Genomic DNA, 72,089 nt, shown 5'->3' with positions numbered 1-72,089 from the left:
TTTGTCCCTACAGAGGCAATGCCATCTCTTATTGATGGGCTTCAAAAAGTATGAAAAATCTTTCCCTGTGCACCTTTGGTGATCCAAAGATTGTGCAGTCTGCCCCAGAGTTTCATGCCTGCCTCCTCTCCAGGAATAAGACAGCAACCCTAGGTCTCCATCCCAGCCAAACCAAGAGACCTCTAAAACTCCAGTATTTGAGCCCTGCTGGTTGCAAAAACTCACAAAAATTATCCCCTGTCATTTTCCCAGCCAATGCCTTTAAGGATGTATTTTCCTTGTGTGTTTACCTGTGTGTTCCCCTGTCTCTTGCCTTTCTCCATGACCAGGGCTCCTTCCTTTCAGTTGCCCCCACAATCCATTTCTCCCCCAAACCATGTGTCCCCACTTCCTACCTTCCTCTATGTGGCCTCTTCTCTCCCTCTAGTTGTGCAGTTTGTTCTATCAATCCTCAGGTCAATTTATTGGGTATTCCGAATGATTTGTTAGTTATCTAGCTATGCTCGAGGAACCAGGCAAGGCTGGGGTCCTCCTACTATGCTTCTTAGCTTCTAAAGGAGATATTTTGATGTCCATCTACTGCACCTGACTGCCTCTATTTCTTAATCAGCTTTGATGCTGACAGTAGCCCTGCAATGGCAACATGGCATAGTGGTTAAGAGTGGGATGTGGAGTTAAACTGCTAGTTTGAATGCCACTTATACTATATACTAGCATTGTGATTTTGAGCATTTTACTTCACTTCTCTGTCTTTAATTTCCTACTCTATGAAATGAAGCTTATAATAGTACCTATCTCATACAGTTATAAAGATGAAATGGGATAATACACTTAAAATACTTAGATCTGTGTCTGGAAACTTAAAGTACTCAACTGCTATTATTATCTCTTCTTTAGAGATAAAAATCAACCATTCAGAAAACATATATGGCTTGCCCAAGGCCACTGGGTGGTAACTAGAACCAGAATTCTAACCCAGATCCTTTGAGTTCCAAAGCTCCCACAGTTTTCTATACCTGCATCTCCTCTTGGGAAGGCTTGGTTCATCCATTTTGGTTTTTTTTTTTTTTTAAAGATTTTATTTATTTATTCATGAAAGACAGAGAGAGAGAGAGAGAGAGAGAGAGGCAGAGGGAGAAGCAGGCTCCCAAGGAGCAGGGAGCCCGATGCGGGACTTGATCCCAGGACCCTGGGATCATGACCTGAGCTGAAGGCAGACGCTTAACCATCTGAGCCACCCAGGCACCCCCATTTTGGTTTTAAGATTGCATTTCATTATTTTCCTAGAGGAAAGGCATGAAACCAAAACATCCAATCCACTTGGAAGCAAGCCCACCTATGTGTAATGTATGATGAGAAAACCAGGGAGTATATGGATGATTGTCTCACTTTTTGTCCAGATGCTTGTATGACGGCCTACATTTGTCTTCACAACACTTAATATTACTTTCTAGTCCATTGTCAAAGTTGTCAAGATCAGTAGCATACTTGAGAATTTGTTAGGAATACAGAATCCCAGTCCCCACCCCAGACTGAAACAGAATCTGCAATTTAATAAGATCCAGTTGATTCATATGTACATTGCTGCATAAGAAGTACTGCTATGGTCATTCAGTAGAAATTAATTAAATGGTGTTTTGACATGTTACATTTTCTGCATATTTACAGTCAAATTTTAATAAGTCTGTCTATCCTATTTATTTAGTTAGGATTTAGGCAAAATTTAGTGTTGCCTAAGCATTTGGACATCTAAATACTAAACAGATTTATTTTTAAGAGAAATGTAAAGAGTCAAAGGGATTAGAATTTCTGCATGGCAACTCAACCCCAAATCACTACAGTTCTTAATTTTTCCTGAACATCTGTGAAGCATAATTATAATTCACCATGCTTTGAATAATAATTGTGTATGTGCTATTAAAGTGTTAAGACAAAGCAAATCAATAATATGCAAACTCACTGAAGAACTTTGTCAAATGGGACACCTGGGTGGCTCAGTTGTTAAGCATCTGCCTTCAGCTCAGGTCATGATCTGGGATCTAGTGCGCATCTGGCTCCTTGCTTGGCAGGAAGCCTGCTTCTCCCTCTCCCACTCCCCCTGCTTGTGTTCCCTCGCTCGCTGTCTCTCTCTCTGTAGAATAAATAAAATATTTAAAAGATAAAAAGAACTTTGCCAGATGTTTCAATAATTTATTTTAGATTATTCAACTAAGGAAATCATTGCTAATAATTGACTGTCTCTTACTTTCTCCAGCAAACAAGAAAACAACTCCATGATAGATGCTGAAATAGAAAAGCAGAAGTTTTGAATTAGGGTTGGTGCTATGTACCAGGTATTTTCTACAGTAAAATTATTCCATAGTTCTTCTGTATATTTCCAAAAATCTCTCTGAAATCCAAATGATGTTAATAAATCTTTGTGGAGTTACTTATCATGAAATTTTTATTTACTATATTAGAAAGATGTGGTAATATTATTTCACTAAACATGAAAGACTGCAAATCGATATTTCAGATTCCAATTTTTTTTAATTCAAAAATATCTTGACAGTAATGCTCATTGATTTACAAATAAAGCTTAGCAATTTATAAGGTGACATTAAAAGTGACTGAGAAATACCACAATTTAAATGAAAGGAATTTCCATAATAGATAAATATAGACTCATTAAACTAAACAAAGTGAAGTTGACTTTTGAGATGAACCTCTTGGAATTTTGCTTTTATCTCTTCTATGACCTTTCTTATTTTTAAGTATTGGACAGATTTTGACCACATTGCATGTAATATGGCCATGAGGAAACACTATCAGTTTTAATTTATACATTTGTCCAAAACAAAATTGCAATAAATATATTTTCAAATGGATGTATTTTCAAATGGATATATCTTATATAGATTTTGATAATATTTGCTTCTTGAAATATATTTTCTGATTAACAAGTGTCTTTCTATCATATCTTGAAATGCAGTATCTATAGTTTATGACAGAGAAAATTCCCTGAAACTTACTTTAATTCAGCCTATAAATATGTTAATAAATATATCAATATTTGAATGTATTATAAGAAATCTATGGATACATATATTAGTTGCAATGTTTTATTTTATTTTATTATGTTATGTTAATCATGAGAGACTATGGCCTCTGAGAAACAAACTGAGGGTTCGAGAGGGGAGGGGGCTGGGGGATGGGTTAGCCTGGTGGTGGGTATTAAAGAGGGCACGTATTGAATGGAGCACTGGGTGTTATACACAAACAATGAATCAGGGAACACTACATCAAAAACTAATGATGTAATGTGTGTTTTAAAAACTTGTTATATTAACAAGTAAATGCTACATGATATAGAACAATTAACTGACTATTTGTGGTATTTCCAGAGAGCCAAACTAGGATATATAATGAGTTTATGTAATTGAAATTAAAATCCCTTTCATCAAGTAGTATAGTCTTTAATTCAGGTGAAGGGTAGATGTGACAAGAGCCAAAGAAACATTAAATGCAAAGAAACGTTAGTGAAGTATAGCATAAATTAACTGCTGAACAGAGATATATTCAGGCTGTTAATGTCTTCCATCTATGTGTCATGAAAATAATTTCACATACATTATCTCCTTATCTCTCTTGTAGAGATGCTAACTAGACACATGATATAATCTCCATTTTGCTGAGGAGGAAGGTGAGGCTTAGAGAGGTTAACAGATTTGTCTAGTCATATAACCAGTAAATGGCAGACTAAAGTCAAGTTAGGATTACTTAAATCCCAATATAGTACACATTTCTTTTGTGTGTGTGTGAAAAAATTTATATTTAGATTTAGCCAGCTGGACTCAGTTTAGATGATTCCAATTTTGTTGGCAACATCCAAAACATCATAGTCAGGAGCCAGTCGAACATATGCTTTCTTCTCTCCATCAGGCCTGATCAAGTTGTTGACCTTAGCCACGTCAATGTCCTAGAGCTTTTTCACAGCCTGTTTGATCTGGTGCTTATTGGCCTTGACATCCACAACAAACACAAGTGTGTTGTTGTCTTCTATTTTCTTCATGGCTGACTCAGTAGTCAGGGGGAACTTGATGATGGCATAGTGATCAAGTTTGTTTCTCCTGGGGACGCTCTTTCAAGGATATTTGGATTGCCTCCACAGATGCAATGTCTTGGGTCATTGGAATGTAGGTGACGTGCGGATCTTTTTTTTTTGTGACTGTGGATGCCTTTCATCACCACTTTCTTGGCCTTCAAAGCCTTTGCTTTGGCTTCAGCTTTGGGAGGGGCAGGGGCTTCCTTCTTAGCCTTTGGTTCCATCTTCGTAAAAGGGATCTATAGTATACATTTCTATTATATTGTACTGCGTTTCTGGAGACGGATTGTGAAGATGAGAAGAATACCATCAACAACGCTTTATTTTGTTTGCTTAGGACCTGAAACCAGTATTTTTATGGCTCCAAAAAAGAGAATAGGTATGTGTTTACCTTCCTCCTCCAAATTTGCGTAAGAATGTAAGAGGATATTTCTGTGGGTAATAACAGCTTGATTGGTTAAAAATAGGTCACAAATCTTGCAGGGTTTTTGCAAATGTCAATTAAAGAGCAACATATTTACAATGTGGCTCTAAGAACAAATATTATACTCCATAGGAAGGAAAAGAGGAAGAAGGTTGAGAGGAAAATAATTTTTTTCTTTTTTTTATTATGTTATCTTAATCACCATGCATTACATCATTAGTTTTTGGAAAATAATTTTAAGTGCCTATTATGTGTTGGACACAATACTAGCCACCTATGGATACTATCTCATATTTTCATTGTTCTCCATGGGCATCAGAAGAAGTTGTTAGAAAAGCTTTTGTTCTACTGATTTCACTGATGAGCAAACTAAGGCACAGAGGCAAATTGACTTGCTTAAGGTCTTGCAGTGAATGGAACCAGAACTGAAATCATGATCTATGAACTCCTAGTCCTGTATTCTTTTCAATATCTTCAAGATGAGTCTCCAGACCTTCCCATAAATAAAGGAGAATGGTAAGTCACAAAGGAAAATCCAAGGTGCCCAATCATTTTGAAACACTGTGATATGCAGGCTGATAATAGAATAATTGAATATTGGCATTTAGTACAAGTATTGGTGAAGTAATACATTTTAGAAAGTGAAACATCTAATATGTTGGCATAGGATTAATTCCTTCAACAAATAATTATCGAGCTTCTACTATTGCTAAGGTACTATTCTAGGCTCAAAGGATACATTAGTGAACACAACAAAGACATTACTCTCATAGAGGTTAGTCTGGGACATGGAGGGTGTTTGCAAACATAGTAATCACACAAAAAAAATACACTAAATAATTAGGTTTTCTCTCAGAGAGGATGATGAAACTATTTACAACTAGATAACTAAGAGATTTCTGAACAGTCAAATCAATTTCATGTAGGGCAGTTTTCAGATGAGATTCTTTATTTTAATTCCAATTAGTTAACATATAGTGTTATATTAGGTTCAGATGTACAATATAGTAATTCAGATGATTTTTGTTGGTGGTGGGAAGGACAGTGGGAGAGGGAGAGAGAGAATCTTAAGCAGGCTCCACACCCAGTGCAGAACCTGATGAAGGGCTCAATATCACCACCCTGAGATCATGACCTGAGCCAAAATCAAGATTCAGACACTTAACTGAGCCACCCAGGCACCCCGAGATGATTTTTAAAAGCAGCACCTTTATGGAATTTTAAAAGAAACAATTGTACCATAAAGTATATATTTTGATGCTTTTCTAACATGTTTATTAAAATGGATCAAAAGGGAGCACTGAAATCAGATTTGGGGACAGTGGATATTCAAGACTTGCCTAGGTACCACTTTCATTACTCATAGGGTGTGTGGATTTCTTATTCTGTATGTTAAACTCACTCTATTTTCAACTTATTATAGATTTGTTTGTTGATTATGAACTGTCGGCACCAAATAATTTATGTTACTTCTTCCCTTACAACCTTATTATTAAATTTTTTAATTTAATTTAATTTTATTGTGTTATGTTAGTCACCATATACATCATTAGTTTTGATGTAGTGATCCATGATTCATTGTTTTCGTATAACCTCCAGTACTCCATGCAGTACATGCCTCCTTAATATCCATCACCAGGCTAACCCATCCCCCCACCCCCCTTCCCTCTAAAACCCTCAGTTTGTTTCTTGGAGTCCATAGTCTCTCATGGTTCGTCTCCCCCTCTGATCTCTCCCACTTCATTTTTCCCTTCCTTCTCCTAATGTCCTCCATGCTATTCCTTATGTTCCACAAATAAGTGAAACCATAGGATGATTGACTTTCTCTGCTTGGCTTATCATAATCTCCTCCAGTCCCATCCATGTTGATGTAAAAGTTGGGTATTCATCCTTTCTGATGGCTGAGTAATATTCCATTGTATATATGGACCACATCTTCTTTATCCATTCATCTGTTGAAGGGCATCTTGGCTCCTTCTGCAGTTTGGCTATTGTGAACATTGCTGCTATGAACATTGGGGTGCATGTGCCCCTTCTTTTCACTACATTTGTATCTTTGGGGTAAATACCCAGTAGTGCAAATGCTGGGTCATAAGGTAGCTCAATTTTTATTTTTTTGAGGAACCTCCACACTGTTTTCCAAAGTGGCTGTGCCAACTTGCATTCCCACCAGCAGTGTAAGAGGGTTCCCCTTTCTCCCGAACCTCTCCAACATTTGTTGTTCCTTGTCTTGTCAAATTTTGTCATTCTAACTGGTGTAAGGTGGTATCTCAGTGTGGTTTTGATTTGAATTTCCCTGATGGCTAATGATGTTGAGCATTTTTTCATGTGCCTGTTAGCTATTTGTATGTCTTCTTTAGAGAAGTGTCTGACCAATATCCCTGATAAATATGGATGCCAAAATACTCAACAAGATCCTAGCCAAAAGGATCCAACAGTACATTAAAAGGATTATCCATCATGACCAGGTGGGATTTATTCCTGGGATGCAAGGATGGTCCAACATTTGCAAATAATCATCGTGATAGAGCACATTAATAAAATAAAGGACAAGAACCTTATGATCCTCTCAAATGATGCAGAAAAAGCATTTGACAAAATATAGCATCCTTTCCTGTTTAAAACTCTTCAAAGTATAGGGATAGAGGGAACATTCTCCAGAGTTTTTACTATCCTTCCCACTATCTACTAGGGGTAAATGTATGACCAATAAGGGATAATCTATCCTTCTTTAAACAGCTTTGTATTAACCAGATCATTTTTTATGTTCACCCATATTCAAATAATTCTGATACAAGAAATATTAATTACAATTAGGATTTTAAATAAAAATGATAGTTCTTTGAGCATAATCCAGTAGTCATAGTTTAGATAATAATTAAAATTATTGTATACATGTAATATATATTCAATATAAAATATAGGAAATAGAAATACATAATAAGAAAATAGTAAATAAAAGTCACACAGAAGCCTCTACCACAAGATGACTACTAGTTGTACATTTGAGAATATCTTTCCAGACCTTTCCTTATGGAAATATAACCAGTTTTTTTTTCCAAAAATGGCATCCTCCTATTCATACTGTTCTGAAACAGTTTTTATTCTTTTATTTAAAATAATAGAAGTCTTATATACACATAATTAAAATTCAAATAGTATAGTAAGACATAAAAATTAAAAGTCTACTTAGGCTTACTCTACAGATATAGGCATTAATATTTTTAAACATATTTTTAGTAAAATATTTTATACATACACCAGCATATACACCCACATACATACATACATTATTCAAAAGAATGGGATAATGGAAAACCTACTATCCTGTACCTTACTTTTAAAAATTAGTAATAATATTAATCATCATCATTTTGGATATACATTCCCATCAGCACATATATATTTTCATTATTCTCTCTTCACCCTCAAAAAATATTGATATTCATTCTCTTTGATTATACATAAGCAAAAAGGACTTAGAAACTCCTGGAAAAGTAATTTAAACTCCTTAAGTGACAAGAATTCTGTGATGTAGTATAAACTGCCATGTAACATGGAGAGTGGTGTTTCAAATAAATTCTATTAATGAGAAACACATAGGCAACACTATAAAAATAATTTTAAAGTATTGCTTAAATGGAAACATAAGGACAGAAAGCCAAATGATTGTGAACTTTCACCCACTTCCCTAATAAGTGGGTTTTATTTTACTTTCACTTATTTCATTTATTCTCCGTACTGCTGTACTAGTAGTCTTTGAGCTTGCATATTCCTCATTCACTAAGTTTCTGTTTTCCCCTTTTCTATCATCTATCTATCTATCTGTCTATCTATCTATCTATCTATCTGTCTATCTATCTATCTATCATCTATCTATCCATCCCTACATCTACACCTACATACACTCACACAGTCCCAGAACAATAGATAGTGCCACTCTGGTCAAGTAGAAAGAAAGGAGATAGATCAATGAGCTATATGTGTGAGCCCAAAATAAAGGTTGCCCACAATTGTGCTTTTATTCTTTTATCTGGACCTGATCTGGTGATTATTGCTATTATCAAGTAGAATTCAGAGTTCTCCTTGGGTGGAGGAAGTGTGTGTTTTGGGGCAGCGGGGATAATAGAGAAATTTCAGTGCACACAAAATGTCAGGATTTTGTTTGTCACAAGACCTAATGATTACATCTATCCACTTACTGTATAAGTGATGAATAATTTTATTTCAGGCAGTTCATCAAATATCTCCTTGTGCATGTAAAAGAAGTTATAACCACTCCAATCTCAATTACTCTGCACTGAGACCTCTTGAATGTTAGATACTTCAAGATCATTATAATTGAACCATGTCTGCTTCTAAATGTTATATGCATTGCTGATGTAATCACCTAAAGGGGAAAAATTGATGGTTGACAACACTGAAAAGCCTAAAGGAATAAATAATCTAATTTTAGACTTTTATTTCTGTTCCTCAGTTTCAGTCTTTGTGTATTATATCTAAAGATACATATTTAGAGCTCTCCTCAGAACACAAAGCACTCAAAAAAGAGTTGTTGAACATATTTGAAGGCATATTTTTCTGTAGCAATTTTGATATCATCATCTTCTTTCTTACTCCTAAGAGCTTTGAGCCAAGTGAATTTGTCAGACTCATTTCATCATATTAAAATCTTTTCCCCAGGTTTTTCTGATGCTGTTCTGTTTGACATTTCACATAAGGGTCACATGGGTTTTTAGTAAATTCATTATTATATTTTGGACCAATCCACAAAGCCATGCAACTCTAGGATTTGAAGTTTAACTTCCTTGACCACAAAGAAGGGTAGTAAGGTATTCATCATGTGAGAGTCTTTCAGGGACCAAGCACCTGAAATATATGCACCCTTGATTGTAAAGGCAGCTTTATATTTTCAATGCAATGAAAGTTAGAATCAGATATCTTGGAGTGATGAATTTCTGGCCAGACTTTCTAAAGTGAGAGAGCCACATTTAAGCTATAACAGTGTAGATGAAGATAAGAAATCTCCATAGTCAGTTAAATTTATACATGGGAAAACCACTTCACAATCCCCTTCTATTAGGAATATTCTAGTTCTTTAGCCCCAAAGAAAAGATTCAGAGGACCTTAAATTCACCCAGTTGGCAGTGTTTTGTTTTCCCATTGGGGAATGTCAGAGGAGAGCTCATTAAATTGTTCTATTTGAGGAATGATTGCTCCACTTGTTTTACATATGATATAGTACTAAAATGTAAATTTCCAATTAGCAATATCAGTAATCTCTAGTAATGGAAATATCTGTTGAATTTTCCACTAGTTATGGGTTTAATCTTTCAAATTTTATTTTTGTTATGTCCTCTTTATATTTTTTTAAAGATTCTATTTATTTATTTGACAGAGAGAGACACAGCAAGAGAGGGAACACAAGCAGGGAGAGTGGGGGAGGGAGAAGCAGGCTTCTGCTGAGCAGGGAGCCCGATGTGGGACTCAACCCCAGGACCCTGGCATCATGACCTGAGCTGAAGGCAGACGCTTAAAGACTGAGCCACCCAGGCACCCCTGTGATGTCCTCTTTAAACTGTCTTATGGATGGAACAAAAAACTCATGAGTATGAAGCATTTATAGATAAATGATTCAATATCTAGGATGTGCTTTGAATAATTCAGCAAAAGAAAAGGGAACATAGATGCAAGATTTTTTTAATTTTTTTATTGTTATGTTAATCACCATATATTACATAATTTGTTTTTGATGTAGTGTTCCATGATTCATTGTTTGTTCATAACACCCAGTGCTCCATGCAGAATGTGCCCTCTTTAATACCCATCACCAGGCTAGCCCATCCCCCTACCCTCCTCCCCTCTAGAACCCTCAGTTTGTTTTTCAGAGTCCATCATCTCTCATGGTTCGTCTCCCCCTCTGACTTACTCCCCTTCATTCTTCCTCTCCTGCTATCTTCTTCTTTTACTTTTTTCTTAAAATATGTTGCGTTATTTGTTTCAGAAGTACAGATCTGTGATTCAACAGTCTTGCACAATTCACAGCGCTCACCGTAGCACATACCCTCCCCAATGTCTATCACCCAGCCACCCCATCCCTCCCACCCCCAACCACTCCAGTAACACTCAGTTTGTTTGCTGAGATTAAGAATTCCTCATATCAGTGAGGTAATATGATACATGTCTTTCTCTGATTGACTTATTTCACTAAGCATAACACCCTCCAGTTCCATCCACGTCGTTGCAAATGGCAAGATCTCATTCCTTTTGATGGCTGCATAATATTCCATTGTGTATATATACCACACGTAGATGCAAGATTTAATGGGAGTTGATAAGTATTGAAGTTGGATATTGGATGTGTGGTGGTTCATTGTATAGTGGTTCTACTTTTATGTATGTTTGAAATTTTCCATAGTGAAAGTTTTAAAAATCTTAAGTTATTCTGCATATAACCAGAGTGTCTCTGGCAGTAACTGAAATAGTATGTTTAACCTTCTGGAGTAAACCTTTCTAAGTCTCAGGGCTATAGACATCCTTCTATTTTTTTAAGATTTTATTTATTTATTTGACACAGAAAGAGAGAGAGAGAGAGCCAAAGAGACAAGTGGGGGAAATAGCAGAGGGAGAGGGAGAAGCAGACTCCCCGCTGAACAAGGAGCCTGATGCGGGCCTCGATCCCAGGACCCTGAGATCATGACCTGAGCTGAAGGCAGCCACTTAACCGACTGAGCCACCCAGGTGGACCTAGACATCCTTCTTAATAAGCAAGAGTGCAAAAGCCTGATAAGAGAGTGGGATTTTCCTCCATGAACTATCTGGCTTAGGCAAATCATTATAACACGACTAAAATGAAAACAGAGACTGTCAAATAGCACTCATATAGGTGATATATCCAAAATTGACCTTGAAATTGTTGCTGTAAGTGATTAGTGAAGGACACCCTGCTACATTCCATTCAAAATGATCCCAATTATGCTTTTGTTTTGCTTTTAAACATGTGAAGGAGCTGACTGAGAATGAAACCTTAACCACTTTTTGAGGAAGAATGAACAGATGGCATGTGGCTTGAAATACTAGTTATAGTCTATGTTAGAGTTTTCAGAAAAGTCCCCGATTGTAGTCCTACTATCATAAAAGAATGGGGACTACTGAGGCCTGAAGTCTTCTCTTCAGTATGTTTCAGACTTCGCTATTTCTCTCTGTTGCTAGTTAAATACAGTACTTTCCAGGACAAAGGGGTTCTGTATTACTACTAAGATATGATGATATATCATTCTTTTTTGGATAATCTTTATTCATAATCTGAAGCAGTTTTAATTTCTAATAATCCTAAGTGGTGTTAAAGTTGTGACTGTCAAATAATAGATTGTCCCAGGCATTTCTTTTGCAGGCTTTGGGGATACTGTAATTATAATACCAAGAATATTTCAAAATAGAAGCTCATCTTTAGTTTCAAAACTTGCTGCTTTTGAAAGAACTTGTTTTTCCACTTCTTGGTTTCTTTCTATGATGTATTATTACCTAGAAGAAGTCCAACACTAAAACATACCATTGATAAGATTTCACAGATGTATGAAGACTATTTTGATGAACTGCATCTAGAAATAACCCCTTTTGATCTGCATCCTTACAAAATATTTTCTCAATAGTCAGGAGGCTATTATAGAGTTAATATCAAGTGACTTTGATTTGCTCTATTGGGTCAAATAATGAAAATTTTGTTCTTATGACTTAGAGGAAATAACCTTGGAATTTCTCCAGTTTTGTAGTGAACCACCAGACTAACTTTTTCTATTTTCCACAAATTCAAAGGTTCTTCCCTCCTCACACCCCATTTTGTAAAACAAGCCTGCATGCTACAAACCCAGAGAAGACTGTATATTTAAAAGAATCATCCTTTTTAAAATTGCTTTTAATCAAGTAAATAATATACAGTGCCACTGAAATGTTTTGGTGTTAGGGGGAAAGAAGGACTAGAGGATTGATTATCCTTTACATCCTGAATCAGAAAGGGACACAGAATTTATCTTGGGATTTTTTACATTTGCTTCCTTCACCCCCACTAAGGGAAAGAGGTTGGAAAACTACCTGTAACTTTTGTTTTTCACTCTTTAATAGTTTTTTTTTTTAATATTACATTCTTATGGTGGAATTCACCAAATTTGATTGCATAATTTGAAGAATTTTGGTCATTGTATGCAAATGAGTAACTACCATGATGATTAGATTGTAGAACTTTTCCTTCACCCTAGGAAGTTTCCAGGTTCCTCTTTTTACTTCTGCATTCAATTGTGCTACATTCCCTCACTCCCGACCCCAGGTCACCACTGACTTGTTTTCTGCCACTAAATTTTTGCTTTGTATTCGATTTCATATAAATGAAATCATAGTCTTTTGTGTTTGACTTCTTTCACTATGGTAATGATCTTGACATTCATGTATGTTGTTTAGACTACTGACATTTTATTTTTGGGGGGTTACTGAATAGTATTTCATGGTATGAATATACCACAATTTTTTAAATCTATTCACCAGTTGAGGTTCATTTGGGTAGCTTCCACTTTTTGGCTATAATGAATAATGCTACTATGAACATTCATATACATATAATGGTGTAGACATAGGTTTTCATTTCCCTTGGTAAATACCAAAGAATAGAATTGGTGGGTAGTATGCTTAACTTTATAAGATGTTGCCATCCTATTTTCCATAGTGTTTGTAGCATTTTCCATTTTCCAAAGTAATGCATGAAAGTTCTGGTTTCTCCACATCTTTGCAAAAATTTGGTATTTTCAGATTTTTAAATTTTAGGCATCCTAGTAAGTGGGTAAATGTATCTCATTGGGGTATTAATTTGCATTCTTGGATGACTAGTGATGTTTACCTCTTTCCATCTGGTTACTGGAATGCCTGTTTAAAACTTGTGTTTATTTTTATTAGATTGTTTGCTTATCTCTGACTTTTTGATAACTGCATTAGTGTCCCATAGTATAGAATCAATGTCCTTTTGATGGACACTGAAGTTGTTTCTAGTTGTTTTGCTATTATAAGCAGGATTTAAATAATAACTGAATTACCTTTGATTAATCACATTTACATTTTGGTGGACACTGACAATTTGCTCTTAAAAGAACTAAAATATTTTACTAATTTGATTTTTTTCCTTTCATAAGGGTTATATTTATTTTCCAATAATCATGTGCTTTTTTCCTAATAATATATCATAAGCATCTTTTCAGTTTAAAGGTTTTATTTATTTATTTGTTTGTTTATTTTATTCTGTTTTTTATGTTATGTTAATCACCATACATTACATCATTAGTGTTTGATGTAGTGTTCCATGATTCATTGTTTGTATATAACACCCATTCAGTACACGCCCTCTTTAATACCCATCAACAGGCTAACCCATCCCGCCACCCCCCTCCCCTCTAGAACCCTTAGTTTGTTTCTCAGAGTCTATAGTCTCTCATGGTTCGTCTCCCCCTCCGATTCCCCCCCTTCATTTTTCCCTTCCTGCTATCTTCTTTTTTGTTTGTTTGTTTATTTATTTATTTGAGAGAGAGAGAGAACAGTGGGAGAAGCAGTAGGGGTAAGCATCTCAAATAGATTCAGTGAGCTGAGCACAGAGCCCAACATGGGGCTTGTCTCATGACCCAGAGATCATGACCTAAGCTAAAACCAAGAGTTGGACACTTAACCGACTGAGCCACCCAGGTGCCCCCATCTTTTCAGTTTAATAAATAAATATCTTGATCATAAATTCTGATGGATGTGTAGTCACACATTGTATGGACATGGTATAATTTATTTAACTGGTTCCATTTTGATAGATATGTAGATTGTTTCTACTTTTCCATTATTGCAAACAGTGGTGGAATGAACATCCTTATAAATAATCTTTTCTTTTTATTTTAATTTAAATTCAAGTTCATTAACATACAGTATTTTCTTCATTTAAGGGGTAAAATTTAGTGATTCATCAGTTGCATATCATACCCAGTGTTCATTGCATCAAGTGCCCTCCTTAATGCCCATCATCCAATTACTCCATGCCCCCATTCCCCACCAGCAACCCTGTTTGTTCCCTATAGTTAAGAGTCTCTTATGACTTGTCTCTCTTTTTGTTTTTATCTTTCTTTTTTTTCCCTTACCCTATGTTCATCTGTTTTGTTTCTTAAATTCCACACATGAGTGAAATCATATAGTATTTGTCTTTCTCTAATTGACTTATTTTGCTTAGCATAATACACTATAATTCTACTAATGTTGTTACAAATGGCAAGATTTCATTCCTTTTGATGGCTAATATTCCATTATATATATAAATATATATCACATTTTCTTTATTCATTCATCTGTCAATGGACATCTGCGCTCTTTCCATATTTTGGCTATTGTGGACATTACCTTTTCTTAATAAATTTTTGGTAATAATTAACTAGTCTTCATTTTAGAACATTTTTCTCCACCCTCTTGGGCTTTTTCTTTTATGTGTCCCACATTATCTTCATTTATTGTTCTGTCTAAACTGTGTGCTCTCTTTTTATATTATCCATCTCCATGTTCACCACAGATTTGCTGTGTTCTATATTTTGTTACTGATTATTCCTCAGGGTTTGTGCTCTTACATTCATTCTTTCTGTTTTCCCCATGCTCAGTGCCCTTGTTTTTGGAATCTGGCTCTACATGGAAGAAATCTCATGATTTGAATGGGAAAGGACTGATTTCTAGGCAGTGTCACCAGGAAAACAGTCTCACTCTTCACCTAGATTTTCTCTATCATGCTTGCATTGTCATTCCTGTAAGACATCCCCTTGCCACTTCAGAAATTGTTACATATCAGTCAGCTACCTGTTGCTGCAGCCCTGGAAATGAGCTTCCAATACAAACCATTTATGACCCTAAAGTGTGTTGCACACAAATGTCTTGCTTTCCTACACTAAACTACTTTCTCTTTCCACTTTGCTCTTCTGGGACTCACTGCTGGTATTAAAGAAAACCCTCAGAGAAATGCTCTCTATTTTATATTAATGCTTTTTTATTTGTTTAATGATTTTAATGATTACCTTGGCTCAGAATTATCCATATGCAATACTCACTACTGAAGCTTCTGATAGGTAGTGATGGTTTATGGCAGAAATATTGATGAATAATAAGCAAAGTATAGTCACCAACAGAAGCTCCATGGTGTTGCATCAGCTTTTTATATCAGGTGCCAAGCAAGACCTTTGTCCTTGGTAATACTGTTGAAAGAAAATCATGAAGTGTGATGGAATTAGACTCTCAAGATTAATTTTTAATAATAATTAGGTCATCTTGAAGTTAGTTTGTATAGAAAAAAAATTTCTCTTAAATGACAGGCAAAAATGATCAATAGGAATGTTTTCAATAAAACAACACTGGGATGAAATTAGAGTCAGATAATAAAGGAAACATGTTTGGCTAATTTCTCTAATGGCTAAAGGGCTTTTGGATCAATTGGATTCATGTAACATTTTTTTTCTTTATTAAATCAGAATTGCACATAATCTGTGAAAGTAAATATTATCAAGAATACTTCAGCAAAAGACAAAGATAAAATTGTAACTCAAGCACAAGTAGGAGTATTTTTGTTTGTTTGTTTTGGTGAAGACTTAGTTAAGATAATTTAAAAAGAAAAACACTCCATGTGCAATAGGATCAAAACTTGATAAAGCAAAATAATCTCAAGAACTTTTTTAATTTAATTTAATTTTATTATGATATGTTAGTCACCATACAATACATCATTAGTTGTTTTTTTTTTTTTTTTTTTCAAAAGACAGGCCAACAAAGCCTAAGCTTTTTATTTCACCAACTAGTATTTCTGATTCTCTGATGCTGTACTTTAAAATCTTCGGAATCCACAAAAACAGCATTCAGACTTCCTATATCCAGAGAAAGGGGTCCAGAAGCCAGGAAAGGTCAGGCCCCAAGCTGTTTTCCAGTGAAAAACATGGCAGACATTTCTTTGTGAGTCTATGTCAGTCTTTAAATTAACTGAAATGCCTTTACGCTCTCCACCATCCCCCAACCTTTTTCCACAGGATCTATGACAGCAAAACACTCATCTTTCACATATACAATTCCATGGGGTGAGGGGTGGGGGGGAGCATTATACAGGCACCAGCCAAAATTTTATTCAGCTAGAAAATGGATTTTTGACTCAGTTTAATGGCAAAAAGATTTACAAAACCACGAGGACTGTCCTGGCTTTTCCTCGAGGTGAGCTGGGTGGGATTTTTATGAATGGAAGTATTGCCATAGGAAAGGCAGATTATGGGCGCCTGGGTGGCTCAGTCGGTTAAGCGACTGCCTTCAGCTCAGGCCATGATCCCGGAGTTCTGGGATCAAATCCTGCATCGGGCTCCCTGCTCAGTGAGTAACCTGCTTCTTCCTCGGACCCTCCCCCCTCTCATGTACTCTCTCTCTCTCTCATTCTCGCTCTCACAAATAAATAAATAAATCTTTAAAAAAAAAAGAAAGGCAGATTAAGTTCTATGAAAAATAAAGTTGCTCCTATCTCCATGAGTAGTATATAAGCTGCTTCCAGGAATCCAGGGATGCCCACATCCCACACCTCATCCAGTCATGGCCAATCCCTCATGGGAAGCATAAAACCCTTTTGTAAACATTTTTTTTTGTTAGGGGGAGGGCTTGGGAAAGAAAGATGTAAGATGAATTTTTTTAATTCCCTCCCACCACCAAAAACTATGTATCTACACACACACTAAGACACACATACATATCCAATTTTAAGAAAGTTTTTCTTCCCTATGACTACAGGATCCCAAAATCCAGCCTCCCTCAGGCTGAGAGACAGTGCCTATTAACTGCCCAGAGCTGGTGTACCAACATACTGTATAAGGCTCCTGTGTGGTTTCACAGATGGAGAGGGCAGGGGCAGAGGGAGTGGATACTCATGGGGGATTTGCTTTTTGTCTTAAATCCACTCTACTTGGCCACACTCTTAGGTCCAAGGGCTGGGAGAGGCTCTGCAGGCAGGATGTGGTGGATGACCACTGTGGTAAGGAGAGAGTGATTGAATGGAGACCAAGTAGCATCTCTCAGAAAGTCTCTGTGGGCTCGGCTTCTAAACACCTCAGAAAGACCTGAGTCCAGCACAGCAAGTGAGTAGTCCTCACTGACAGAGGTCAGGAACGGGGTGCTGTGTGGGGAGAACACCAGCCCAGTGACACACTGGGAGTGCACAGCTGAGCTGAGGGCACACCTTGCACTCTTGGTGTCCACAAGGGAGACAGTTCCACTCTCGTCACCAAAGACAAAGACTTCACTCTGTTGAGGATGCCAAGCCAGGGAGGTAGAAAGGTAGCCTGATGCAGTGCAGCCCATCTGTGATGCTGGCTTGGGACAGCGGGTATCCCAGAGTAAAATTCTGTTGTCCTCACTGCATGAAAGGAACACGGAATCCTTGTGCGGGGAAGCTGACACAGGTGACCAGCCCAGAGTGAGCCCGGTATGAACTCAGTACCATCTGCTGGGCAAGGTCCCAAACCTTGATGCCAAAGTCTTTGCTACTGCTGACAGCTTGTGTGCCAGAGCTCAGGACAGACTGTAGACACAATGTCATCATGCTCATACTTGCAGAATTTGCTGACAATGAGTGTCTGGTTTTCATCCAGCTCCCACAATTCAACAGCACCTGAATCGGAAGCCACTAGGATACCTCTGTCCCTAACCCAAGTGAAGTCAGCCACTCCGGCCTCCATCTGGACTCCAGTGGAGCAGAAGTCTTCGTTGGGGGTGGCACAAGGGTCCTTGAATAGTCAGAGAGAGCCAGCCAAGCAGCGGCCAGTCAGGCTGGAGGCCCCGAGCAGGAGAGCCCCATCAGCCGGATACTGGGCAGCCTCCAACTGCCGTTCCATACAAGCGGGAGCATTAGGGGGAAGGTTCCACTCACGAAGCTCTGGGGGCACCAGGGAGGGCGGGGTTTCCTTTTACATCTTCTCGGTTCCAACTCCAACCTAGACCCAAACTGGACGCCCGCTGGAGAGTCACATCATTAGTTTTTGATGTAGTCCCTCCTTAATACCCATAAGAACTTTTTTTTTTTTTTAGCTTTAATTAACTTCTAGTTGAACTGAAGCCCAGATACAAGGTAGTTTGGGCGGCTGCTATTTTTGGATTTCTGCCCATTGACTTTCTGTGTTTCTTTTCAGATACCCTGCTTGCTATATCTTGGCTGCTGTGGGCCCATTTTAAAGTCTCAAATATTCAAATCAGAACACCATACTCCTGACCTCTTTTACCCAAGCAAAACTCACCTAATCTTCTCCTTTTGGTTTCCTCAGAGACTCCATTAGAATTTTTCACTAAATAGTGGTGGGTAGGAGTGAGTTAATCATATAAATTAGTCTCTGTTACAGTGTTAAGGATCTGTTGGGTTGTTCCACTCCAAAAAGGTAATGAATGCCTCTACCAAATTAAAATGTACTCAGATACATACAAAGTGCTTCTTCTTTTTTTAAAAAGATTTTATTTATTTATTTGAGAGAGAGAATGAGAGACAGAGAGCACGAGAGGGAAGAGGGTCAGAGGGAGAAGCAGACCCCCCGCTGAGCAGGGAGCCCAATGTGGGACTCAATCCCAGGACTCCAGGATCATGACCTGCGCCTAAGGCAGTCGCTTAACCAACTGAGCCACCCAGGCGCCCAAAGTGCTTCTTCTAATAGTGGAAATTTAAACTACCAGTGGTAGTCTGGTGAAACTGTTTTTAAAGCCTTCATTGATTCCTTAATTATACTACATAGTCCCTGTTATAAGACTGGCTCTGTTCAACTACTTGGTATTCCTCCTTGCTGGTCCTATCTTTTAGCTCATAAATCCAGCATAATATTAGCAGGATAATTTATGGTCTGCTATACACAAGAGAAGCAGTTCCAATTTGTGCTTACTCTTGCAAAATAATTCTTTTATAGTTCTATATGGATCTAGAGAACATATTAAAGATATGGAAGGGTGAAATCTTGACTGGGTTTGATTAATAGACAAACAAGACACTGATATCCTAGAAATACTTAAATATTATGCAAAAATATTCTGGTTGTCCTCTTGAGAAAACAAAGAACTTTTGTAAAACGCATAATTTGCATTTCCATAATGCTCGACAGCATAAAGTAATTTCATAAGCATTATTTAATTTGAAGCTTCCAATAGGTCTATAAGTTAGACAAGATGGACACTCTCATTCCCATGTAACATTAAAAACACTAAAGTGATTTTTTTCAAGTTCACTCAGCCATTAAGTGGCAGAAACTATGACCTCTGTACATTCAGTGTACTTCAACATATAAGTGCCAAGCAGATGTGAAATCACTACAATCTGACATCTAAGGCATTTCTCAAAGGAGGATGCTCAATTTCATTCTCTCCCCTTTGCTACTCCAAAAAGCAGACAGTTTTCGGTTAAGAATCATGACAGAAATTTTGCCATCATATATATTGGATAAAAGTAAAAAAAAAAATCACCTTGTGATCTGGATTTTATATTCTTTTTCATAGTACATATTCTGAGATTTGGGAATGTACAAATTAATGTTTTATTTCCAGTATAATTAATCATGTTATATTAGTTTAAGGTGTACAATATAGTAATTCAACAGTTCCATATACTACTTAGTGCTGGTCATGATAAGTATACTCTTAATCCCCTTTACCTATTTCACCCATCCTCCCCCACTCACATCCCGTCTGGTAACCATCAGTTTCTTCTCTATAGTTAAGAGTCTGTTTTTTGGTTTTTCTTTTTTCCCTTTGTTTGTTTGTTTTGTTTCTAAAATTCCATGTATGAGTGAAATCATATGGTATTTCTCTTTCCCCAACTGGCTTATTTTGCTTAGTATTATACTCTAGCTCCATTCATATTGTAGCAAATGGCAAGATTTCATTCTTTTTTTTTTTCCTTTTTTTTAATTGTTATGTTAATCACCATATATTACATCAAGATTTCATTCTTTTTAATGGCTCAATAATATTCCATTATATACATATGTAATTTATCTATCATCTATCTATCTATTATCTATCTATCTATTATCTATCTATCTATCTATCTATCTATCTATCGATCATCTATCTATCTCTCACATCTTCTTTATCCATTCATCTATCACTGAACACTGGGGCAGCTTCCATACCTTGGCTATTGTAAATAGTGCTGCAATTAACATGGGATGCATGTAACCTTTAGAATTAGTGCTTTCATATTCTGTGGGTAAATAGTACTGTGATTACTGGATCATAAGGAGAGTTTTATTTTTAATTTTTTGAGGAACTTGCATACTGTCTTCCACAGTGGCTGCACCTGTTTGCATTCCCACCTATGCTGTAGGAGTGTTCTTTTCTCTCCACATCCTCACCAACGCCTCTTGTTTCTTGTGCTTTTGATTTTAGCCATTCTGACTGGTGTGAGGTGATATCTCATTGTGGTGTTGATTTACATTTCCTTGATGATGAGGGATGTTGAGCATCTTTTCATGTATCTGTTGGCTATCTGATTGTCTTCTTTGGAGAAATGTCTGTTCATGTCTTCTGCCTATTTTTTAATTGGATTATTTGTTGTTTGGGTATTGAGGTGTATAGGTTCTTTATATAATTTGGATATTAACTCTTAGTGGATATGTCACTTGCAAATATCTTCTCCTATTCAGTAGGTTGTCTTTTAGTTTTGTTGGTTGGTTCCTTTCTGGTGCATAATTTTTTTATTTTGATGTAGTCCCAATAGTTTACTTTTCTGTTTGTTTCCCTTGCCTCAGAAGAAATATCTAGAAAGATGCTGCAGTGGCCAATGTCAGAAAAATTATTGTCTATCCTCTGTTCTAGGATTTTTATTGTTGTAAGTCTCACATTTAGGTCCTTAATCCATTTTGACTCTAATTTTGTGTATGGTGTAAGAAAGTGGTCCAGTTTCATTCTTTTGTATATTGCTATCCAGTTTTCCCCACACCATTTGTTAAAAAGATTATCTTTTTCCTACTGTATATTTTTTAAAAGATTATTTATTTGTTATTTGAGAGAGAGAGAGAGCACACAAAAGCCGGGGGAGGGGCAGAAGGAGAGAGGGAAGCAGACTCGCCACTGAGCAGGGAGCCCAATGTGAGGCCCAATCCCAGGACCCTGAGATCATGATCTGAGCTGAAGGCAGACACTTAACTGACTGAGCCACCCAGGTGTCCCCTACTGTATATTCTCACCTCCTTTATCAAAGATTAATTGACTGTGTAACTGTGGGTTTATTTCTGGGTTTTCTATTCTATTGATCTATGTATCTGTTTTTGTGCCAGTGCCATACTGTTTTCGTTACTACAGCTTTGTAATGTAACTTGAAGTCCGGAATTGTGATACCTCCCATTTTGTTTTTCTCTTTAAAGATTGCTTTGGCTATTGGGGTCTTTTGTAGTTCTGTACAGATTTTAAGATGGTTTATTCTAGTTCTGTGAAAAATGCTGTTGGTATTTTGATAAGGATTGCATTAAATCTGTAGGATGCTTTAGGTAGTATGGAAGTTTTAACAATACTTGTTCTTCCAATCCTTAAGCATGAAATATCTGTCCATTTCTTTGTGTTGTCTTCAATTTCTTTGATCAGTGTTTCATAGTTTTCAGAGTACAAGTGTTTCACCTCTTTGGTTAACTTTATTCCTAGGTATTTCATTATTTATGGTGCCATTGTAAATGGAATTATTTTCTTAATTTCTCTTTCTACTGCTTCATTCTTGGTGTGTAGAAATGCAATGGATTTCTGTACATTGTTTTTGTGTCCTGTGGTCCTTTTGAATTCATTTATCAGTTCTAGAAGGTTTTTGGTGTGGTCTTCAAGGTTTTCTATATGTAGTAACATGTCATCTGCAAATAATGAAAGTTTCACTTTTTTACCAATTTGGTTGCTTTTTATTTCTTTTTCTTGTTTTATTGCTATGGCTAGGACTACCAGTACTGTGTTGAATAAAAGTAGAGAGAGTGGGCGTCCTTGTCTTGTTCCTGACCTTACAGGAAAAGCTCTCAATTTTTCTCCCTTGAGTATGATGTTTGTTGTGGGTTTTTCATATAAGCCTTTTATTATGCTCATATAAGGTTTTTCATATAAGGAACTTTATTATGTTCCCTCTAAGCCTACTTTGTTGAGGGCTTTTATCCTGAATGGATATTGTACTTTGTCAAGTATATTTTCTGCATCCATTTTTAAATTATCATATGGCTTTTATCCTTTTTCTTATTGATGTAATGTTTTACATTGATTGGTTTGTGAACACTGAACCATACTTGCATGCCAGAAATAAATCATATTGATTATGTTGAATGAATATTTTAATGTATTATCAGATTGGGTTTGGTAATATTTTATTAAGGATTTTTTATCTATGTTCATCAGAGATACTGGCATGTAGTCATCTTGAAGTAGGCTTGTATTGCTATAGATTTCCCTCTTTAAATTGCTTTTACTGCACCCTGAGATTTTGTACCAGTGTGTTTCTATTTTCATTTGTTTCCATGTAATTTTTTTTATTTCTGTTTTGATTTCTTGGTTGACCCATTCCTCATTTAGTAGCATGTTATCTAACCAACCTCAATATATTTGTGGTCTTTCCAGATTTTTTCCTGTGGTTGATTTCTAGTGTCATACAGTTGTGGTCAGAAAAGATGCATGGTATGACCTCGATCTTTTTGAATTTTTTAAGACACGTTTTAGGGCCTAAGATGTGATCTGTTCTGGATAATGTTCCATGTGCACTTTAAAAGAATTCTGCTCTTTTAGGACTGAATGTTCTGAATACTAAATCCATCTGGTTTAGTATTTCATTCAGAGTTATTGTCCTTTTTGATTTTCTGTTTGGATGACCTGTCCATCAGTGTAAATGAGGTGTTAAAGTCCCCTTCTATTATTGTCTTACTATCAGTTATTCCCTTTACGTTTGTTATTAATAACTGCTTTATGTATTTGAGTGCAACCATGTTGGGTGCATAAATATTTATAATTATGTCTTGTTGGATAGTCCCCTTTATTAATGTATAGTATCCTTTGTCTCTTCCAACAGTCTTTGTTTTAACATCTATTTTGTCTGATGTAAGTATTGCTACCCAATTTCTTTTGACATTCATTTGCATGACAAATGTTTCTCCATCCCCTCATTTTCAGTCTGCATGTGTCTTTAAGTCTGAAATGACTCTCTTGTAGACAACATATAGGTGGGTCTTTTTCTTTTTTTTATCCATTTTGCCACTCTATGTCTTTTGGTTTGGACATTTAGTCCATTTATATTATCTATTTATTGCCATTTCTGTTACATGTTTTGTGGTTGCTTTTGTAGTTCTCTGACCCTTTCTTTTCTTGCTCTCTTTCATGGTTTGCTGGGTTTCTTTAGTGATATACTTGGATTCCTTTCTCTCTTTTTTTGCATATCTATTACTGTGGTTACCATAAGGCTTATATATAACATCTTACACATAGCAATCTATATGAATTTGATGGTTGCTTAAGTATGAGCCCAATCTTTTTTGCTCTCTCCCCACATATTTTTGGTATATAGTGTCATTCTTTACATCCTTTGATTTTGTAATTCCATTGACTGAATTTTTAGATACACTTATCTTTACTGCTTTTGTACTTCCTACTTTTTACTCTGACTTATGGGGTTTCCTTTCTACTGAAAGAGTCCCCATTAACATTTCTTGTAGAGGTGATTTAGTGTTCATGAATTCCTTTAACTTTTATTTGTCTAGGATACTCCTTATCTCTCCTATTCTGAATGATAGCCTTGCTGGATAGAGCATTCTTGGCTGAAGATTTTTTCCTTTCAGCACTTTGAATATATCATGATGAACTCTTCTGCCTTTCAAAGTTTCTGCTGAAAAATCCTCTGATTGCCTTATGGTATTTTCCTTGTATATAACTGTCTTCTTTTCTTTCTCTCTGCTTTTAAATTTTTCTCTTTACCACTACTTTTTGCCATTTTATTTACTATGTGTCTTGCTGTGCACCCTTTGGGTTGATTTTGTTGGGGGATATGTGTGCCTCTTGGTTCTGAATATGTTTCCTTTCCAAGAAAAAAGTAAATTTAAATAAAATTTCAAATAAATGTTCTGCCCTCTTTCTCTCTCTTTTTTTATGGGATCCTTATAAGTCCTTATAAATGCAAATATTATTATGTTTGATGGAGTTGCTGAGTTCCCTAAGTCTGTTCTTATTTTGCATATTTTTTCCTCTCACTCCTCAACTTGATTACTATCCTTTACTCTGTCCTTCAGGTCACTCATTTGTTTCTTTGTTTCCTCTACCCTGCTATTTATTCTATTTAATGTATTTTTAATTTCGTTTATTGTGTTCTTCACCTCTGATTGGTTCTTTTTTTATGTTTTCAATCTCTTTGTTAAGGGTCTCACTCATGTCTTCCACTCTTTTCTCTAGTCCAGTGAGTATCTTTATGATCATTACTTTAAATTCTCTATCAGACATATTACTTATATCTCTTTCACTTAGGTCTCTTGTTGTGGTTTGGTCCTATTCTTTCATTTGGACATATTCCTCTGTCTCCTCATTTTGTCTAACTCTCTGTGTTGGTTTCTGTGTGTTAAGAAAGTCAGCTACATCCCTGCTCTTGAAAATAATGGCCTTATGAAGAAGAGGTCTTGTAATGCCTAGCAGTGCAGTGGCCCCTGTTTGCCAGAACCTGTTGCTTTGGGGCTGTCTCCTATATGTTTTGCATTTGTCTTGCTTTTCTGTTTTGGCTGCTTTTTCATTCAGTCTAGTTATCTGCAGAGGCTCTCTGTGCCTGCTGTGGGCAGAGTTTGGTCCCTGGACAGTATGAGGCATGCAGTTTTAACAGTGTGCCCACTGCTCTGCTTGCAAAATGAGACCTTCTGCATCTGCCACCATGACCAGAGCTGCATGGGTGGGGTGTGCAATTTTAACAAGGTGCACCTCAGATTTCCATAGGGCCCACAGCCACTGCCATCACCACTGCTGACACCTCTCGGATCAAGGTTCCACAAAACATACAGGTTGGGAGATGTGGTATTGGCTAGATTTGTGTTGGTGTTCTAGGGGATGGGACCCATTGCACCTGAACTGAAGCAAATGGACTGGGAAGGACAAATCTGCTGATGTGTTGAGGGGCAGGGCTTGGTGTAAGCAGGTTAGGTAGTGAATGTTGGTGCTGAATGGTTTTTCTCAGGTGGCTGTGTTGGTTTATGCTGCGTGGTTGGGGGGTGGAAGATGGTGTCTGCTAGCTCCTTTGTTCCTGAGGATGTCCCTACAGGAATCCTGCTCCTTCAAGAAAGGCTCTGAGATGAGTAAATAACTCTTCCTTCCCTGTGCCCGAGGTGTTTTTCTAACTATTTTATTCTATGCTGTACCTCCATGAGCTGTTAGTCATGCTGTTTCTTTAAGGGTGGGAACTCGGTTTCCTATAGCCCTCCAGGCTCTCCAAGAGCCAAGCCCACTGATTTTGAAAATTCCAGGTTTTAAGTCTTGCTGGGTGTAAGAACTCATGGAATTTGGACCCTCTAGTTTACAAAGCTAAATGTTTTGGGGATTACTCTTCTCTGTGAGGGCTCCCTGGTGTGAAAATATTTTTCTCTTCCTTCTCTGCATTCATGGCTCCCTCTTGTGGATGATTGCAGTCCATTAACCTCCCTACCATGTCTCCATCCTTCCTATACTCTTCAGTGTGGCTTCTTTATCTTTAGAGAAAAGTTCGTGGAGTTTGTTCTTCCAGTCTTTGGGTTGTTTTCTGGGTTATTTATACTGATGTGAGTGTTATCTAGTATCTGTAGCAAGAGGTGAGCTTATGGTCCTCTTACTCCACCTTCTTGGCCCCCCTTCCTGGGGGAATGTACAAATTATTGACTTGCCTTCATCCTTCACATCCTAGTGTAGATTCTGCATTAGTCTGAGACCTCTATGCAGTTACCTGGAAATGGAGGCAATTCAAGAATTACTACATCAGGTGTTCCTTTATTCCACAAATATTTGTTGAAAATCTTCTGTTAGGAATAAAATAATACAAGCCAATGGGACAGAGAAAAGTGGGGGTGGGCAGAGGACTGGGGGTTTAGATAGAATATTTTAGGACATCCTTTTGGAAGAAGTGATATTTGATCTGAGCTCTGAATGATAAAATGTGGGAAGAGCATTCCAGACAGATAGAGCAGCAAGCACAAAGCCTGAGGCAGAGATCAGTTTGATGTGTTCATGAAACAGGAGGACAGTGTGATGGGGGCATAGTGGGCAATGGGGGAAATGGTAGGATATAATATTGGAAAAGGAGGTGATGGAAAGATTACATAGGGATGTGTTTGGACCTTATTTCAAATGCAATAAGAAGTTATCACATGATTTTAAAGAAGGGGTGATTTTGGAGGAAGATGTTATATGGAAACTATTTGCCCTCATCTATCTTGTCTTAAATGAAAATACTCTTCTAAATCCTTGAGTAGTTAGTTAGAGCTTAGGTTGTAGAATGTGCTGCCACCAGAAACTTGGCCTGCTTGACCCTATTTCTTTACTACCATATTAATGAATCTAGGTAGTTTTCTGGGTGAATGGAATATTTCTTTCTGTAGCCTCTGAAATGTCTAGGTTGCTGGTGAAAAATTTTTTAATTGCTATTATCTCCTGAATGCACAGTGAATCCATGTATTTGGAGGAAGTGTGGGTATACTCGGTGAAGAGTGGCAAAGATATGATGGAAGCTACTTTATTCTTTGGCTCTAGAATTTAAAATATGGTAATAATGTATAATTTTGGAGAACATCAGAAATACATCTTTGTGAAAGAACTCTGTAAACATTTTCCCCCCTAGGCTATCAGATACATCTGCCTGCATAATGTAATTTCAACTCCAAAACATATGACTCAAAGAGTTTCCATGAAACCTGATCTTAACTTTAAATTTCATTAATTCTGAAGCAAAGAACTTCAGCTTGCCAAAAGGATTAAAGTGTCTAAATATTAGTTATAAAGGACAAAATATTTCTTTGACTATCTTGAGATAAAAGTGTAACCTCCTGTACCAAAAAAGTAACATTTCTCCTTTCACATTCTTTAGATTTGCTTTGTAGAATATGGAAACCTCCCCCCACCCAGAACCTAATGCCTAAGATATACTGAGAGTTCAAGCACACCACACACACACACACACACACACACACACACACACACACACACACCCCTTCCCAATGTGGTTTTAAATTACTTTCTTCTTTTATTCAGATCATTAGCATTGGCCATGGAAAACGTCTCTGATAGCTAGAGGGAAATGCAGTAATTTAGAAGAAAGGTTTTGTTTTGGGTTTAACTTTACAGTTTAGTCTAATTTTATTTGACATTTTGTCCATCATAGTAAAAGTGTCTTTTTTTTTCTTTTCATAAAGCAAAATAATTGTTTATTTCTTTTAGGCTGTTGCCCTGTTTGTTGCTGTTCAAAAGGAAACAAAGGTTTTCTTTTTTCCTTCTTTTTTCTTAGCCTCTGTGTGGAAGGCTTACCAAGGTTGGGGGATCAATAGCCAGAGGAGATTAAGAAATGTCTTTAACCTACAAACAGTTCTGGACTTGCAGTTGTTCAACCCTAGTGATAAACTAGAGTTAAGCTTTTCTCACTTCTTATGTGGGTAAAGCAATTACTGATCTTCCAGTTTCTACTTTAAGGATATTTTAGTTCAAGAAGTTAGGATATGTTGGCAAGGATAGGAGAAGAGAAAGCATATTATAGGATGAGTGACCCTTGTTTCTAGCAGGCTAGAAAGAAACATCTCTGTAATCAGACCATAGCTATTTATGAAATGAGGAAAAGGGGTCAAACATTTCATGAGTGCTACTAGGTGCTGAGCACTGTACTAGGCATTTTTACATATGCTGCATGATTATCACGATAATTTTGTGAAGTAGATATTACTATCTTCCATTAACTGAGGTGTAAATAATTTGTGATTTGATCAGTATAATACTGTAATACAAGTTTCAGACCTTGTATTTAACATGAGTCTGCTCATGTTTTCCACTGCATTATGCTTTCTATTTTAGGGATGGTCAAGAATGCAGTAACCAGAATGTCTATATATTCCCTCATTCCTAATTCATCAATGTACAATACTGTATATCTCTGTGAGCGTCTCATACATGACTTCCCTTTGAGAACCTTAGTGGTGTATCTTTCCTGATGGGTTAGGAAAGATAGAAAGTCTGGATTACTCTTGTGTATGTTCATACAAACTATCCTTGAGTACACACAATAGTAGTAATAGTAGCTAACATTTATTGAGCCCTTACCATGTACCAGGCAATCTGTTAAAATTTCTTGAAATATTAATACAGCAACCCCAAGAATGAGACATTTAATACTGTCATTAACATTTCAGAAAATGGAGACACAAATAGATTAAGTGGCTTGTTCAAGGTCACAGAGCTGTTAAGCAGCAGAGTCAGAAACTGCAGTTGGATAAGCTGATTCCATAAACTGTGACCTTATCCAGTGTACTATACTGTTTGTTATATACATGATGAAGCAGGGGAGGAAGAGAGATCCAAGTGTAAAAGAATGTACTAGACCTCAGTGATTTTCAGATATTGACTGAAAAGCATACTAATACTTTTTGTCTTAATAGTCAACTGTATTTTCCAATTCAGTGTTATTATTTTCAAAATATGTACAATAAGTATTGCAGTAAAATATACCAAATCTCACATCACTAACAATATCTGCTGAGCCCCTACTGTATACTTGGTGTCAATCAGAATTTAGATGGAGTTAAAATAATGAAGAACCAGATCAATCACTACCCTCACAAACTTGCCTGGATTCTGCTTTTGGTGCCAGTATGACAAAACTATACCTGCTGATGGTCCAATGAGCATGCTTTTAAAAATCCATACTAATGGACATATTGAAAATACAGGAATTATTCTACCATCTTTGAGATAGCATGTGATTTATTGAATCTGTAAAAACACGGTTAGCAGTGGGAAAGTGTGTGATTGATAGTGTCTATATTTTCAATAAAGCCTATTGAATCTAGGTGACATATAAGTGAAATATGAATGGTATAACATTCCATTAGGAAGAAGAGAATAAAGTCAACAAAATTACAGCATATTGAACTCAGAGAATTGTCTTATATGTCATCTAAACTTCACATTTAGAGCTAAGCCAGCAGTCATTGATGGTACAGGTTCCATTCTTGATTACCATTCATATAGAATAAAAAATTACCATATGTCATTGAAGCATTTTAAAATTTCACACTTAATGTACAGTAAAGGTAGAAAACAGCATTTATCAGGTAGTTATCTAGTGACATAGTGGCAGTGGAGCATCATGGTCAAATGCGAAGAATCTGGAGTCAGATTGTCTACGTTTGAATTATGGTTCTCTGGCTGTGTGACCTTGGTAAATTGCTTTACTACTCTGTGCATTGATTTCCTCATTTTTAAAAGAGTGTTTACCTTATTGGGTTGTTGTAAAAATTAAATTAATACATATAAACATTCAGAACAATGCTTGGCACGTAGTTAGCATTGTAAATATTGTTGTTATTTTAGTGAAATAAAATAGTCTTTTTTAGAGAGGGGGAGGGGCAGAAAGAGAGAGAAGAGAGAGAATTTTTTTTAAGATTTTATTTATTTATTTGACAGAGAAAAATAGATTACAGGCAGTGGGAGTGGCAGGCAGAGGGAGAAACAGGCTCCCCACTGAGCAGAGAGCCCAAAGCGGGACTCAATCCAAGGACCCTGGGATCATGACCAGAGCCGAAGGCAGCCACTTAACTGACTGAGCCACCCAGGCAATCAGGGAAGAGAGAGAAATTTAAGCAGTATTCACGTGTGGAGCCTGGATCAGGGCTCAATCTCACAACCCTAAAATTATGTCATGAGCTGAAATCAAGAGTCAGATGCTTAATCTATTGAGCCACTCAGGTACCCCTGTGAGCTGTGCTTATTCTTTATTTCATGAAGATGCTCAGATGTAAAATATTTTTTGTATCATTTTGTTGTTATCATCGTTATGACTTCAGAAAATACATTTTTGTTGACAATTATTAAAACTATTGTGTTTTCCTGTTTGTCATAAGTTGAATTTTTTAATTATTGTTATCTTTTTAGAAGACTATGGTGTTTATTTTATTTTTAAATTTTACTCTGCCTTTGGAGATAAAAGAGCAAAAAAAAGCATGAATACATAATATATTTTGGTTATGTTTAGCTGGATAAACTGCATGAATGGCTTCATGAATATTAACATTTTCAGTCAGTAGGGTTTTTTTGTCCCTCTTTAAATAGGGAAAGTATGACTGTTATAATTAACTGCATGTGGGAATCATTTGATGCTTATTTCAGAGATGAACTCCTTTAATTTTGAGAGCAGAAAGGCTAGTGAATTTGATATGAGAGAATAATATCAATAAAACCAGAAAAGAATGACCAAATGAAGAGACAGAAAATTATTATAATAAGTTTGGTAAAGAGGGAACATGTTGCTGAGAAGCAGTCTGGTCAATCAAAAGCACACCAGCCCTTGATTATTTTTCTAATACCTTTTGATTAGCTGCTGTACAAATATGAACTTTATTATTTTTAGCTGAGAGGAAAAGATTAGCACTGCAGTTAATGTCCTATTATACATGTATGGGTTACTAGCCCTGAGGGGTTGTAGTCCAACCTGTAAACCAGCTGTTTCTTGTCTTGAGAACTGGAAGCACTGGAAACAACTGACCTAACCTTGAATTTTTTTGGCTTGGTTTGGTGAATGGATTTTCAAGTTTTTATGTTTCTACTCCACACACACAGTCAAATCCTAATGAACATTCTCAGAAATACTGCTATAATTAGCAGTCAGAAATACTACTGCAATTAACACTCAGCCAAATTTTCCTTTTTTAAGAGAGGCTGATTACACAATCTATACCTTCGAACTTTTAGTCCTACCAAATTTATGTACTTTGAAATGTGTCTATTCTGCTAAGAGACATAACCACTGAGACTCCTAAGTAATCAGTTGCCTCCTTGGTAGGGGAGCCATGCCTATGATATATGTGCTTTGTCACGGTCAGTTTAATTACTAAGTAGGAAATCAATATGTTCTCAACTATGATTTACAGGATGAGGTTCAGCTGGTAAAAGTATTTGAGGAGGATTGAGGATTCCATTGTTAGACTAGTAGAGGGTGTATTAGGCAGGTAAAAATCTAGATGACATTAAAAGGGCAGAGATAGTTTGACTTTATTCTATCTATCATTGCTTTATAATCATAATGATAGTTAAAACTTACAACTATTTTTAGTTTGCAGAATGTTTTGATTTTTCTTTTTTTAATAGCTTTATTGAGATATAATCACACACCATACAATTTACCATTTTAAAGTGTACAATTCAGTGGTTTTTAATTATATTCTAAGAGTTGTGCAGCCATCACCACTATCTACTTCCAGAACATTTCTATCACCCCCAAAACAAACCCTATACTTCCCAATTCCCTCTCTCACTATTCCTTGCCAAATACTAATTTGCTTTCTGTCTGTATGGATTTGCTTATTTGGGACATTTTATATAAATAGGATCATATGTTACATGGCCCGTTGTGATTGGCTTCTTTCACTTAGCACAATGTTTTAAAAGTCCATCCATATTGTGTAACATGCATCAATACTTTATCCTTTTTATTGCTGAATAATATTCCATTGTATGGATATATTACAGTTTGTTTATCCATTCATTAGTTGATGGACCTTTGGGTTGTCTTCACTTTTTGGTTATTATGAAAAATGCTGTTATGAACACCTATGTGCACATTTTTGTGTAGACATACATTTTCATTTTCTTTGGGTATATATCTTGGAGTGAAATTGCTGTGTTATGATAACTATATTTAAACTTTACTGGAACTAACACTTTTCCAAAAGTTTCACTTTTTTAATATAATCATTAAAACCACTTGTTTAAGAATATGTGCCAATTTGTTATTATTCTCATTTTTAAAAACATGTTACCTAAATTCTAGAGCCATTAGGTTACTTTCTCAAGTCAGGAGAGGTAGTAAGTAGGCAAATTGGAACTGTGAACCAAGTTTTCTGACCATCAAGTGTAAACTTTAAGATAAGCAAACACATTCTGCTTAGAACCTCTTATTTTTCTTTTTTTAAGATTTTTTTAATTTATTTGTGTGTGTGTGTGTGTGTGTGTGTGTGTGTGTGTGTGTGTGTGTGAATGAGAGAGAGAGAGAGAGAGAGAGAAAGCATGAGCAAGGGGAGGAGTAGAGAGAGAAGCAAGCTACCTGCTTAGCAGGGAGCCTGATGCGGGGCTCGATCCCAGGACCTGGGATCATTACCTGAGCCAAAGGCAGATGTTTAACCAACTGAGCCACCCAGGTGCCCCCAACCTCTCATTTTTCTTAATTAAATTTAGATCCATTACTGTCTAAGATAACTAGTACAGAGCTTAGGGTTTTAAGATCGGTCATACCATTAACAAGTTAGTACTTGGAAATTCCTGCTCCTGACAGTGTCTGAATATCTGCCATAACTTGATAGCTCTCTGGTCAGCGTGAGGTCATCAAAAGCAACAAATCGGGAGGGGGGAGCACCTGGGTGGCTCAGTTGGTTAAGCAACCAACTCTTGATCTCAGCTCAGGTCTTGATCAAGGCCATGAGCTCAAGCCCTGCTTTGGGCTCCATGCTGGGTATGGAGCTTACTTCAAACAAACAAACAAACAAAAACAAAAAACAAGAACAAATCTGGTTTATTTGTTATTTAGATGTTAGATCCACTATTTACCAGACACCTTGGGTACACCTGTTTTCTAGTCTCAGCTCTACAAATAACTACCTCTGTGATTTTCCTATACTCAAACTCCGAGGCTCAGAACCCAGTCTTTCATTTTTAATATAGGCATCATACCTATCTCACAAGGTTTCTATGAGGATTTAATGAAGTAAAACACATACTATGCCTAGCATAGTGCTAGACTCAATAAGTAGGAAAGTACAAACTCTGTACAATGTTCAGAAAGAGATGTATAGATCTGTATATTAACACTTTTCATTTAATCCCCTCCTCCAAACATGGAGACTGTCTACAATGTCAACATATGCTTAAAAAACAGTTTTGAAAGTAAAACAAATATTGGAATCAGTGGCTTTGACAATAGGCAGCTCCGAATGTTTTCATTAACAATGAAATGTTATTCCCTGTAATAAATACAAGCCAATTTGGTTATGTGCTTGCTAACTTGCATTTCTCTCTGTTTTGTAGCAAGTACTTTACCATCCTTCAGCTGTATAGTAGGTCTACATAATTTGCAGCTCAGAAATAACCACTAAATCAAAACTTTTCAGCATCTTGAAAGATCTACTAAAAAATCATATTTATTTCCTTTGAACATGTGCTGCAGCTAAGCTAGTTGTTAATAGTGGTTTTAGTCCCAGTGATTATTTCAGAATTTCCATGGAGATACAAGCTGAGGCACTATATCAAGTATTTTCCAACCATATCAGATTAGTATATCTCCTACCACATTTTCTAACACTTAATACATTAGGGCTGTGTTGATAATGATTCCAAAACAAGTTAAAAGCAAACAAATAATTCTCTTAATTTGTTATTTGATTTCACCCAAGCCTTCCAGAACCATCTTATTTATTGCAATGATTTTCAATGCATTTGAGTCTATGAATATCCACTAGAGACAAAATTACATTTACAGAAAACTTGAGAACAATTAAAATATAAAGTTTTTATAATAAATATGAATAATCAGAATAAGAGTGAGTATCATTTACTGAATGCCTACACTTGTCAGCAAGTATTCTTAGTTTAAGTTTATTGTATTATGATATATATATACATATATATATAAATCAATGCATGGATATTTTGAAATAAATATTTTCTGGTTATATTTTCTATACAATTTGGAACTTCTGTACATTTCTACAAAGGCTTTACACTTGAATCATGAAATATTGAGAATTTGAGATCTAATTTAGACATACTCACTTTTAAAAAATGGGTTCTGTTTGCCTGTCTTTATTCTTTAGCTTAGCTGTTCATTTCTGAATATCAAAAATGAACACATGTAAATACTTCCACCTTCAATCAGAAATAAATTATTACACAGACTCAAAAATCAGCTCTCTATTTTGCAAATGTGTAATTTTTTTATGAAGAAAGGTTATCAAAATGCTTTATGACAATTCTTTTGTTCTATTGGGGTTATCAGTTTGAAACTAAAATGCATCATGGAGGGGTGCCTGAGTGGCTCAGTCGGTTAAGTTTCTGCCTTTGGCTCAAGTCATGATCCTGGAGTCCTGGGATCCAGTCCCCAGTTGGGTTCCCTGCTCAGTGGAGAATCTGCTTCTCCCTCTCCCTCTGCCCCTCCATCCATTCGTGTTCTTTCGCTCACTCTCTTTCTTAAATAAATAAATAAATAAATAAATAAATAAATAAATAAATCTTAAAAAAACTAATAAAATACATCATGGAGAGTGTGCTTCTTTTTTCCTTATTTTGATAGGTGTAAAATTTTATCAAAGTAGAGCTGCCAGTCGTTCTGCATGGAGAACTGGTGTTATGCACAAACAATGAATCATGGAACACTACATCAAAAACTAATGATGTAATGTATGGTGATTAACATAACATAATAAAAAAAAATAGAGCTGCCTAAAACAGTAGTACTGTTGCATATGCTAGTCATTACACTTTAGGGTAAATCACATTTTTATCTCCATAGCCCTGTGGACTTGATCACAAACACTCTTCAAATGTGGGAAGAATCAAACTCCACAGTTCTCATTTAAGGAAATAATATATTTTACTAATCTTCAACAAAAGGAGCTTTGAAAATGTCTTTACTCTGTAAGAATCTGGCCCCTTCTTAGTCCTTGTTTCAACTATTCAGAATGAAAATCATCCATACCTTTTATCTTAAAATAACTTCAGCTCTCTGAGGATTCAATAATTTCTGTGTGAAATATCTGAAATGTTGAAATCTTATTTCAGAATATTTATTAAATTGGAATTTAATGCATAAATGAAGTAAGATAGAGAAATAATTTAGGCCAATTTTCATTCTCTTTTAACACTGTTGGAAAAATATTTCTATACTACTAAATGGCAGAAAAAAGCAATATTTACTTTTTTAAATTATTTATTTTATTTGAATTCCAATATAGTTAATATACAGTGTTAGTTTTAGGTGTACAATACAGTGATTCAACAGTTCCATATTTACTCAGTGTTCATCAAGATAAGTGTACTCTTAATCCCCTTGAAATCAAATCAATGAAAGATTATCAGTGTCAAATGGGGGACATCTTAATGTTATCTGATTCTGACTGCACTTTAGGATTTATTAACAAATTCTGTACCTTCTGCATCTTAATTTTTACTTTCAGTATGTTTTTTCTAATGTGTTCTTCCACAGCTTTTATTTATTTATTTATTTATTTATATTTAAAATTTATTTTATTCAAATTCAATTAACATAGTGTATCATTAGTTTCAGATGTAGAGTTCAGTTATTCATCTATTGCATATAACACCCAGTGCTCATCACATCACATGCCCTCCTTAATGCCCATCACCCAGTTATCCCATCCCCCCATCCACCTGCCCTCCAGCAACCTTCAGTTTGTTTCCTATAGTTAAGAGTCTCTTATTGTTTGTCTCTCTCTGATTTTGTCTTATTTTTCCCTCCCTCCCCTTTGATCCTCTCTTTTGTTTCTTAAATTGTACATATGAGTGAAACCATATGATAATTGTGTTTCTCTGATTGACTTATTTCACTTAGCATAATACCCTCCAGTTCCCTCATGTCGATGTAAATGGTAAGATTTCATCCTTTTTGATGTCCTCTTCTTTATCCATTCATCTACTGATGGACATCTGGGCTCTTTCCATAGTTTGGCTATTGTGGACATTGTTGTTATAAACTTGGGTGCAGGTGCCCCTTCAGATCACGTTTGTGTCTTTGGGTAAATACCTAATAGTGCAGTTACTGGGTCATAGGATAGCTATATTTTTAATTTCTTGAGGAACCTCCATACTGTTTTCCAGAGTGGCTGCACCAGCTTGCATTCCCACCAACAATGTAAGAGGGTTCCTCTTTCTCCACATCCTCGCCAACATTTGTTGTTCCCTGATTTGTTAATTTTAGCCATTCTGACTGGAGTGGGGTGGTATCTCATTGTGGTTTTGATTTGTACTTCCCTGATGCTGAGTGATGTTGTGCATTTTTTCATCTGTCTGTTGGCCATTTGTATGTCTTCTTTGGAGAAATGTCTGTTCATGCCTTCTACCCATTTCTTGACTGAGTTATTTTTTTTCAAATATCAGTGGCATTTTATTTGGGAAGTTCTATGTACTACATAGGTGTTAACTTCCTTTCTTTTACCACCCCTTGTAAAAAAAAATCAGAAAGACTTAAAAAACTTAACATGTAAAATCTCTTAGTTTCTTTAGTCTTAGGTTAAAAAAAAAGTGGTGCCTTTCTTTTATGACAATACTGCTTTTTAAGGAGAATTCATAGTCTGTCCTTATGCTTACTACAGATTTATACTCCTTCCTGGGGGAAAAATGGTCAATGTTTCTTTTTCCTTTTAATAAATTCCTTTCTTGATTATTACACATTATCATTCCCCACTTGACACCTTCTTAGAAATTGATTGTTGGATGCATTTTTTCATTTGGCAAAAATTCAATGTGGCTTTGTGTGGGATGACTAAGTGTCAGAAAGAGCAGTGTTGATTTCTGGTTTTGAGAGGGAAAATATATAGGGAGATGCATACATTCCTTGGAAGAACAAATGTAACAGACTGAAATAAGGTGTGCACAGAGTTAAGAAGGCTGATAAACAATACTTGGTCTTGAATTCTGTGACTGTCAGCCACTGAAGACTGCAGTGTAGGCCAGAATATAAATCTCTGCAAGAATAAGTTTTGTTAGACACTACAAAATGACAGAGTCTGCTTTATTTTTTTTCCAAGTGTATCAGAACAGACACACGCAAGGAAGAGCAGTATGCTCATATGCAATGAGTTGTTCCCCCTGAATGATCATTTATGAGCTTTTCTGCAAATTCTCTGTCAACCTAGGCACTGGAAGAAGAGAAAAGAAGGGTCCTCTTAAAATATACTTCCATCTCTAACTCACCCAACATCCCAGGTCTCCTTAGCTCTGTGATTTGCCAGGCCAAAATGAAGTTTAAGTATGTGTCATTCTAGGTTATCTGGAAACTGGTTCACTGGGGTCATCTCAGAAAATCTGGGTGTGCCCAAGACCGCAGCAAGCCTACCCAGAAGGGTATGCCTTAATGATCTTCACATCATCCACAGGGCGGTCCTGGGAGTTTGTTTCCACCATTCCTTCTCGATTCACCATTCCTATACCCTGGAACTCTCAGCCAGAAATGGTGTGCTTGCCATCAAGCCCCTGTGAAGTTCATCTTCAAACTGTTTGTCATAGATAAATGCACTACCTCGACCTGTCCCTTTTGGGTCACCTCCCTGGATTATGAAGTCTTTGATGATCCTGTGGAATTTGGTGCCATTGTAGTAACCTCAACATGCCAGCTCAGTAAAATTCTTACAGGTCTTTGGAGCATGTTTCCAGTATAACTTCAGCACAATGATCCCCATGCTGGTCTCCAAGTATACATTTGGTGGCTGCCAGGAATCTGGGGGGATGTTACCCAATGTGCAGCTACGAGAATCCTGCTGCCAGGATTATTTGTTTTTTGGGTGTTGAGTTTGATAAGTTCTTTATAGATCTTGGATACTAGCTCTTTATCTGATAAGACATTTGTAAGTATTTTCTCTCATTCTGTAGGTTTTTTGGTTTTGTCAAGTGTTTCCTTCACTGTGCAGAAGGTTTTTATCTTGTTGAAGTCCCAATAGTTCATTTTTGTTTTTGTGTCCCTTGCCTTTGGAGACGGGTCTAGCAAGAAGTTGCTGTGGCTGAGGTAGAAGAGGTTGCTGCTTGTGTTCTCCTCTAGGATTTTGATGGATTCCTGTCTCACATCCATTTTGAGTTTATCTTTGTGTATGGTGTAAGAAAGTGGTCCAGTTTCATTCTTCTACATGTGGATGTCCAATTCTTTTATTTTTTATTAGTTCTTTGGATTCTCAATAGGAAATTACATTTCATTCCAAATATGTATTAGGCTCCAATTTCTCAATTGTTTTATTACTTCTAATAAAAATTCAATAGATTTCACCTTTTCTTAATGCTCACATGATTCTGTAACTATTTATAATCTTAAAGGAACAACATTCTGAAATATATCCAATGCCATTGCCATTTTTGTTTTGCTTGACCCCCTTTACAAATGAAATTAAAGTTAATTTCCTCAGATGTCATATGAATTCACATGTCCTACTGACACAAATGTATGGAGTAATTCTGTACCTATTCTTAAGGCCAAACCATTTATTTCTTACTTAAAGAACTAATGAAGATACATTATAGTACATTTCTTAATTACACAGATAATATGATTAATACATGATACAGAGTTAAGAAATTACTTCTTAGATTAGATTTAACATCTTTTATTTTTGATAGATTTGAAATGAGTTGATTTTTGATAATAAATTGTTCCCCTTAAAGCAAAAGTTGACCTGGATTCAATGTGTAAATAATATTAAAATGTTAATGGGCTTTGTTTTTAAGGGAAAAGCTGAGACTAAGGAGATCTGGGTGACTTTAAGCAAATCAATTTTCTTTCTAGATTTCTCTTTCTAGTCTGCAAAACTGAAGAGCAGCATTAGGTGATGAATTTCTGTGGTTCACTTAAACACAACATTTCAATCAAAATTATAAAAGTATAATATGGATATCAGATAGCAAAGCAGACTTGTTAATTTTAGGAAGAATGTTAAAGGAAATTAAATATTTTGTTACCAAAATTTAAATAAAATTTGTCATGATTTTTAAATATAGTAATTCCCCACTTATTTTCAGCAATTTCAAATATATAGGATAAGATTATAAGTAACTAGAAAATGGCCCCCATACACTTTACTCTTCAAAGGCTATACTGTGCTCTCATAAACCTACTTATTTATTAATTTTATAATGCTAAAATTGTTTTTCAAGCACATGTAGATTAAATATGCATCCTATTTAATTTTAATTAAGTGTATATTAAGACATTGATTAAAAATCCAATTTTAAAAATCATATAATTCATGGGTAATTGTTTCCTTCATAAAGGTATTTTCATATTTTAGAAAGAATAATTTGAGTGCTTTCATTTTATTTTATTTATTTTTAATTTTTTAAATTTGCGTATCATTGACACACAATGTTACATTGTTATATTAATTTCAGGTGTACAATATAGTGATTCAACTTCTCTATATGTTATGCTATGCTCACCACAGTATAGGTATCATCTGTCACCATACACTACTATTACAATATCATTGACTATATTCCCTATGCTGTGACTTTTATACCTGTGACTTATTCATTCCATAACTGGAAACCTATATTTCCTGCTCTCCTTCACCCATTTTACTCATTCCTCCTACCACAAACCTACTTATTTGACTATTTCTTCTTTTTATACATTTCCCCAACATTTTAATTTGAAAAAATCCAAACTTACATGGAAATTGAAATAATAGAATGAGTAGCCATATAATACCTCTCACCAAGATTCACAAATTGCTAACATTTTGCTACATTTGCTTTCTTTCTCTAAGTAGACACACACACACACACACACACACACACACACACACACACTTTTAGAACACTTTCAGAGTACGTTGTTGATGTTATGACACTTTCGCCCCAAGTACTTCAGCATTATGCATCCCTTAATGTGAACTTTCTCCTACGTAACCACAAAATTATTACTACACCCAGAAATTTAAATGTGTACAAAAATATTGTCTACCATATTAATCATAGTCAAATGTCCCTAATTATTCTAATAATAATCTATCAGTTATGTCTTTTAACTGATTTAATATCCAATCAAAACATTAACATTTTGAAGAATTTAAGCCAGTTATTTTGTACCAATAGCACAAACTGGATTTGTCTTATTTCTTCCTCATTATTAAATTCAGATTAAATGTTTTTGATAAGATTACTACGAAGGTGATATGTATTTGCATAACATCAAAAAGCACATAATTACAATTTGACCCATTATTGGTGATGTGGAATTTAATTAATCACATAGATGATGGCTGCCTCAAAATGTACCTTTCTTCCCTCTAAAGTTACCTTTCCCTTAGAAATTAACAAGAAAATTGTGAGTTGACAATTTGAGACCACGTGAATATCTTGTTCCCTGATACCCTTTCACCCAATGGTTTTACCATGCATAAAGAATCATTAGTACAATTCTTGCCCAAATTAGTCATTACATTATGATTACAAAAATAGTGATTATCTAATTTCATTATTCCTTAATACTTATTAGCTAGGATTTTTCTTTAAAAACTTTCTTATTAAAGAAGTTTACAAAGATACACAAAACAGAATAATATAATCCTATGTATTCATCACTGAGGCTCAACAGTTGTTGACATTTTACCAATGCTTCATTTACTTTTTTATGTTGGCATGCTTTTGTTGCTGGAGCATTTTAAAACAAATTCCAGACAAGATATCATTTCATGCCTACTTAAAAAAATAAACCACAATTTAAGTAAGCTGTATTATCTATTTTCCTGCTAGATTAGAAGTAATGTAGTAACCAATTTAGAATATACAGAGAAATGTTGGCGACAAACTACATGAGAGCAGTGAGTTTTAACAGCTCAGAGTGAAAGAGTGCAATGAAAAAATAGATACAGAATATGGCTGTGTGTTATAGAAAAATATAATACTGAATATTTATAATGATAATCCTGAGTTATCCAAAACTTGGGCAAAGTGTTTAATAACTATATGTCTCTTTTTATGCCAGTACCATGCTGTCTTGGTGATCAGAGCTTTGTAATATAGCTTGAAATCGGGCAACGTGATGCCCCCAGCTTTGTTTTTCTTTTTCAATATTTCCTTGGTGATTCAGGGTCTTTTCTGATTCCATACAAATTTCAGGATTGTTTCTTCCAGCACTTTGAAAAATGTCGTTGGAATTTTGATCAGGATGGCATTGAAGTTATAGATTGATCTGGGTAACATAGATATTTTAACAATGTTTATTCTTCCAATCCATGAGAATGGAATGTTTTTCCATCTTTTCTTGTGCTCTTCAGTTTCTTTCATGAGTGTTTTGTAGTTCCTCGAGTATAGATCCTTTACTTCTTTGGTTAGGTTTAATCCGAGGTATCATGGTTTTTGGTACTATTGCAAATGGAAAGGTTTCTCTAATTTCTCTTTCTACAGTTGCATTGTTAGTGTATAAGAAAGCAACTGATTTCGGTGCATTGATTTTGTATCCTGCCACATAACTGAATTGCTGTATGAATTCTAGAAATTTGGGGGTGGAGTCTTTTGGGTTTTCTACATAAAATATTGTGTGATCTACAGGCTATCAGATTGGATTAAAAAACAAGACGCATCCATATGCTGTCTGCAAGATTCATTTTAGACCCAAAGACACCCCCAGATTGAAAGTGAGGGGGTGGAAAACCATTTACCATGCTAATGGACACCAAAAGAAAGCTGGGGTGGCAATTCCTATAACAGACAAATTAGATTTTAAGACAAAGACTGTAATAAGAGATGAAGAAGGACACTATATCTTATTAAAGGGTCTATCCAACAAGAAGATCTAACAATTGTAAATATCTATGCCCCTAACATGGGAGCAGCCACTTTTATAAGGCAATTAATAACAAAAGCAAAGAAACACATTGACAACAATACAATAATAGTGGGGGACTTTAACACCCCCCTGACTGAAATGGACAGATCATCTAGGAAATAAAGACTTCAAATGACACACTGGACCAAATGGACTTCAGAGACATATTCAGAACATTCCATCCCAAAACAACGGAATACATATTCTTCTCTAGTGCCCATGGAACATTCTCCAGAATTGATCAAATCCTAGGTAACAAATCAGGTCTCAACCGATACCAAAAGATTGGGATTATTCCTTGCATATTTTCAGACCACAGTGCTTTGAAACTAGAACTCAATCATAAGAGGAAAGTCAGAAAGAACTCAAATACATGGAGGCTAAAGAGCATCCTACTGAAGAATGAATGGGTCAACCAGGAAATTAAAGAAGAAATAAAAAAATTCATGGAAACCAATGAAAATGAAAACACAACTGTTCAAAATCTTTGGGATACAGCCAAGGTGGTCTTGAGAGGAAAGTATATAGCAATACAAGCCTTTCTCAAGAAACAAGAAAGTTCTCAAATACACAACCTAACCCTACACCTAAAGGAGCTAGAGAAAAAACAGCAAATAAAGCCTAAATCCAGCAGAAGAAGAGAAATAATAAAGATCAGAGCAGAAATCAATGAAATAGAAACCAAAAGAACAGTAGAAGAGATCAACGAAACTAGGAGCTGGTTCTTTGAAAGAATTAACAAGATTGATAAACCCCTGGCCAGACTTATCAAAAAGAAAAGAGAAATGACCCAAATCAACAAAATCATGAATGAAAGAGGAGAGATCACAACCAACACCAAAGAAATACAAACAATTATAAGAACATATTATGAGCAACTCTATGCCAGAAAATTAGATAACCTGGAAAAAGTGGGTGCATTCCTAGAGATGTATCAACTACCAAAACTGAACCAGGAAGAAATAGAAAACCTGAACAGACCTATAACCACTAAGGAAATGGAAACAGTCATCAAATATCTCCCAACAAACAAAAGCCCAGGGCCAGATGGCTTCCCAGGGGAATTCTATCAAACATTTAAAGAAGAACTAATACCTATTCTCCTGAAACTGTTCCAAAAAATAGAAATGGAAGGAAAACTTCCAAACTCATTTTATGAGGCCACCATTACCTTGATCCAAAAACCAAAGACCCCATCAAAAAGGAGAATTACAGATCAATATCCTTGATGAAAATGGATGCAAAAATTCTCACCAAAATACTAGCCAATACAATCCAACAGTACATTAAAAGGATTATTCACCATGATCAAGTGGGATTTATCCCTGGGCTGCAAGGCTGGTTCAACATCCGCAAATCAATCAACGTGATAAAATACATTAACAAAAGAAAGAACAAGAGACATATGATCCTCTCAATAGATGCAGAAAAAGCATTTGACAAAGTACAGCATCCTTTCTTGATCCAAACTCTCAGAGTATAGGGATAGAGGGTACATACCTCAATATCATAAAAGCCATCTATGAAAAACCTACAGCGAATATCATTCTCAATGGGGAAAAGCTGAGAGCTTTTCACCTAAGGTCAGGAACACAGCAGGGATGTCCATTATCACCACTGCTATTCAACATAGTATTAGAAGTCCTAGCCACAGCAATCAGACAACAAAAAGAAATCAAAGGCATCCAAATCGGCAAGGAGGAAGTCAAACTCTCCCTCTTTGCAGATGATATGATACTGTATGTGGAAAACCCAAAAGACTCCACCCCAAAACTGCTAGAACTCATACAGGAAAACAGTAAAGTAGCAGGATATAAAATCAATGCACAGAAAACAGTGGCATTCCTATACACCAACAACAAGACAGAAGAGAGACAAATCAAGGAGTCGATCCCATTCACAATTGCACCCAAAACTGTAAGATACCTAGGAATAAATTTAACGAAAGAGGCAAAGGATCTATACTCAGAAAACTATAAAATACTCATGAAAGAAATTGAAGAAGACACAAAGAAATGGAGAAACGTTCCATGCTCATGGATTGGAAGAACAAACATTGTGAAGATATCAATGCTACCTAGAGCAATCTACACATTCAATGCAATCCCCATCAAAATATCATCCACTTTTTTCAAAGAAATGGAACAAAGAATCCTAAAATTTGTATGGAACCAGAAGAGACCCTGAATAGCCAGAGGAATATTGAAAAAGAAAAGCAAAGCTGGCGGCATCACAATTCCAGACTTCCAGCTACATTACAAAGTGGTCATCATCAAGACAGTATGGTACTGGCACAAAAACAGACACATAGATCAATGGAATTGATTGGACAGCCACATGCAGAAGAATGAAACTGGACCATATCCTTATACCACACACAAAAATAGACTCCAATTTGTTGAAAGACCTAAACGTGAGACAGGAGTCCATCAAAATCCTAAAGGAGAACACAGGTAGCAACCTCTTCGACCTCAGCCGCAGCAACTTCTTCCTAGAAACATCGCCAAAGGCAAGGGAACAAGGGCAAAAATGAACTATTGGGATTTCACCAAGATAAAAAGCTTTTGCACAGCAAAAGAAACATTCAACAAAACCAAAGACAACCGACAGAATAGGAGAAGATATTTGCAAATGACATAGCAGTAAAGGGCTAGTATCCAAAATCTATAAAGAACTTATCAACCTCAACACGCAAAGAACCAATAATCCAATCAAGAAATGGGCAGAAGACTTGAACAGACATTTTTCCAAAGAAGACATCCAAATGGCCAACAGACACATGAAAAAGTGCTCAACATCGCTCGGCATCAGGGAAATCCAAATCAAAACCTCAATGAGATACCACCTCACACCAGTCAGAATGGCTAGAATTAACAAGTCAGGAAACGACAGATGTTGGCGGGGATGTGGAGAAAGGGGAACCCTCCTACACTGTTGGTGGGAATGCAAGCTGGTGCAACTACTCTGGAAAATAGTATGGAGGTTCCTCAAACAGTTGAAAATAAAGCTACCATAGGATCCTGCATTTGCACTACTGGGTATTTACCCCAAAAATACAAATGTAGGGATCCGAAGGGGTACGTGCACCCCAATGTTTATAGCAGCAATGTCCACAATAGCCAAACTGTGGAAAGAGCCAAGATGTCCATCAACAGATGAATGGATAAAGAAGAAGTGGTATATATACACAATGGAATATTATGCAGCCATAAAAAGGAATGAGATCTTGCCATTTGCAGTGACATGGATGGAACTGGAGGGTGTTATGCTGAGTGAAATAAGTCAATCAGAGAAAGACCTGTATCATATGACCTTACTGATATGAGGAATTTTTAACCTCGGGAAACAAACTGATTGTTGCTGGAGTGGTGGGGGGTAGGAGGGATGGGGTGGCTGGGTGACAGACATTGGGGAGGATATCGTTGTGAATTGTGCAAGACTGTTGAATCACAGATCAGTACTTCTGAAACAAATAATGCAATATATGTTACGAAAAAAAAAAGAAGAAGAAGATAGCAGGAGGGGAAGAATGAAGGGGAGTACGTCGGAGGGGGAGACGAACCATGAGAGACGATGGACTCTGAAAAACAAACTGAGGTTTCTAGAGGGGAGGGGGTTGGGGGGATGGGTTACCCTGGTGATGGATATTAAGGAGGGCACGTTCTGCATGGAGCACTGGGTGTTATGCACAAACAATGAATCATGGAACACTACATTAAAAACTAATGATGTATGGTGATTAACATAACAGTAAAAAAATTAAAAAGAAAAACCATGTCATCTGTGAAAAGAGAGTTTGACTTCTTTGCCAATTTGAATACATTTTATTTCTTTTTGTTATCTGATTGCTGTTGCTAGGACTTCTAGTGCTATGTTGAACAATAGTGGCAAGAATGGGCATCCTTGTTGTGTTCCTGATCTTAAGGGAAAGGCTCTCAGCTTTTCCCCATTGAGGATGATATTCACTGTGGGCTTTTCATAGATGGAGTTTATGAACTTGAGGAGTGTTCCTTCTATCCCTATACTCTGAAAAGTTTTAATCAGGAAAGGATGCTGTATTTTGTCAAATGTTTTTTTCTGCATCAATTGGGAGGACCATATGGTTCTTATCTCTCCTCTTATTAATATGTTCTATCACATTGATTGATTTGTGAATGTTGAACCATGCTTGCATCCCAGAGATAAATCCCAGTTGGTCGTGGTGAATGATCCTTTAAATGTTTGTTGGATCCTAATAGCTAAGATTTTGTTGAGGATTTTGGAATCCATATTCATCAGGGATACAGGTCTGAAATTCTCCTTTTTGATGGGGTCTTTGCCTGGTTTGGGGATTAAGGTAATGCTGGCCTCATAGAATGAGTCTGGAAACTTTCCTTCTGTTTCTATTTTTTTAAACAGCTTCTGGAGAATAGGTATTATTTCTTCTTTGAATGTTTGGTAGAATTCCCCAGGAATCCATCAAGCCCTGGACTCTTGTTTTTTGGCAGGTTTTGGATCACTGCTTCAATCTCATTACTGGTTATTGGCCTATTCAGGTTGTCAATTTCTTCCTGTTTCAGTCTTGGCGGTTAATAGGTTTCCAGGAAGGCTTCCATTTCATCCAGATTGCTCAGTTATTGGCATGTAGTTGTTGATAAAAATTTCTAATAATTGTTTCTATTTCCTTGGTGTTAGTCGTGATCTCTCCCCTTTCATTCATAATTTTATTAATTTGGGTCCTTTCTCTTTTCTTTTGGATAAGTCTGGGGGGTGGTTTATCGATCTTATTAATTTTTTCAAAGAACCAGCTTCTAGTTTCGTTGATCTGATCTACTGTTTTTCTGGTTTCTAATTCATTGATCTATGCTCTAATCTTAATTATTCTCTTCTAATGTGTGGCTTGGGCATCGTTTGTTGCTTTTTCTCTAGTTCTTTAAGGTGTAGTGTTAGTTGGTATATTCGGGATTTTTCTATTTTTTTGAGTGGGGGTTGGATGGCTGTGTATTTCCCCCTTAGGACCACCTTTGCAGTATGCTATAGGTTTTGGACTGATGTGTTTTCATTCTTATTGGTTTCCATGAATTGTTTAAGTTCCTCTTTGATTTCCTGGTTGACCCAAACATTCTTGAGCAGAGTAGTCTTTAGCTTCCAAGTGTTTGAATTTCTTCCAAAATTTTCTTGTGATTGAGTTCCAGTTTTAAAGCATTATGGTCTGAGAATATGCAGGGAATAATCTCAATCTTTTGGTATTGGTTGAGACCTGATTTGTCACCCAGTATGTGGTCTATTCTGGAGAAAGTTCCACGTGTGCTAGAGAAGAATGAGTATTCTCTTGTTTTAGGCTGGAATGTTCTGTATATATCTATGAGGTCCATCTGGTTCAGTGTATCATACAAAGCTCTTGTTTCTTTGTTGATTTTCTGCTTAGATGATCTGTCTATTGCTGAATGTGGAGTATTAAGGTCTTCTACAATTAACGTATTGTTATCAATATGATTGTATTTTGGTTAACAGTTGGCTTATGTAGATGGCTGCTCCCATGTTGGGGGCGTAGATATTTACAATTGTTAGGTCTTCTTGTTGAATAGACCCTTTAAGAATGATATAGTGTCCTTCTGTGTCTCTAAGTACAGTCTTTAGTTTAAAATCTAATTTCTCTGATATAAGAATTGCTATCCCAACTTTCTTTTGAGGTCTGCTGGCATGGAATATGGATCTCCATCCCTTCACTTTCAGTCTGGATGTATCTTTAGGTTCAAAATGAGTCTCTTGTAGACAGCATATGGATAGGTCCTGTCTTTTTATCCTATCTGCAACCCTGTGCCATTTTATGGGGGCATTTATGCTGTTCACATTGAGAGTGATTTTTGAAAGACATGAATTTATTGTCATCCTGTTGCCTGTGAAGACATTGTTTTTATAGATTGTCCCTGTAAATTTCTGTTGTATATCACTCTTGGGGTCTTTCTCCTTTTATAAAACCCCTCTTAATATTTCTTGCAGAGACGGTTTAGTGGTCACATATTCTTTCAGTTTCTGTCGGTCTTGGAAGCTCTGCATCTTTCCATCCATTCTAAATGACAGCCTTGCCAGATATGCATCTCACCATCCATTCTAAATGACAACCTTACCAGATAAATTATTCTTGGCTGCATGTTCTTCTCGTTTAGTACCCTGAATATGTCTTGCCAGCCCTTTCTCTCTTGCCAGGTCTCTGTGGATAGGTCTGACGTTATTCTGATCTTCCTCCCTCTGTACGTAAGGAATCTCTTTCCCCTAACTGCCCTTAAGATGGTTTCCTTGTTTCTAAGATTTGCAAGTTTTACTATTACATGCCGGGGTGATGGCCTGTTTTCCTTGATCTTGGGAGGGGTCCTCTCTGCCTCTAGGACATGAATGTTTGTTTTATTCCCCAAATTAGGGAAGTTCTCAGCTATGATTTGCTCAAATATATCTTCTAGTCCTCTCTCTCTCTCTCCACCCCCTCAGGGATTCCAATAATTCTGACATTGGAACATTTCCTGGTGTCACTTAGTTCTCTGATTCTATTTTCATTGAATCTGAGTTGGTTTTCCCTGGCCTCCTCTTTTCCCTTTTTATCTATTAAATGGTCTTCCAGGTCACTAATTCGTTCTTCTGCCTCACTTATCCTAGCTGTTAGATTATCTAGATTAGATTGGATCTCATTGATATTATTTTTAAGTTCTGCCAGTTCAGCTTTCATTTCTGCCTTTAGAGACTCTATGTTGCCATTAATTGATTTTTCCATTCTAGCTATTGTCTTCACAACTGCTAGCCTGAATTCCATCTCTGACATCTTGGTTGTATCTGAATCCATTTGTAAATTTGTGGCATAAGTCATAATCTCTGAGTCTTTCTTATTTTGGGTGTTCTTCCTACTAGTCATTCTATTGATGGGTGGTTGAGGAAATGTATAGAATCCAAATTATTGACCACAAACCAAGCAAGATGCACCTGTTTTCTAGGGACCTTAGGGTTGCTGGCCTCTTGTTTTCCCAGTCTGTCTTCTGAGGGAGGGGCCTGCCATGCTGTTTGGGTAGAGTTGCCTTACCCCCTGTGGTGGAGCATGGGCTCAGTGAAAACCAGTTCTGGGGGCTTTTGTTCTCTGGTGGCTTTCCCTGGTGGCTTTCCGAGTCTCTTTGGAAAGTCAGAACAGAAGAGACCATTTCCAACCCTCTGCCTCAGAGCAGAGAGATCACAATCTGTTCTTCCGTGAGCTCTCCAGACCACACTCTCTCCATTTCTGTCTGTCCTGCTATAAACTGCAGCGTCCTGGGTTGTGTGCCCCTCAGCAGGGCTCCCGGTCCTCGCCTCCAGGTTGGGGCTCATCTTTGCCCTTTTTGCTTCTAAAACCGCCAGCTGCCCCCAGTTTGCACACACCACACTGATGCTCCAGTGTCCATCCGGGGACTGCCCTAAAGTCCTTTCCCCGTTGCTACCACTTTGTGAGTCTGTGCCCCATCCACAGCACAGGAGGCTATTGCTCACTGGCAGTCTAGGATCCCAATGGCCAGGCTCCTCCCCCCTTCTGTTTATCCTCCGATATCTGCCCACGGAATCACGGCTCCCCACTTCATACCTCAAAACCAACAGCCTGCAATATTCTGTTTGTAGAGATCCAGATCTATCTTCTTATATCTCAGGCTGATTTCATGGCTGTTCAGAGTGGTCTGGTAGATATCCAGCTCCATTCTGGGGACTGGTTGGAATAGGGTCCCCTACTCCTCCACCATCTTTTTGCAGTCCTTACTAAAAGCTTTTTAAATAAATACAAGGCTTTGTACTTGAGTAGGTTATCTTAAGTTGTTAGAAATTTCACCCATAAGGCCAGATATGAATGAGACAGTATTATGCATTAAAAAGTAATAAATATAATAGTTTCACTTTGGGCCCTGGCACCTAAAGTGCAAATAAATCTTTAAATGGGCTATAAAACATATAAGACATGTAAAGATGTGAATCACAAAAATTATCATTTAGTCATAATATGCTTCCCAGATATCAGCACTCAGACTAGAGAGATTTAGGGATGACTGAATCTGTAAGCAGATATGAATCATTTTGTAGTGTGAATCCCAGAAGATAAGTATAAAAACACCTATGTTTTAAAACAGGCCATGTGAGTCCTCAACTGAATGGAAGAGCCATAAATGGGAATTGAGCTTGGTCAGACCAAGAATAAGCTTTATTATGATACTCACATAGAGGGCTTTGGGAATCACCTCTCAACAATATGTCTAGTGATATATTAATTAAAATGAGCAATAACTCATCATATTACACTTTGCAACAAATTAAGAGTTCTTCCAGTGAGACATTTTTCTAGACTAATGTCCATTTCCAGAAATGAAGACATGCTGACATTTTGAAAGTACTATACTTGGCTGCAAAAGTCCATTTTATAACAGCAATATTGGTACCTGGCTCCATTTTAGCATAGAAACTTTAGGAAAATGCAAATGTGGACAAGGATTTGGTATCTGGAATATTAGGCAAAAATGAAAGATCAAGAAGTGTTGGAGAAACTCTAAATTTACTTCCTAATGAAACAAAAAAGATTTATGAAAATTTTGGCCAAAGTCATATATTATTTTTTTTCTTTTTACAAGTAAGTTATTTTAAGGGACTTTCTACCCATTAACAGCATAACTAGAAGTGAAAGCTAGTTTCAGTCATCCCAAGTCATCACAATCATTTGATAGTGAATTGAAGTAATTGAAAAGTGAGAGGAGTCAATTAACTGTGAGGATGGAAACCAATTTGATTTACTCTTGAGAATGGAAAAGTTGTGACAGAAATTTGTAATGAGAGAGGAACATTTAAATATTTATAGTTTTGAATGGGAGCAATATTCAATTATGAGAGAGAAATTATAGAGTGGCATCATTGGGTGACTGATTAAAATAGATGAGATCATGGAAGTTGAGAAAACAAGGTGTCACTGTTAAACATGTTGAAATCGGTGACAGCATAGGTTGAGAGAATCATAGGTTGATCTGCGGACTATGAGATGCTAATGTCAGTGAAAATGATGGAAGTATACCCTAGACAGTCTGATAGATGAATATAATATGAAATAGGAAAGTGGTTTTAAAATATGGCTAAAACTTCAAAAGGTAATAAATTTTAAAGATTAGAGAACTGTGGTGGGGAAATAGTAAAGAACAAGGATTATGGCAGCTCACATTGATCAGAAAGAGTAGCCTCTGTTGAAGGAGGTTTTGAAGCATGTAGGTTTGGCTAAAAGGTTTTATTCCTGTTTAAAGAATGTAAAATTGGTACTATTTCCCCGATGACATTCTTATTATCCTCAATATACACAACATATCTTCCTTGTGTATCATACTGTTAATTTTTTAAGTTTTTATTTAAATTCTGGTTAGTTAACATACAGTATAATATTAGTTTCAGCTGTACAATATACTGATTCAACACTCCCATACAACACTCAAAGCTCATCACAAGTGCACTTCTTAATCCCCATCACCTATTTAACCAATACCCCCATCAACCTTCCTTCTTACAACCATCAGTTTGGTCTCTGGTTAAGAATCTGTTTCTTGGTTTGTCTCTCTCTTTTTTTATCCCTATGCACCTTGGCTTTGTTTCTTAAATTTCACATATGTGTGAAATCATATGGTATTTTTCCTTCTCTGAGTGATTTATTTCAGTTTATCATAGTACTCTCTAGCTCCGTATATCTCATTGCAAATGGCAAGACTTCATTCTTTCTATGATTAATATTCCATTTTACACACACACACACACACACACACACATCACGTCTTCTTTATCCATTTATTAACAATTCATCAGTCGATGGTCACTGGGCTGTTTCATAATTTGACTTTTTAGATAATGCTGCTATAAACATCGGATGCATGTATCTCTTTGAATTAGCATTTTTGTATTCTTTGGGTAAATACCTAGTACTACAATTGCTGGATCTTAAGGTAGTTCTATTTTTTTAAAGTATTTTTATTTATTTTTTATTTTCGAGAGAGAGAGAGAGAGAGAGAGAAAACAAATGGGGAGAGGAGCAGAGAGAGAAGCAGGCTCCCCGATGAGCAGGGAACCTGATGTGGGACTCAATCCCAGGACCCCAGGATCACAACCTGAGCCGAAGGCAGATGCTTAACCAACTGAGCCACCCAAGTACCTAGGGTAGTTCTATTTTTAACTTTTTGAGGAACCTCCATACTGTTTTCCAGAGTGGCTGCACCCGTTTGCACTTCCACCAACAGTACAGGAGGATTCCACTTTCTCCACATCCTCATCAACACCTGTAGCGACTTGTGCAGTTGATCGTAGCCATTCTAAAATTTGTGATGTGATATCTCATTGTAGTTTTGATTTGTATTTACCTGATGGTCAGTGATGCTGAGCATATTTTCATGTGTCTGTTGGCCATCTGTATGTCTTCTTTGGAAAAGTGTCTGTTCATATCTTCTGTTCATTTTTAAACTGGATTATTTGTTCTTTGGTGTTGAGTTAGATAAGTTCCTCTTATAGTTTGGACACTAACTCATTATCAGATATGTCATTTGCAAACATCTTCTCCTATTCTGTAGGTTGCCTTTTTGTTTCATTGATTTTTCCTTCACTGTGAAAAGCTTTTTATTTTGAGGTAGTCCCAATACTTTATTTTTGCTTTTTTTTCCCTTGCCTCAAGAGACATGTCTACAAAGAAGTTTCCTGATGATGAGGGAAGTTGAGCATCTTTTCATGTGTCTGTTGGCCATCTGTATGTCTCCTCTGTAAAAATGTCTATTCATGTCCTTTGCCCATTTTTGATTGGATTATTCATTTTCTGGGTGTTGAGTTTTATAAGTTCTTTATATATTTTGGATACTAACCCTTTACCAGATATGTCATTTGCAAATATCTTCTCACATTCCGAAGGTTGCCTTTTAGTTTTGTTGATTGTTTCCCTCATTGTCCAGAAGCTTTTTATTTTGATGAAGTCCCAATAGTTTATTTTGCTTCTGTTTCCCTTGCCTCAGGAGACATATCTAGAAAGAAGTTGCTATGGCCCAGGTCAAAGAGGTTCCTGCCTGCCTCCACATCTAGGATTCTAATGGATAAATGTCTCACATTTAGGTCTCATCCATTTTGAATTCATTTTTGTGTATGGTGTAAGAAAGTCATCCAGTTTCATTCTTTTGCAAGTTGTCATCAGTTTTCCCAACACCATTTGTTGAAGAAAATTTTTTGCGTTGGATATTCGTTTCTGCTTTGTCAAAGATTAACTGGCCATATAGTTGTGGGATCATTTATGAGTTTTCTATTCTGTTCCATTGATCTCTGTGTCTATTTTTGTGCCAGTAATATATTGTTTTGATGACTACACCCATGTAATATAACTTGAAGTCTAGAACTGTGATGCTTCCAGCCTTGCTTTTCTTTTTGAAGGTTGTTTTGGCTATTTAGGGTCTTTTATGGTTCCATACAAATTTTAGAATTGTTCGTTCTAGCTTCGTGAAAAATGCTGGGGTATTTTGATATGAATTGCATTAAATGTGTAGATTACTTTGGGTAGTATAGACATTTTAACAATATTTTTTCTTCCAATCCTTGAGCATGGGATGCTTTTTCATTTATGTGTGTCATCTTCAGTTTTTTTCATCAGTGTTTTATAGTTTTCAGAGTACAGGGTGTTCACCCCTTTGGTTAGGGTTATTCTTAGGTAGACTACCGTTTTTGATGAAATTGAAAATGGGATTGATTTCCTTACTTTCTCTTTCTGCTGCTTCATTACTGTTGTAAAAAAATTAAACAGATTTCTGTGCATGGATTTTGTATCCTGCAACTTTGCTGAATTGGTGTATCATTTCTAGCATTTTTTTGGTGTAGTCTTTCAGGTGTTCTATATAGAGTATCATTTCATCTGCAAATAGTGCAAGTTTTACTTTGTCCTTGCCAATTTGGATGCCTTTTATTTCTTTTTGTTGTCTGATTGCTGTGACCAGGACTTTCGGTACCATGTTAAATAACAGTGGTGAGAGTGGACATCCCTGTCTTGTTCCTGACTATGGAGAAAAAGCTCTCAGGTTTTTTTTTTTCCCACTGGGGATATTAGCTGTGGGTTTTTCATATATGGCCTGTATTATGTTGAGGTAGGTTCCCTCTGAACCTGTTTTGTTGAGGGCTTTTATTATGATTGGAGGTTGTACCTTGTCATATAACTTTTTCTGCATCTATTGAAATGATCATATCGTTCTTATCATTTCTTTTATTCATGTGGTGTGTCATGTTGATTGATTTGTGAATATTGAACCACCCTTGCAAACCAGGAATAAATCCTACTTGATTGTAGTGAATGATTTTTTTAAATGTATTGTTGGATTTGGTTTGCTGGTATTTTATTGAGAATTTTTGCCTCCATGTTCATCAAGGATATTGGCCTGCAGCTATCTTTAATAGTTATCTTTATCTGGTTTGGTATTAGGGAAATTCTGGCTTCAGAGAATGAATTTGGAAGTTTTTCTTCCTTTTCTATTTTTTTGGAATAGTTTGAGAAGAATAGATATTAACTCTTCTTTAAATGTTTGGTAGAATTTTCCTGTGAAGCCATCTGGTCTTGGACCTTTGTTTGTTGGGAGACTTTTGATTACTGATTCAATTTCCTTGCTGGTTATTGGTCTGCTCAAGTTTTATATTTCTTCCTTTTGCAGTTTTGGTAGTTTATATGTTTCTAGCAACTTATCCATATCTTCCAGTTTGCCCAGTTTGTTGACATATACTATTTTATAATATTCTATTATAATTATTTGTATTTCTGTGGTATTGGTTATTTCTCTACTCTCATTTGTAATTTCATTTACTTGGGTCCTTTTTATTTTCTTTTTGATAAGTCTGGCTAGAGGTTTACCAATTTTTTTTTTTTAATTTTTTCAGAGAACAAGCTCTTGGTTTCATTGATGGGTTCTACTCTTTTTTTTTCAGTTTCTGTATCATTTATTTCCACTCTAATCTTTATTATTTCCTTCCTTCTGCTAGCTTTAGTCTTCATTTGTTGTTCTTTTTCTAGCTCCCTCAGGTGTAAGGTTGGATTATTTATTTGACGTTTGTCTTGCTTCTTGCAACATGCCTATATTAGTGTATACTTCCTCTTAGGACTGCTTTTACTGCATCCCAAATTTTTGGACCATTGTGCTTTCATTTTCATTTGTTTCCATGTATTTTCTTTATTTCTTCTTTGATTTCCTGGTTGACCCATTCCTTCTTTAGTAGCATGTTCTTTAACCTCCATGTATTTGTTGTCTTTCCAAATTTTTTTTTGTTGTTGACTTCAAGTTTCATTGCATTTGTGGTCAGAAAAGTTGCATGGTATGATCTCAATCTTTTTGTATTTGTTGAGGTAAGATTTATTACTTAATATGCAATCTATTGTGGAAAATGTCCCATGTGCACTTGAAAAGAATGTGTATTCTGCTGTTTTAGGATGTATTGTTCTGAATATATCCATTAAGTCCATCTGGTTTTATATATCATTCAAAGCCCTTGTCTCCTTGTAGATTTTCTGTTTAGGTGATCTATCCATTAGTATGAGTAGGGTGTTAAAGTCCCCTGCTATATTGTTATTATCAATGAGTTCCTTTATGTTTGTTGTTAATTGTTTTATATATTTGGGTGCTCCCATGATGGATGCATAAATATTTACAATCATTAGATCTTCTTGTTGGATGTTCTCCTTAATTATGATATGGTGCCCTTCTTCACCTCTTGTTACAGTCTTTGTTTCAAATGTCTAATTTGTCTGATATATGTATTGCTACTCTTTCTTTTGACATTAATTTGCATGATAAATGTTTCTCCATCCCCTCACTTTCAATCTGCAAGTGTCTTTAAGTCTAAAATGAGTCTCTTATAGGTACCATATAGATGGGTCTTTTTTTTTTCAACCATTCTGATACCCTATGTCGTTTGATTGTTGTATTTAGTCCATTATATTCAGAATAATTATTGATAGGTATGTATTTAATGCCATTTTATTACATATTTTGCCATTGTTTTTTGACATTTTCTCTGATTCTTTCTTGTCTTTGTCACTTTTGATCTCTCCTTTCCATTCAAAGTGTACCCTTTCATAGGTCTTGTAGGGCTGGTCTTGAAGGGTGGTCACAAAACTCCTTTAATTTTTGTTCATGTAGGAAACTCTTTATCTCTCCTTCTATTCTGAATGATGGCCTTGTTGGATAACGTATTCTTGGCTGCAGATTTTTCCCACTCAGTACTCCAAACATATCATGAAACTCCCTTCTGGCTTGCTAAGTTTCTTTCTTTCATTCTTTTTTTTCTTTTTTTCAGACTTCTTGCCAGGACTTTATTTTGAAAGAGCATTTTATTTTATTTTATTTTATTTTATTTATTATTTATTTTTATTATGTTCAGTTAGCCACTGTATAGTACATAATTAGCCCTTGTTGCTTGCCAAGTTTCTGTTGAGAAATCTGCAGCTAGCCTTATGGATCTTCCCTTATAAGTTAAGGAATCCTTTGGTCTTGCTGCTTTTAAGATTTTTTCTTTATCACTATGTTTTATAAATTTAATTACATTATGTCTTTGTGTTGGCCTGCTTTTGTAATTTGGATGGAAGTTCTCCATGCTTCCTGGATCTGGATGTCTGTTTCCTTCCCCAGATTAGTTATGTTTCCAGCTATTAGTCCCTCAAATAATTTTTCTGCCCTCCTTTTCACTCTTGTCTTCTTCTAGGACTCCTATAATATAAATGTGATTATGTTTGATGGAGTCACTGAGTTTCCTAAGTCTATTCTTGTGTTCTTTAATTCTTTCTCTCTTTGTTCAGCTTCATTATTTTCCATTATTTTTTCTTCTACATCACTAGTTTGTTCCTCTGCTTCTTCCAGCATGCTGTTTATTGCATCAAGCCTTTCTCCAATATCATTTATTGAAATCTTCATGTATGATTGATTATTTTTTAACTCTTTTATCTCTGTGGTAAGGGTTTCCCTGAAGTCTTCTATTCTTTTCTGAAGCCAAGAGAGTATCATTATAATTGTTGCTTTAAATTCTCTATCAGCCATGTTATTTACATGTGTTGCACTTAGATATCTGGCCATGGCCTTATCTGGTTCTTTCATTGGGATGAATTCTTCACTCTTGGCATTTTGTCTAAGTCTCTGCCTTCTTCTGTGTGATAGAAAAGGCAGTCATGTTTCTTGTTCCTGAGAGTAGTGCCTTTATGAGGAAGAGGTCATGTAGTGTCCAGGGCCTGGTGCTTCTGGGAGTGTCTCTGGTGTGTGCTGTGTGTACTCTGCTGTTGTATTTTGGCTGCTCTATCCTTCAGTCCAGTAGTCTCTAGAGGTTCTTCTTGCCTGCAGTGGGCAGTGTTTGGTTCTTGGCCAGAATGTGGGAAGTTTTAACTAGATGTGATCTGGTCTGCTTGTTAAATAAGACCTGATAACACTCCACTAGACATGAAGCCCTGCAGAACTCTCTAGTCAGGAGTGGTGGCTGGTGTCAGCAGGGATTTCTGTTGTTCTTTTTGGGGAGGGGCCTGCTGCACTGGGACTGAGACAAGCTTGACTGGGAAGGGCAGTCCTTCCAGAGTACAGGGTTGTGAGACTTGGTGTAAGCATGTTGGCAACCTGTGTCTGTGCTGAGCTGCTTCCTCCAGGTGGCTCTGTTTTATGCTGAGGGATGTGTGCCTTGGGCACACAGTGGGGAGATTATTAGCTTTTCTTGGAGTACTTAGAGACAGTGTTCATGGAGAGGCTTTTCTAGGGAGAGAGGAGCTGGCTGTTGCCATGCTGTTCTTTTAAAATTATTTCATATACTTGTATTTATACACTATAGGGAAGGCATGTAACACACACTTAAGGTAAATGGGCAAAAATCTCTGTACACATTAAAATCTTTTGTACATTTCACCCAGTTTTTAACTTAGTTGTTCCTAATGATAAATGCAATCTACAGGGTCAGTGTGGAATATGTGTTAGGCATAAAAAATGTATGTAGAAACAAAAGAAAAAGAAAAGTATATCCCTTCCCTCAGAGATATCAGTTTTTTTTTTCATATTTCTTTCTAGTCTCTTCTCTTTATTTTGAAAGAAACATATTCTAAACATATAGGAAAGTATTAAGAATAATATAACAGATATTCATATAATCAACCACCCAGTTATAACAAATGTTAACAATTTGCCATAAAATAACATCACATTTTTAAAAAAAAATAAATAACATTTAGCAGAGATTAACAGCATCCTCCAAACTATTCCCCTTCTGCTCAGTAATTAGCATCTTGAAGTTGATTTGCATATGTTATGTACTGTTATACTTTTAGTATTTATATATGTATTCATAAATGATATAAGGTATTATTTTGTATTTTAAAATTTACAAAAATGGCTTGGAACTGTACATATCCTTTTGAAACTCACATTCTTCATTTACTGTTATGTGTTTTAAAGGATGGTTTATGTTGATACATGTAGATATAATTGTTTCATTTTAACTGCTAAACAATATCCCATTGCATGAATATATAAGATTTTATCCATTTTCTTATTAATAGATATTTCAGTTATAACCATTAAAAATTTAAAAGTATTGCAGTGAAAACCCTTATCCATATGACTTTGTACAAGTGGATGAAATTTCTCTAGTGTATATATCTAGAAGTAGACATACCAGGTTATAAGTTATAATTTTTAGCTTTGTTGGATAGAGTGAAAATGTCCTTCACAGTTGCTATAACAATTTAGAATTCCACTAACAATGTGTGAGAGTTTCCCTTTGCCTACATAGTCATGAACACTTGGTTTTGTCAGTCTTTTGACATTTTTGCCAGTCTGATGACTGTAAACTGATATTATCTATTCATTTCCCTGATTTCTAATGAGGTTGTGAATCTTTTAAGGCATATATTGGTCAATATAATTTCTCCTTTTGTGAATTTTTTGTCCATTTGTGTATGGGTAGTTTGTCTTTTACAATTTGTAGTTCTTTACATATTATGAGTACTATTCTTTCTGTCAGTTGTATGTGTTGCAGGTATCATCTAGACTGTGTTTTCTCGTTTAGCTTAACTTATGGTGTATTTTGGTGTTGTAGGGGGATAGGGCAGGCTGCTCCAAAATGTGTTATTTTGGCATATAGATTATTTTAAATAAAATTTATTTAAGAGACAACCTGTGAAAAAAAGGATGCTTAAACCCTCCTCTGTCCCCCTGAAAGCAGGAAATAAGTCTGCCATGTGAAAAGTACCCTCCTTGTACCAGATAACAGACATCCTTATCACCAGAGATAGGAAATTTATGGCCAAGAATATTGTATAAATAACTCTTGTTACTTTTTTACTAATTTTTCACCCCAGCCCAAATTCTGTTTAGAATTCCTTACTAATTAAAGGTACCAAAGTTAAGTTTTCTGTGTCCTGTCAATTATTCACAGATTTGTTGTCTCTTTTTCTGGAAAGTACAAAAACAATGTGGATGGAACCAGAGGGTATTATGCTAAGCGAAATAAGTCAATCAGAGAAAGACATGTATCATATGATCTCACTGATATGAGGAATTCTTAATCTCAGGAAACAAACTGAAGGTTGCTGGAGTGGTGGGGGTTGAGAGGGATGGGATGGCTGGGTGATAGACATTGTGGAGGGTATGTGCTATGGTGAGCACTGTGAATTGTGTAAGACTGAAGAATCACAGACCTGTACCTCTGAAAAAAATAATACATTATATGTTATAAATAAAAAAAAGAAGATAGTAGGAAGGGAAAAATGAAGCGGGGGAAATCGGAGGGAGAAACGAACCATGAGAGACTATGGACTCTGAGAAACAAACTGAGGGTTCTAGAGGGGAGGCAGGTGGGGGGATGTGTTAGCCTGGTGATGGGTATTAAAGAGGGCATGTATTGAATGGAGCACTGGGTGTTATACGCAAACAGTGAATCATGGAACACTACATCAAAAACTAATGATGTAATGTATCGTGATTAACATAACATAATAAAATAAAATTAAAAAATAAAATACGCAAGATTATAACCTTAAAAAAAAAACCTGCCTGCCTTGGTCATTTCTTTAGGTCTCAATTTCATTATTGAGCTTCCATGCACATGTAACAAAACTTTTTTTCCTGTTAATCTTTCTCATATAAACTTAATTCTTAGTACTTGGAAGACCTTGAAGGGTAGAGAAAAATTTTTTTCTTCCCTACAACATATAGATGCTTTTAATTCTAATGTAGTCAAAGAAGAGATGATCATGAGCAAAATAACTTTACATTATTGATAGTTTACTGATTTAGTTGTTAATTTGTTAACTTTTTATTGAGCATCAGCTATGTGCCAGGTATTGTTCTAAGTGCTGTGTATACACACACACATACACACACACACACACACACACACACAAACCCCACCACTTGTTGAAATCTCTAAACCCATGGGAATTATTAGTGGGTAAAATTGGCAGTGAAAAAATGTAAATACATATCCACATAAAATAATGCCACAGTGATAAATATTGTAAAGATAAATAAAACAAGGCAAGGGGGATATAGAATGATAGTGGTGGGCTATTTTAGATAGGGTGGTTTGGGGATGGCCTTTCTAAGAGATAACATTTGAACAAAGAGCTGAGTAAAGTAATAGAGTGAATCACACCTGTGAATAAAACCTTCCAAGCCAATTCCCCATTCAGAGATATGTGTAGAGGCTTTGAAACTATAGTGATCTTGGGACATTTGAGCAAAGACAAAGAGGGGCCAGTGGGGCTTGAGTGCAGTGAGTGAGAGGAGATGAGGATGAGAAGGTAAATGTTAGTGGGATAGAAACTAAAGATTGAGGGATATTGATCTCCTTTGAATCTCTCTCTCTCTCTCTGTGTGTGTGTGTGTGTGTGTGTGTGTGTGTGTGTGTGTGTGTCTTTTTCCTGATTACATTTTTTTATGGATGGGCTGAATTCATTTAGATTGTCCATTTATCCCATCTCATAATATCTGCTGCAGGTATTCTCACATATTGAGAAAATCAAGTAATGATATTAAGTCAAGTTTGAGTCCAGAAGTTTTATACAGAAGGTATACAGCTAGTAGTAAGGGAATATCCAAATGAATGGCCAGAAGGAAAAGAGGTATGAGTAAGGTAGAATAAAAAGAGGTAAATAGGCAGCGTTTGCTCTGGAAGTATATGTCAGAAATCCAGCTATAGATAGCTGAGTTATCCTAGGGACAGTGTTTTCCAAAATATTTATGCAAATCATAATAATTTGGGAACCTTTAAACATTTATAGATTTTCAGGGGCCACCCCAAACATTATTTAATAATTTCAGAGGAAAGAAAGGCATTGTTGAAAAGGACCCCAAGAATTCTGAAGAGCAGCTAGAATTAGAATCCACTGGGATTAGTAGTCAGCCATTGAAAAGCTGAACTATAGAGGATAAAAATCCAGCCCTGAGATGCAGAAATAGCCTTTGAAAGGCAGAGTTACAAAGGACTTGAGAGTCAAGCTCATTAGGAATAGAAGAAGTAAGCAGTCAGAGTGACTGGAAGCTGTGTCAGAGATTTTTGAAATAGTTCAAGTGTAAGGTAGGACTGAGTTGTTTTGAGAAGAAAAACCCACTTGCTGGGATTAGAAGATGCTAGGATGGGGAAGAGCAACCTAAGCAAAATAATTCATTTAATGATTTCCCTTTATGTTTTAGGATGAGCTGAAAGCGTGTTTTTGCCTTTTTTATTCATTCACATTTCTGTTGAAAGGAGAAAATATAAAGGGAATTATTTTTTAATTTGTAGTTGGTTTCATGTTACTCATTATATTAACATGCTACGTCCTGCTTCAACAATTGTCTTTGTTCCCTTTGTTTTTCTTTGTTAGTTTTGGGGTAGATAATGGATCAGATAGTGAATATTATTGTGAGAGCTTTTATTTAGATACAGCCTACTGTACACCATTTGGCATACCAAAGATGTGGATTTTTTTCGTCCTTATGAATATGATGCAGCCTTTCTCCCTCCTTCCTCTGTACTCCTGTCTCTGAAATCTCATCCTTTTTATTTCAGTGTAACTGGCTTGTTCCGTTGAGTTTATTCAAAGGTTTTTCAATGTGCAAAATACTGTAGGTATGTTTAGCATACACTGTGAAAATGAAAAAGAAAATTGAATGTGCAGAAAATGAAATTATGATGCTTATAGTGTAGTCATATGTTTATCAAATCTATGAACTAAAAGCTAGAGGTGTCAAGGGCCAACAGAGATCATTTACAGCTGGTGTTGAAGTCTTTGTTTTGCTGTTACTGTTTTTTTCTGTTGTAGTTTCTTTTAATTGTCAGTTCCAGATAGTCCCTTTGAAACTGATCCAGGAGGTTATTGTACAAAGCAATATTTTCATGAAAATAATAACCAAGTCAAACATTCCTTGAGTTCCCCATTCTAGCCTTATTTCTAGTCAGGTTGAATTTAATATTTACAGCCTAAACTTTTTTCAGGACCTTATTTTAATGTAAGTACAAAATAGATTAATACAATTGATCAGATTTTTCAAATGATGCTCAAGGGCAAATTTGGATGTTGGGAATTTTTTTCATTGAGTTTTTTTTAGAAAATCATGGAAAAATATCTTATATAATGAGATTTCACCAAAATATGGTTTGTAGGATCCTGAACCCAACCAGAGTGAAAATCTAAATGCAAAAATCAGTAGCCTTGTGCTTTCTGCCCGAAGAATGACTTAGCAGTCTCATAGGTACAAATTCTGTCAGTGCTGCAGCTTCCTTATTAAATTGTAGGATTATTACATTGGCATGTAGCCAGGTCAGTACAGAATCCCGGTTGGCAAAGAGCAGGAGAGTGACCTCTTCTGGTTAGTAGATCACTCATTCCCTTCTTCTTTCCCAAAGATAGCTATTGCAGGCATTGATTTTCTTTTTTCTTTCTTTTTTTTTTTTTGCAGGTTTTAAATTGATTAAACAAAAAGTACAGAACAAACTGCTTATCAAAGACTGCAGTCTAAAAATCCATGGATTTTTGACCCATTTGCTATAGTGCCAAAGAACTGTACCAGTAACTTAATCTACCAACTTTCCTTCCAAATTGTTTTTCCCTTGTTTCTAATTTTAATGACTGTCACCACACAATACTTAAGGGTACCTGGGCCATTCTATGCTCTAGAAACAATGGATTGAATAATAACCCCACCTTCCTGGATTTAATAATTAGATTTCATAATTCCAGGGAAAGATGTAGGATATTTATATCTATTTCTTTAAATATAAACTTTATTGAAATGTAGTTTACATACAATAAAAGGCACCCATTTTAAGGATACAGTTTAGTGTGTTTTGACACAACTATTCACCCATGTAACTCCTTTCCAGTCATAATATAGAACATTTCCATCACCTCTAAAACTTCCCTCAAGATCTCTCACAATCAATTCCTTGCCCCAGGCATGAATTTATCTGCTTTCTATCATTTTAGGTTAGGTTTATCTTCTACATTGCAATACAAATGGGAATCTTACAGTGTGTACTGACATCTGGCTTCATTCCTTCAGCATAATATTTTTGAGCATCATCCATAGTGCTGCATGTGTTTGTAGTTCATTCTTTTCATTGCTGAATAGTATACTATTATATGGCAATGCTGCAATTTTTCTATTTTCCTGTTGATGAATATTTAGTTGTTTCCAGATTTTGGATATTATGAATAAAGTTACTGTAAATATTCATTTAAAAGTCATCAGACATCTTGTGAAGGAAACAAGATGGAGGGCAAGAGTGTTTTTATTCCCTAAGAGTTTATGAATCACAGTTTTAAGGACTTTTTGATTCAAGATGTCCAGTTATTCTCCCTCTGATGAAGCTCATGCATAGTACCTCCTGCAAAGAAAGAACTGTGACAGACTGACCCTCCAGCTAGAAATAGTCCAAATGTGTCTGAATTTGCAGTGAACACATGATTTAGAATTCTGAGATTTCCAATTCCCAATAAGCCTACTGGTTTGCTAGAGGACTTCTAGGAAAATTATAAATAATTCCTCACTTTAACTTCACTTTCTCTCTCTTCCTAACTTAGTAATTTTTTAAATGGTTTTTGCAGAAAAAAATAAATGAAATGATTCTTGCAGAGTTATGCATAGCAACTTGGCATTAACTTTAAAAACTTGGGGCGCCTGGGTGACTCAGTAGATTAAGTGCCTGCCTTCAGCTCAGGTCATGATCCTAGGGCCCTAGGATTGAGCCCTGTTTCAGGCTCCCTGCTCAGTAGGGAGCCTGCTTCTCCCTCTCCCTCTGCCCATCCCCCCCCACTTGTGCTCTCTCATGCATGCTATCTCTCTCTCTCAAATAAATACAATCTTTAAAATAAAATAAAATAAAATAAAATACAAAATCTGGATCATGTTGTACATAATGTCTTGAAAATCTCCTTTCAATTTTATAATATATGCCATTTTCCCACAACACCAGATATTTTTCTAAAACATAGAATACTATTGGTCTTTTAATTTTCATTCATCATTTATTTAATCATTAGTTAGTACTTTTCGTATATTTATTGGCTTTTTATGTTTCTTTTTCTGTAAATTGTTTATCAATGCCCTTAACACATTGTTCTATCTGGGTATTCATACTTTTCTTATTGGATTTTAATAGTTCTTTGTAGTTTAGGGATATTAACATATTGTGTTTAATATATGTTACAAATATTTTCCTAGTTGGTTCAATGCCATGTAATTTTATTATGGAAGGAGTTCATTAATATTTCACTTTTTGTCTTGCATATAGTATCTTTGAAAATATCTATTATGGTAAACCAGTTAGTCTTCTTTTTCTACTCTACTTTGTGATTATTCTGGCATAAAGTTATATTAAGAAATTTATTTCAAGTAATATATTACTGGGACACCTGGATAACTCAGTTGGTTGAGCGTCCAACTCTTGGTTTTAGCTCAGGTCATGATCTTGGGGTCGTGATGTTGAGTTCCACCTCCAGCTCCCTGCTCAGTGCAGAGTCTGTTTGTCCCTTTCCTTCTGCTCCTTTCCCCACTCTTTCTCTCTCATAAACAAAAATAAAATCTTTAAAAAAATAATATGTTACATATCATCTCTGTAGCTAATGTATGAAGTTGACAAAAAGTCTTCACTCCCTTCCAAATTTCTGGTCTTTTAAATGCCTTCCATCTCACTTACAGTGGCTAAAAACAAAAGGTTTCATTCCACTGGGACTGTATTACCTCTGGAGTGTGGGTGGACTCTTGACATTCAGCCATTTGTCTCTTCACTTTTATGTTATCTATTTCTCCTCCTTATGAGACTGCTGAGATAAGAAAGTTATTCAAGGGCCTCCTTTGATTACCCTGAAACCCAGAGATCAAATATAGAGCACCCAGAGAATTTTTCTGAAGGGAAAATGGATGCCTTAACTACTTTATCTCATGGATGCCATATATATACTTTTTCTTATCCAGATACAATCCCTGCTATACCAAATGGTTAAATTTTTGTTGGAAAGATCACTTTTGACCTCTGTTGAGGCCTTCAGCTTCTCATAAAGTATGACTCCTTTCTCTATCTCACATCACATACTTACATTCTCCAATAGATTGCTGGGTCATAGTAATTTATTGTCACATAGCAGCGGCAAACACTATTCTAATTTCCACAACGGTGGGTTAGTTTTACCTGTCTTTTAACTTCATATAAATGTAATCATATATTATGTATTCTTTTGTGTCTGGCTTATTTTGCTCAACATAACGTCTACACAATTTATGCATGTTGTTTTGTTCATTTCTCATTATTTCTGGGGAGTAATCTGTGGCATGAATATATATTACAGTTTTTACCCATTTTCCTATATAATGGGTATATTGGAAAATGACCTGGGTCATTTTTAACTTTTGGCTATTATGAATAAAACTGTTATAAACATTCCTTTATAAGCTTTTTTTTTTTGCAGAGATATTTCCCTTTTCTTGGATATAAACCTAGGAGTAGAATCATTGCATCATAGGGTAGATATATGTTTAATTTATTACAAACCGTTTTCCGTTTTTACCCACCCACAGGCAATGTCTGATAGTTTGTGTTGCTTTACATCTTTAGCATTGGTTAGCATGTTAACTTTTGTCATAAAGTTTTTTTCTTTTTTTAATTATTTTTTTCCATCATGATAAGTGCACTCTTCAATCTCCATCCTCTATTTCCCCCATCCCCCCACTTCCTCCCCTCTGGTAACCATGAGTTTGTTCTCTAAAGAGTTTGTTTCTTGGTTTCTCTCTGTCTCTCTCCCTCTTCCTTTGTTTATTTGTTTTGTGTCTTAAATTCAACATATGAGTGAGATCATCAGGGCAATTTGTAAAAAGTATACAAGCAGTTAGAGTATGTTATTTTAGCAAACAGGCTCCCAATTATTTTGTAGCAGAATCTGCCCCAAACCAAATTATGTCAGCTAAATGTGCTCCTGTCCTCCGTTTTGCCTGGGTTGCTCTTTCTTTACCCTGTTTCTCCATTTCTGTATTCATGTGCCTGTTTTTCTCTGGCACATGCTCCCAGTGCACAGATTTAATGCACTGTCCTGGTGGTGCCATGTCATACATCCCACTTTGTATGGCCTTTATTATGTTGAGGTATGTTCCATCTATCCCTACTTTGTTGGGTTTTTTTATCAAGAATGGATGTTGTATTTTGCCAAATGATTTTTCTGCATCTATTGAAAGGATCATATGGTTCTTATTTTTCTTTTATTAATGTGGTATATCACATTGATTGATTCATGAATACTGAACCAACTAAGGAATACTGAACCAAGCCCAGGAATAAATCCCACTTGACCGTGTTGAATTATTTTTTTAATGTACTGTTGAATTCAATTTGCTAGTTTTTTACTGATAATTTTAGGATCCATGTTCATCAGGGATATTGGCCTGCAATTTTCCTTTTAGTAGGGTGTTTGTCTGGTTTTGGAATCAAGGTAATGCTGGTCTCATAGAAGGAGTTTGAGAGTTTTCCTTCCATTTCTATTTTTTCTAACATTTTGAGAATAAGTATTCATTCTTCTTTAAATGTCTGGTAGAAATTCCCTGGAAAGTCATCTGGCCCCGGACTTTTGTTTGTTGGGAGATTTTTGATTCCTGATACAATTTCTGTGCTGGTTATCTGTGTGTTCAAATTTTGTATTTCTTCCTGTTTCAGTTTTGGTAATTTGTATGTTTCTAGGAATTTGTCTGTTTCTTTGAGATGGCCCAGTTTATTGGCATAAAATTTTTCATAGGTTTATCTTATAATTGTATTTCTGTGGTGTTGGTTGTCATTTCTCCTCTCTCATTCATGATTTTATCTATTTGTGTCCTTTCTCTTTTCTTTTTGATAAATCTGGCTGGGGGTTAAAAATTGTATTGATTTGTTCAAAGAAAAAGCTCTTAGCTTCATTGATCTATTCTACAGTTTTTGTTTGTTTGTTTCTATGTCATTTATTTCTGTTCTAAACACTATTATTTCCTTTCTTCTGCTGGCTTTAGGCTTGATTTGCTGTTACTTTTCTAGCTCTTTTAAGGTTAGGTTATGTATTTGAGACTTTTCTTGCTTCTTGAGGTAGTACTGTATTGCCGTATACTTCCCTCTTAAGACTGCTTTTGTTGCATCCTAAAGGTTTTGGACTGTTGTGTCTTCATTTTCATTTAGTTCCATGTACTTTTTAAAATTTTGTCTCTAAATTCCTAGATAACCTATTCATTCTTTGGTAGAATGGTCTCTATCCTCCATGTATTTGTGGTCTTTCCAATTTTTTTCTTGTAGTTGACTTCAAGTTTCATGGTGTTGTGGTCTGAAAATATGCATGGTATGATCTTGATCTTTCTGTACTTGTTGAGGGTTAATTTGTGACCCAGAATGTGATCTATTCTGGAGAATGTTCCATATGCTCTCAAAAAGAATGTGTATTCTACTGCTTTAGGATGAAACGTTCTGAATATATCTGAATATATCTGTTATGTCCATCCGGTCCAATGTGTCAAGCCCTGGTTTGCTTGTTGATTTTCTACGTAGATGATCTGTCCAGTGCTGTAAGTGGGGTGTTAAAGTCCCCTACTATTATTGTATTATTATCTATGTTTCTTCACTTTAGTTATTAACTGGTTTATATAATTTGCTGTGTTCACATTTGGGGCATAGATATTTACAATTGTTAGATCTTCTGGATGGATAGACCCCTGAATTATGATATACTATCCTTCTTTAACTTTCTTTATCTCTACTTACATTCTTTTTTTTTTTTTTAATTCTAGTTTGTCTGATATAAGTATGGCTACTCTGGCTTTCTTTTGATGTCCATTAGCATGGTTCTCCACCACCTCACTTTCAATCTACAAGTGTCCTTAAGTCTAAAATGGGCCTCTTGTAGGCAGCATATGGATGGATGTTATTTTTTACTTTTTTTAAAAGATTTTATTTATATTTATGAGGGAGGGTCAGAGGGAGAAGCAGAGTCCCTGCCGAGCAGGGAGCCCGATGCGGGACTCGATCCTGGGACTCCAGGATCATGACCTGAGCCAAAGTCAGCCGCCCAACCAACTGAGCCACCCAGGCGCCCGGATCTCATTTTTTAATCCATTCTGATACCCTATGTCTTTTCATTGGAGCATGTAGTCCATTTACATTCATAGTGATTATTGAAATATATGAATTTAGTGCCATTATGTTACCTGTAGTGTTGGTGTTTCTAGTAATGTTCTTTCATCCTTCCTAGTCTTTGTTGCCTTTGGTCTCGTTTTCCCCACTTAAAGATTCCCCCCACCCCCGTAACTCTTCAGGAAGCCCTCACAGAAGAGCAATCAAGCACCTCTTTTCTGTCCTCAGCTTCTCTCAGATCCCTGCCTTCACCCTGTGTCTGAGCTGTTTTATCTCAGGCACACAACTGGTTTTCAAAACTCCAAATTGTAGGGACCCCATGGTGCGGACCCATGCTGATCCTCTGGGGGAGGGGCTTGATGCACTTTTGCCATTTGCTGGCCAGTGCCAAGAAAGCAGCCACATAACCACACAGTGGTTCAGAGTTATGACATGCAGAGCAGAGAGCTGGCACCCAGAATTGTTGCCCTCAGCAGGAGTCCCCACACCTATGCCTGGGAACAGTGTGGCATGTTGGCACCACCTGATCTTCTTACAACCCAGGGGATCCTCAGACCATTCTGTCCATTCCTGGGTCTTCACCCAACTTCTCCACCTGAGCACCTTCAAGCCAGGCACGACCCTGGAGGTGGGGGACTTCTAACATTTCAGATGTTGGGCTCTGCTGCTTATAATACTTTGCAATAGTCTCTGTAAGCTGGGCTCCCTCCCCTCTGCATTACCCACAGTTATATCTCCCACAATTCAATTCTCTGCACTTCCTACCTTCCAGAAGATGATCATTTTTCTACTTGTAGACTTGCAGTTTTGTTTTCTCAGACTTCAGATTGATTTCTTGGGTGTTCAGAATGATTTGATAATTATTTAGCTGCATACAAGAGATGAGGCAAGGTTAGGGTCCTCCTCCTCCTCCACCATCTTAAATCCTATTTTTTGTCATAATGCTTTTTCTCAAAAAACAAAAACAAAAACAAAACAAAACAAAAACCCCACAAAACTATCCTTCCTTTAAGGAAAACAGCTTCAAAAGTATAACTATTCTATAAAATAAATAAATAAGTAAATACTATTCCATAAATAAACTATTAATAATTCTTATTAACCCCTATTATTTGAGCTATGAAAGTTGACATGGGTAATTTTTTCTCTTGTCCTGTGTAATTTAAGCTTTTAAAGTTAATGTTGTCATTTACTCACATCTTGTACATTATCACTCCTCTCAGGTCTTCCTCCTCCATTCCCCTATGAGACTATAAAATCAGGATTATTAGATTTAAGCTAATTTCATTCTAAATATGCTTAATATGATGCAAGATCCAAGCACAGTTTTGAACCCAGCAGATAGAATAACAGTATATATTAAGAAAAACTGTATATAAAATAAAAACTATTCACAATGCACATTTTCTTGAGACTTTTTTTTCTACTTTATTGCTTTTCAGAGTCCCTGTGGAACATTTTGAATTAAGTTGTATGCCATTCTGTGTCAGTAGAACATGACTTACTTGGTATTAAATCAGAAATGTTTGGGTCATTCTACTTTAAAGATACTATTTACTAGTCATCCGGGTACTCTGATTATAAGAAAAAAAGTGAACTTAGTGTTTTCTCTAAAATATGTTGATTATTATTTCAACTAAAAAGATAAATGGTTGCATGAACATGTTAGGTTTAGTATCCTAGGGTCAGGAAAGGAGGGACTTTTTCTTGAGTTTAATAAATTATATGCATATTCAAGACTTTTTGCTATAATACTTGTTTTGGAAATATGAATTTCTTTTACTACATGTGTTCCTAAACATCACTGTGCCATATATATCATGCAGTAAAAACTACAGGGCTCATGGAAAAAATAAGGGTAGGCACACAACACTTAAAACTTTCATCCTAACACCATTTTCTCCATCAGCACTGCATTTTTTTATTGCACAATTTGTATATCACAGTGATTTTTGGAACACATACATCAACTTATAGCACTGTAACAAAACTGACTATATATGCACAGTATATTATAAATTATATTTATATGTAATGCTAATATCGGTTTGAGGAATATCCATGTTGTTAAATCAGCAAAACAAATGTAGATAAAAAGGACAGCAAAGTTATAGCAATAGAACAATGACAATTGAGTGTTTTCATCTTATTCCTGTTCTCTTATATCAAAGGAAGATTGAGGTAGAACAGATTTTGGTTAACACCCTCCTCCCAAGCAATCTCTTGGGTTTGTCTTTGAAAATGAGAATACCCAGGGGCGCCTGGGTGGCTCAGTTGTTAAGTGTCTGCCTTCAGCTCAGGTCATGATCCCAGGGTCCTGGGATCGAATCAGCATTGGGCTCCCTGCTTGGCGGGAGGTCTGCTTCTCCCTCTCCCACTGCCCCTGCTTGTGTATCCTCTCTCACTGTGTCTCTCTCTGTCAAATAAATAAAATCTTTTAAAAAATTGAGTATAGCCATTCTTTTCAAACATATGTTGAGTGTTAATAAAAGTATCTTTAGAAATCTGTTATTTTTATTGATCTATGATATACAAATAGGTGGCAATGGTCAACATTGAACATAAAATATAAGTAAAAGAGAGTTTGTTATGCAAAAGCAGCTCCAAGAAAAATCCCTCACTATATCTTTTCACCTAACATTTACTCTTATACCCCTGATTCTTACTCATTTTTTTCTTAGAGTGCAAGAAATGCACACTTGATTTGGCTGATAGATTGAGGTAATTGGCTATTTACCACTCTTAAGTTTTATTTTCTCAATTCCTCTTGTTTGTAGTATTTGAATAGCTTATCCTTATAACACAAAGCAAAACAGCAACTCATATGTCCCTGGCTGCTGTTTTTTTTTCTTTTTCCCTTTCTTTCCTTTCTTTTGTTTTCTTTTGTTCATTCATTTGTTCATCTGTTCTTTCTTGTTTTCTTCTTTCCTTCCTTCATTTTAAAATTCATGACTTGCATTTTTCTATTTAATGTTCTACAAGATGTTTAAAAACCTTGATTGAAACTGCCAAATTCAATCTCTATCCAATAGGTAGGCAGTTGAAATGAACTTTAGATCACTAGCATTACAACTGGTAATGATCTCTACCCACCCTCTTTTTTAAGATCACACTTCAATTAATCTTGGTCCCTGCAGAGGACAGTTTTTTTGTCAAATGTATAGTGAATAGGGAGTGTT

General features: G+C 36.1%; 2 pseudogenes; both read right to left on the bottom strand.

Annotated features, from left to right (window-relative positions):
* Nucleotides 1–17,486: 17,486 nt before the first annotated feature.
* On the bottom strand, nucleotides 17,487–18,496 carry LOC113931254 (annotated as a pseudogene).
* Nucleotides 18,497–37,829: 19,333 nt separating this feature from the next.
* On the bottom strand, nucleotides 37,830–57,392 carry LOC113930444 (annotated as a pseudogene).
* Nucleotides 57,393–72,089: the final 14,697 nt, after the last annotated feature.

Source organism: Zalophus californianus, chromosome X (assembly GCF_009762305.2).
Source record: "Zalophus californianus isolate mZalCal1 chromosome X, mZalCal1.pri.v2, whole genome shotgun sequence".
Lineage (NCBI taxonomy): Eukaryota > Metazoa > Chordata > Mammalia > Carnivora > Otariidae > Zalophus > Zalophus californianus.
The sequence above is the reverse complement of the archived record's forward strand: the minus strand, read 5'-3'. Positions and strand labels throughout refer to the sequence as shown.